The sequence below is a fragment of the Leiobunum rupestre genome, chromosome 8, assembly GCF_980474605.1.
Source record: "Leiobunum rupestre chromosome 8, qqLeiRupe1.1.hap1, whole genome shotgun sequence".
Lineage (NCBI taxonomy): Eukaryota > Metazoa > Arthropoda > Arachnida > Opiliones > Sclerosomatidae > Leiobunum > Leiobunum rupestre.
In genome coordinates, this window is record NC_143391.1 from 16,398,335 (window position 1) to 16,470,029 (window position 71,695).

Below are 71,695 nucleotides of genomic sequence, written 5' to 3' on the forward strand. Positions count from 1 at the left end.
GGTCACGTGCCTTCCTCGGTGTCTGCTAGGTGTCAATTCCGTCAAGAATGTATTGAAGTTACTAAGAATATTGGACAACAGGATTCTGATTCCCATCCTCGCAGCCTTTGTACCTTAAATTCGTCTGCTTTCCCATTGAAGTTTGCTATATGGTTTGACCTTGAATGCCCCTTAAATGCAGACGAACTTTCTCCACAAGAGCTGTGAGGATGGTACCAGGGGATAATGTTATGCTGAAATATTCTTAGTAACTTCAATACATTCTTGATTCCGTATTTTATGTTAGGCTTAGACACCCCGAAATTTATCTAGACCTTTATATACATTTCTTATATCTATGTTCCCGACTCGTTGCTCCGTTGCCATCTAGTTTGAGTTACTGAAAATAATAATTCGATTATGGATTACGTCACCTTAAGAACCCTCATTTGATTGGCCCACGTCAATCGAGTCACGGCCCCCTGCACGTGCTCACGTGATCGAGTTTAATGTAGTTTTTAAACATGGTAGACTGTTTCTTTACTCGTAAAGATTTTTCTCTTATATGCAAAAGTTTTGGATAACTATTGCGTGGTTTGTTGTTAAGGCTCCTCGATGTTTCATTTCCACATGTAGAAAACGATTTGCGGTGGACGGTAATGTGTCGTTGTACACAGGTAAAAGTTTGGATTTCCTTAAGCCTCGGGGCAATTTGAAATTTTAACAAACGGCGGGCTTTCAAATTGATGATTTGGTAAATATTACTTCAGGAAGTTCAGTGAGCCTAGTGGAACAAAAACGCAGGACTATAATTACTGCAATATCCGTTTTTTTAAAAACACTTTATTTAACATAGTACTCAACCAAAGATAATTTAAACTCGTACCCTAGATTCGAATACTGAGAGCTTTCCCATTGACGGTTTTGTTACGAAGCGTTTACCCTTTTCCGGCACGTGACCTCAGAAAAATCGGGCTCCATCGGTTGTGGCACGGCCAACTGCGATCACGAGCTGCCGCGCTATATCGCATGTTATACTGGGTCGTGGGGCAGCGGTTTACTCTTTCAAGCTCGAACGGGTGCCCTACTAACCAGGGAACGTCAAGTGGAATTATTGGGTTCCGAAGCCTTATCCCCGCTTTGTAAGCTATGTGGTCAAGTGAATGAGGATGTTTACCATGTTCTCCTAGAATGCCCAGAAACGGAAACTGACCAAGCGTGTAACAGCTAGCGGGCCGAGCATTTTGGGTACCCCTTGGGATGTTTGGGACTTCGAGGTGATCCAAAAGGTGTTAGAGACTTGGCAGAAGAAGAAAAATTAACTTATTTGACTACCCTAACTTCTCTGTTTCCCGGTCTACATAGTACTTCCCCCTAAAATTTATTACATAACGTTGTATATTACTTTTTCCTGTTTACGTTTTCCTGGTTAATTTTCCATTACCATTACCTTTTATTTTTATTACTAGCGTATTATTGTATAATTAATGCTGAGCTCCCATTGGAGCCGCCCTGTTACAAAAGGGTGTACTTTGTACGAGCGAATAAAAAACCTTTGAACCTTTAAGGCGCAAACCATGGAGCGAATTTTTTCTGAGTTCCGGCGGGAAGTGGGTAAACGCTATCGGCAACGCGCGAGAGAGTGATTTCGAATCTAGGGTACGAGTTTAAATTATCGTTAACTCAACGAAGACCGATATTTGCAATCTCTTATGTTGTTTAACAGTGGAATGTTGAATTTAAGCAAAGTGCGAGACATTTATCTTAGCTAAGCTTCTAAGAGAAAAAGCATATTATTAAATAGAAGGTAAAGTTTTGAAAAATAAGACAATTATCAGTGTGATTGTTGCTGTTTAATTCAATGACTGTCGTCAATTCGTCATAAGTGTCATTATTTAGTGTAATGTATTTTTTCTGGGATATAATTACTCTTTCATAAGGTTTTTGTTTATCTACGTTTCTACTAACTTTAAATGTGAAATAAATTTAAATACAAAGGTTAATATTAAGGACCTTCAATCACTGCTTCTCATAAAACTGCCTTTGACATTGCCTGATATTTTAAAATTTAGGCCTATGTCAGGCCTAGGCTTAAATATTTTCAAAGCGAACCTAAACGAAATCTTATTTATCTTCCTCACAATGGCATTTAAATATTCCTTATAATAAGTAAATATGAAAACAAAACTAAAAGTTCAAAAAATCTTAACACTATTATTAAATAAAAATTCAAAATCGTTAAAGTGGTTCATGTGAAAAACTCCAGCAAAAACCTATGGGAATTCTGCGAGCTTGGATCGGATGGATCCTGTAAAAATGGTCTGAGCTTCTACTATTTTTAACCGCCATGCTATGGCGCTAGCGGCTTGCCGTAGTCAATGAATGACCGCTGATTGGCTGAAGCTTAAGCAAATACTATATAATCATTAGTCGTTGCTACAAAATGTCTTGGCGTCAGGTTCTCCCGTACTCGGGAGCATTCTAGCAGAGATACTGACAATATAGAGATATGAAACTCCCTATACATCGCTGCGACCCCTTTTTTTTTCGTTAACGTCGGCGCCAACTATCAGCCTGGAGAAAGCTTTTTCTTCCCGTGTTTATTTGTAGTAGGTTTACGTTTTGAATGAAATTCAATGAATCATATGTGCAGCTTTAATAAAGAAATACGATTGCTTAGAGGATTTTCAATACTAGGACGTCTCAAAACCCGGAGCCGGCATTCTCGACAAAGACTTGAGCGGAGCGTGGGCGCTACGATAATCGTGATTTATTAGTCCAATCTTTTTTATAATTTATAATAAGTCCACTCTTTATTAAAAGTGGAAAAAAATATAAAAATAATACGGTAAAGAATACGGGCGAAAAGCAAGAGTACCGAAAAATAATACGGTAAAGAATACGGGCGAAAAGCAAAACTCGCTAACTTTCAATGCGCGAAAGAATACCGAAAAATAATACGGTAAAGAATACGGGTGAAAAGCAAAACTCGCTAACTTTCAATGCGTGAAAGAATACCGAAAAATAATACGGTAAAGAATACGGGCGAAAAGCAAAACTCGCTAACTTTCAATGCGCGAAAGAATACCGAAAAATAATACGGTAAAGAATACGGGCGAAAAGCAAAACTCGCTCACTTTCAATGCGCGAAAGAATACCGAAAAATAATACGGTAAAGAATACGGGCGAAAAGCAAAACTCGCTAACTTTCAATGCGCGAAAGAATACCGAAAAATAATACGGTAAAGTTTTAAAGAAATGAATAAAAACCACTATTGCACAGTGTTTTGTTTATTAAAACGCTACGGCCGTTTCGGCGCACTAACCGGCGTCGTCGTCAGGCGAATACTGACGACGACGCCGGTTAGTGCGCCGAAACGGCCGTAGCGTTTTAATAAACAAACCTCTTTTACTGTGCAATAGTGGTTTTTATTCATTTCTTTAAAATTTTAAATGTACAGGACAGTTCCACAATATTTGTTAATACGGTAAAGAATGCGGGCGAAAAGCAAGAGTACCGAAAAATAATACGGTAAAGAATACGGGTGAAAAGCAAAACTCGCTAACTTTCAATGCGTGAAAGAATACCGAAAAATAATACGGTAAAGAATACGGGCGAAAAGCAAAACTCGCTCACTTTCAATGCGCGAAAGAATACCGAAAAATAATACGGTAAAGAATACGGGCGAAAAGCAAAACTCGCTAACTTTCAATACGCGAAAGAATACGAAAAAATAATACGGTACGCGAAAAGCAAAACTCGAAAGAATACCGAAAAATAATACGGTAAAGAATACGGGCGAAAAGCAAAACTCGCTCACTTTCAATACGCGAAAGAATACGGAAAAATATTTGTTGGCCCGAGAAAAATTAGCGGCTGCGGGAGGGCGAAAACGAAGAGGGACAACCGGAACGGATTCAAGAGAGAGCGAGAGACCGAGAGCGAGGGGGGAGAAAACTGGGGGGCGGTCGTCTACCGCGAATTTCCCTCTCTCTTCTCCGTCTCGTTCCCTTTCTTTTCTCCCCCAAGTGCGACACACACACATACCCACACACACACACACACAGCCAACTTTCCCATTGAAGTCACCACAGTGAGAGCTCCACTCACTCGCTTCGCTCGTTCGCTCCGCTCAATAATTTATTAAGATAAGATAAAAAGTAAGTAAGTTTTTAATTAATTATATTTAATTATTTTAAGAAAGTTCATATATTAACTATTTTTTATGATATTTTAGACCTTTGTTACTTGATACAGGGCCAGAGGTTAAATTAATGATCATTAATCCAAGGGTATTTCTGGGATAAATAATTGGAATATTATTAATCCAAGTATATGTTATCGAAATGGTTAACGAGTAAAATGTTTGGTAAGTATTTGTTAATGTTGAACCTTAAGTAATTTGCGATATAGATGTTTCGGGGGTTTTGTCATACTTGTGGTTTAAATTATGTTTTTCCAATGTACTACGAATGGGAAGTTGTACAAAAAAATTGATTATTTCTTTCAAGTAATCAACACATGGAACATGCTGATGCATCTCATCTTTTGAAATAAACCAAGATTGATCGATTGTTCTTGAAATAATTCTGGTAATCCTCTCTTTGACTTTATTCATTTGTATTACCATTGGGAAAAGTTTATCAAACTTGTCCTTGATCTCAGATACGTAGCTCTGGAATCTTTCAGTTGGTATTGTCAAGCCACTGAATGTTGATGTATCACGAGACTTAAATTATGCTAATATATTTGACTGGTTGAGTGTTTGTTTTTCATCTACAAGTTTGGTTTTGCATGATTCACAATTGTGGTTTTTATTACAACGAGATAAGACATATCCTGAAATGTAAGATAGTGTGTTTTGTTTTCCAGGCCCTTGGTTTTCAAGTGAACTTTTTCAAATTTGAAAGTCTTCCTCCGAACATGCCATGGGATAATAATTATTTGCTGATGGAAGACTTTCATCATAATCATCTGGAATTATTATATGGGTCTTATATAAGTCAATGTTAAGAAGGAATTTGTCTCGATATTAGGTTTAGTAGCCTGCTGAATTTCAATTGTAGAAATTTTCACAGATAAAGAAAATCATCCACCATTTCTACAGACCGTTTACTAGATTCTATTTGAAAATTGAGTTTTAACTTATGACCCCGTTACCAATGTAAAAATTTCATCGTACCAGTTGTTTTATGATAGTCCTGGATATCATTTTCTACTAAGTTTTCCGGAATATTGAAAATTGTAACTAATCAATTGTAAGACGCGGCTGAAGAAGGACCTCGGTCCGAAAGCTCCCGAGTGATTTTAAATGAAAATAACCATGAAGTAGCAGATCTTTTGTTTTAAATAATTATTAAACGACTAAAATGTTTGGTAAGTATTTGTTAATGTTGAATCTTACATAATTTGCGATCTAGACGTTTCTGGGCTTTGTCTGACTCATTCATACTTGTGGTTTAAATTATGTTTTTCCTATGCTCTACGAATGGAATGTTGTACAAAAAAATTGATTATTTCTTTCAAGTAATCAACACATGAAACATGCTGATGCATATCATCTATTGAAATAAACCAAGATTGATCAATTTTTCTTGAAATAATTCTGGTAATCCGCTCCTTTTTGTAGGTCTATTGTTGCGCTCTTCCACCATTTATACAGACCGTTCACTAGATTCTATTTGAAATTTGAGTTTTAACTTATGACCCCTTTACCAGCTCATGCCGTTACTAATATATAAATTTCATCGTACCAGTTGTTTTATGACAGTCCTTGATATCATTTCCTACTAAGTTCTACAGAACCTTTACGTTTGAGCAACTAGCTAAATTATCATTTCCTTTGGAAATATGTTTCATTTAAATTAACTTATAAATAAACAATACTTAAAACTCAATTTTTACTTGTTGGCTTAAATTAATTTGAAAATATTGTTGGAATAGCGTTTGGCGTCAATCTGTTTTTTGTTTTACTATAAAACAAGAATCCTCAAAATGTAGGGTGCATATTTTATTATGATGTAGTTGTATAGCATCTTTCAAATAAAGATCGCTTCTTCCGACATTTATCAGCCATTTCTGAGAGGCAGGTCACGGCCCCCTGCACGTGCTTGCTCCGCGTGCGCTCTGCTCGCGACTGGCGCGAGAGGGAGCGCACGCGGAACGAGCGCATGGAGGCGGCCATGGGCAGGTTTATTGAAAAACCACATATTAAAGATAGGCCTAACAAAAGCTATTAATTAAATTTTCCCACCGTTCATTCTCTTTTGGAAACTTAAACAAGGAGATCCTTTGCTTTTCTTTAGAACTATTACATAATTTTGCAGAACAATTACTTCCAGGCATATTTCTTTATTGCTACAAACACTCAAGATAATAATTTCTGAGACGAAACGCGTAGATATATTTTTGCGTCTGAAATCTGCTGTTTGGGATTTCGAAAAATGCGCTTTCTTCCGGCCGTTAGGCGTCGCTCCGCTCAGGATTTTTTTAAAATTCCGGGGGTCGCTTTTCAGGCGGAGTTTCATATATTTCCAGTATCTCTGGTACAAGTTTGTGGTTCTATTTACCGTCGGCATCTAGTGTCCGAAATAAAAAACATTAGAAGAATTTATCTATAATTATGTAAGTCACGAACTAGAACGGACGAAGTTTCGAGAATCTACAATCCTTTTGGCTTTTTAATTATGCAATTCGTTCTCCAACAGTAATGTAAAATAAAACACTTTTAATAATGTTAACATCATGCCGTTTCACAAGTTCTCAGTCGAACCAGTCAAGCTCGCTAGAAAGCCGTTACCGCCCGATAAAAACCTCGACGAGCTTCAAGGAGCAATCTCAAATAACACTTTGGTTCAAGTACTTAGGCAATTGTCATCTCTTGTTAATGTCGCAAATACAATCTTCCATAACGTATCAGTTGAATGTCAGAAACTAAACGAACGCGCTACCGTGTTAAAGAAACGTGTAGATGATTGTGAAAAGAAAGCCAGTGAATTAAATGCCAAGAGAGTTTCTGTTCGTAAGTTACATTGTATTATTACTATGCCATCTGTAGATTGAATATCTTATCGTGGATGATTTGTAAGATCTTATTATCGCTTTTACTATAACTGACTTAATTTTACTGTAACTTAGCTGTTATAATTCTAGAAAATACAACTTTGAGATTTCTTATTAATTTCTACTCGTATAACAAAGTTTGCCCTTGAGTGTTCTAGCTTTCTATAAAATTTTTAGAAAAATCTGTTTCTTAATTCAAATGAAAAGTACATTAATTTTTAAGATAAGGAAACCCAGAAAAAGAAACTTACCATTGTATTACTGGTTTTTGGCTTCATTCCATAATTCTTATAGAGACTAAAATATTTTAATGAACGATATTTACCTTCCAAATAATGAAAAAAATAAATCCTCACTCAATTTTATTATCGTATTTTCCATAGCCGTTGGAGATTTAGTTGAATTTTCATTGGTCCGCCATCATTATCAAACAAATTATTCCCTTGACGTATCTAATTTGTTCTTGGAGAGTAACCGTCCAGATTGTGTACAAGAACGATACTCTAAAGTGCCTCCTACATCGCATGAAAATGAAGCAGGTCTTTCAAGCAGAAAATCGAGCCATGGAAGAAATCTATACCCTCTCCAAAGGTTCTTGGAACATTATTATTGGAATGATGTGGAACTTGATGAAGAGCAAAAACCATACAGATATATCGTATGCAGGCCAGTTATTGGGGATACTAAATGGAGAGCCCATTTGGACATCGAAACTAGAAAAGTATTTGCTTCTACCAAAAATTTTTAGAAAGTGCTATTACTAAAAGTATTATTTTCAATTTGTAGCCAGCCTTATTTAGAAAGCTGAAGGAAGAAAGAGCAGCTACGAGAGTAAAGAGCCTTCAAAGAAGCTATGACGTACTGAATTCTTCCACATCAGATTCCTATAAAGATGACAGCCTGGAATTGGTTGACTCTGATGGTTTTGAAGAATTAATTCCTGATCTTCCTTCCCCTGAAGAACGCCTTATTGCCTTATCTATGGAATATCCGTCCACAGTAGTGTCAGTTGATGTAAGCGGCAGTGGGTTCCAAAGAATGACTAATTTAAGAAGATCACTCATTCATGTTAGTTTCCTTTGGTTTTTGATTAGGCATAAACCGAAATGTAATTTTTTTTGGTTTAAACAGGGTGACTTCTTTATCAAACGTAAGAAGAGAAAGCATCGTAGGAATACCGTTTGTGAAGGCTCAAGCTCAAAAGAAATTCGCAATTTACACACCAAATCTATCCAGACTGACAGCGAGGAGTTGGCAGCCTCTAGTAGTAGGATGAAAGAAAGCAGCCAGATTCTTTTGTCTAGTAAAGATTTTCCTCCAGTCCGTTACAGAGGAAATAGAAGAAACTACGTTCAAAGTGAAAGAAGTAGTTTGTATGCTAGCGTTGATATTGTTGGCCCTAAAGTAGAGAAGAAGAAACGATACAGCATGGATCCTAAAGCTTTTTCGTCAGTTCACAATCATAACGAAGATAATGAATCTACAAAGAAAAATGGTAAAAAGGGAAGAGTTCGTAGCCTTCTCCCAATATCAACCCTTTCTGCAGCAATGACCGTTGCAGTAAAGTTAAGAGGTGGTTTGAAAGATGCTGTGAATGGAACTACAAAGGGGAAAGGAAGAAAAGAAGAAGGAGGACAGTCTTCCAGTGGAAATTGGAGTGCCACAAGTAGTGTTAGGGGGTCTGTTATCGATGCTGTAGATTCCCAAAGATTGCCAAATACCTCTGAAGTTGGATCTTGTTCCGAAACTTCCAGAAGCTCAGTTGAAAAGGACTCAGTTTTATCAGATACTACCACTGGATCAAAAAGAGATGCCAAAGGCAATGGTTACACTTCGGATATTTCCAATGCAGCTTCTAATATTGAAAACTTGATCAGTCAATCAACCTTGAAGAGAAGTGAGAAAAAATGGAATGATTCAAGCTCCGATAGATCAGGAACTCTTACACCCGAACACATCAGAAGTGGAACTGCGACAGGAGATTCCTCCAGCACTCCTCAAATGCTATCTCCAAAGTTTTCTCGCAACAGAAGTCATTCTGGTTCTCATCATGGGCATGATGATGAGTCAGAGTCGGTATATTCAGTTGATACCGATGGTTATTATACTTCCATGCATACTGATAGTGGCTTGAAAAATATGTCACCTAAAAGAAAAGAAGAATTTTATGGGAAGCCAGTTTGTCGGAGAGAATCTACAAGTTCCATTAGCACAATTGGGAATATTAGCATTAATAGCATTCTGTCTCGAAGTGCATTTGAAACTTCTTCTAATCACAGTACAATTACTTATAGGGGACCACCAACACCTCCTCCTAGAGTTACCAGCAAACTTTATGAAAAATCCCACGAAGTTAACAACAATAAAACTACTAGTAGGAAGGTTACAAATGAAGATTTGGATCTTCCTCCTCCCCCTCCCAGTCCACCAGAATCAGATGCCGAAGCTAGACAAGAAAGACTTCAACAAAAAACCAAAATATCAACCACCCATTATCCATTCATGTGTACAGTGTCTCCAGAATCTAGTGATGAAGAACCCAAGGGGACTGTGGATGCTCTTGACAGCGTATTAAAGAATAATGTGAATTCATTTGTACCTTTGGGATTTAACATGTATGGAGATCTTCCATCATCCAAGAGCAATATTTTTGGAACATCTTTACCTGATACACCTCCTTACACTCCCAATGAAGAGTCAATTTTGAGCTCATTTTCTTCAAAACCTTCTCCTAGCAGCTCTTCAATAAAATCATCAGAGTTTAAGACCAAAATTATACCACCATCACCTTTGGCCTCTCCAACACCAAATCAACCAGTTGTAATTCTCAAAACATCAAATCAAAAACTTCCAATGATTCCTTTAAAATATGCTCAACACATTACCGTAACTCCCATGCCCAGAAGTAATAGAACTGATCCACCAGAGAATTGGAGCAGTAACGAAAGCAGCAGCAGTAGTAGTGGTGGAGGAGCTGTAACTGGGGTTGTTAAAGCTAGGATCTCTCCATTCATTATTAAAGCTCAACCAGTAGGTAGAAAAAGTCCCATAGATGTACCACAACCATTGGATAAATCAGCTCCAGTTAATGAACGAGCTATAGCAAAGGTCACTTTGGGTCCTGATGGACAAGTGATTTTTAGCTCCCATTCTCTAGGTCGAAAAAAAGATGACTCTGATTGTCAAGTGATCTTTAGCTCAAATTCTTTGGGTCGTAGAAGGGATAATCATCCAATGAATTATTTGAGTTTGTCTCCAACTAGAATGGTGGAACGCAAATGGGCCACATTACCTACAAAGCTGGATCATAACCCAACTAATAGAGCAGCATCACCCATCACGAGTACAACACGCTTTGGCTATTCTAGCCTTCCCAGACAAATTCTGTATAGACCCAAATCACCTTACTCATTGAGACATTTATATTCTAAACCCAAAGATGCAGTGACTCAAAAACCAATAGAAGTTGATGAAGATAAACTAAATTTCAATACCAACAAATTTACTTCACTAGGCAATCCACCCCAAACAGCTACTTTTCATAAGAAACCCATGACAAATGAAGACCTCTTTAGCGCTATTCATTCCTCAAAGAAAAAACTCAATCTCAAAATGGATTTTGAAAGCCCTTCAACCTCAAGATCCAGTTCACCATTCAACTACAAAATTAAACCTTGTAGCCCTATTAAAAATGAACTTGCAGAAAGTGGATGCCTTAGTCCTAGAAATGGGGCCCTCTCTCCAAATAATCTAAGCAGTGGTTATTCCAGCGGCAGAAGTACTCCCAGCAATAGAAACATGGTCATTGACCGCTTGGGCACTAATAAACAGACCAGTTTGAGGGATTTTAAAAAATTACTATCTCAAACTGGAACTTGTAGCCCTACTACCAAAAAATCAGCAGCTGAACTACTTAGAACCTCTTCTCCCAGTGTGATGAAAAATAACCAAAGATCTCTTACCGGATCTCCGTACCGAGAAAATCATACATTTAGCCCAACTACTACTTCCCGTCCAAACTCTGTAACCCCCACATTAACATCACACGAATGGGCTGGGCATTCTACCGTACCTTTTAAACGTGGAACTAAAGGCAGGTTGTCTTTGCAAACTCGTTATGACAACTATAATTGTCCTCCAATTTTGGAAGATTGTTCAGAAGATGGTGAAAATGATAGGGGCAAATCCCCTAAAAGAGACTTTCACTTTACTCCCATTGCCAAAGAACTACCATCATCAGGTAACACTTACCAAGCAGAGGGAAATTGGCAAAACGCTAGGTCAAATCCTACTAGCCCAATCAAACCATCCACTAGTACCTGGGTTTGAAAGTTTGGCAATATGATCTATTTACAGGAAAGTCTTATTAATTATCACCCTTTCTACATATTTTAAATGTACACTTTCGGGTTGTTCTTTTTTGAATTGTTTTTAAAGAACTGATTTACAGTTCCTTCTTTTAAAGTCCTACGGTTTAGTGACTTTTAGTTATTGTTATAAATTTACAGACAATTACATTTCAGAGAATTCTTAATGTTTGCACATTTTTCTGAATGTCTTTTAAGGAATTCTTTCCTTAAATTTGTGCCTTACATATGTGTTAACTTATGGCACAAAGCTCTCTTATAGTTATAATTTAGCAGCTATTACATGGCCTGTTTATATTTGGCAACTGCCTGTATTTATTTTTTTTTTGGGGTGCTACGTTTTTAGTGATTAGAACCTTTTGTCATAGGCCAGTTATTTTTTAGATACCCTTATTGTTAAAATAGATTAATGTTAGAGTTAATATTGAAACTAGTTTTTTTTTTCAGTTATAATTTGGAACTTACGAGATGTCCTATAAAAATAGTATTAGTAGTTAGAAAGTAATTGGGAATTTTTACAAAAACTAACAAAAAATAAGTTTCAGTATTAACACTTATGCAAAATATTATTATTAGCCTAGTTACGTAGCTGTTTGTTATATTGTATTTAAATTTTGTAAAACAGAGCTGTAGTTCTTATAAAGAGTTGATCATGAACCTAAAAGCTTGGTTATCGGTTCATGCTATCACAAAAAGGTTGTGCAGTTGTAAAGCACAAATAGAATTTTAATCTTGATATTCCACCATTTCAATTATCAGTGGCAATTTGGTATTTTCTCTAAGCGTTTTATGCTTAAATAAAATTTACCAGTAGAGGCCTATGTACGCAATTATTATTGAATTCTTAATATTGTATCCAGTGCCAACTTATTTAAGAATAATGCAAATATTTGTTTGTATCGTTCCTATTTTCATTTTGTATTTGGGACCAATTATTGTCCATGCAAACACTTGGACTTGATATACTCTGTCGTAACTTGTAACGATAAAGTACCATCAGTAATTACTAACTAGAGAAATCTTAACTACATACCGGTAATCATTTTCATTCCCTAGTCAGTTATTTTATAGAGTAAGAAATGAAAAACCACTTGGATTGTTAAAATATCCCTCCATAACTTTCTACATGAACAATCCAACACCAAAGTGTACTTATAAAACTTGTTTTTATAATACCGTACTTTTATATAAGCACTAATCCTGTTGGGTTGAGTAAATAGAGTTTTGCAAACTATGTTAGAACTAATATATCTTTTGTACTTCAAAAATTTGTGATAACACCAATATATTATACTTGTAAGCAATAAAATTTCCGCCTTACAATGTCGATTTCTTTATCTAAATATTTTACCAACACCATTTTAATTGTTAAAAACAACGTTTATTTAAATTTTGACTGAACAAAAAAACAATTGAAGTTTCAATATTTTCCTACACTTTTATCTTTTTAAAAGCTCCCTTTTAAATTATTTAACATTAAAGAGGGAATATTAAAAATTTCAAATCTATACTACAATCATTATAAAATAGGAATAAGATTCTTTTGAAAAATGTTTATAAGGCCAAAATCTTATAATAAATCTTTTAGGCAATATCTGTTTTTAAAAATATAATGCAATACAAAAATAAAAAAATGGAATGAATAAAGTATTATTATGATACACAGAATTAAAATTTCTGTTAAAATTATCATCACAAAATAAAGATATCTTTAAAGGCAAACATGGAAATTAAAAGCAAGGCACATCTTAAAATTCAATTACTATTCTGAAAAGGCCAAATTTTTTAAGAACCAAAGCAATTTTGCTCCTAGTATTTTTAGACATAACACAGTCACAAAAATTAGATTTATAACCCCTTCCCCTACAAGTTTTTGACCAATTTTTCCACCCACGAAAAAAAACTAAAACATGAGCTATCAATTTGGAACTACCCTTTAGTAATGCCAAGAAACTTTAAAATTTTGATACTGAGAAAAGTTTGTAACAACTATAAAGTGGCAGTTAGTTAACATGATAATTTCTTAGACATGAATAACACTGATAAATAGTAGTTAATCACGTATTGCCTCTTAACAATATTTACAGATACAATTTTAAATTGGCATATACCCCCCTCCATCCCCCACACACAAGAAAACACTGGCACATCAATTAATTTAGAAAAAACAAGTCACTTATGGAACAATAATTTTGAAAATGTACCTTTACATCATGAAATGAAAACACGTTACGTTTTCGTTAATAAAAAGGGTTATCTGCCTAAAGAATAAAAGATATCTTTTAAGAAAACTAAATTACGAAAGAAACCAATACAAACGTAGGCCAGCCTAAGTTTCTAAGCTCAATTTTAAATAATACTTGGGAAATAATATCTAAAGAGTTTGAAAAGGCAAGATCCAAATGCATAAAAGCGTATAAAATAACACCACCCTCATTAATAATTTAAAGTTGATTGGCTATATATAAAGGAAACTGAAATTAACTAAAAGATCTTGTTACACTAACATTTTTATTCTTTAGCCAAGATTTAGAACATGATCCAATTAGTTTAGCAAATTCAGTTGGATTATTTTTTAAGCCTACAATGGGGTAAAACTTTAACAAGGCATTTTAGTTAATCTAGATATGACTGGCAAAAGGGGGAGTACGCCAATGTTAATATTTCTACAGGGAATCCTTAAAAAAGTAGCAGCAGAGACTGCTTGAATATAGTGATAAAGGTAAAATGTCACAAATATAACATCTTTTGAAAAGTTGTAAATACATTACCTTCACATGTAGTTATAAAAAAAAACTAAAAGACAAGCAGCCTCGCCTAAGATTAGGTCAAAAATACGCTGATAAGATTTAAAAAGAGGCACCTTTTTGGGTTCCAGCCCAAAATGGGTCTGAATATACGAGATAAAAATGTGAAGAGTACCAATAGAAAAAATAGTACGTGTATATTACATTTACTTTGAAAATAGATATATATTTATGGTCTCCTAGACATTGAAGGTCTCAACATAAGAGCGGCATCTATCCATTGATTGGGTCGATCAACCATAGATCTCCAAAGAACTAATTCTTCACCCATTGCGTCCATCCAGTCTACATCCTTCCCCTGATATTTACCTGCAGAAAAATACACCCTCCGTGATATAGGATTTATCGCAAAACATTATGGTAGTGGGATAAAGAGCTTACCAGTGCCTAAATTCATTCTAACTCCTCCGAGGAAGTCGTTGCTAGTTATTTTATCATAATCCCAAAGGGTCAACTCCAAACAGCGATCTTTTAATTCCTCAGTTGATATGTCTTCGTACACAAACGTATGATTCCATTTGGGATTGCAAGATTTTTTTACCACAGGAGTTTTCTGCTTCCCAGATTTACTTTTATCTGGTAAGAGATAGCTATTGGGACCGCCACAAAATATATGTAGAAGGATGAAAAAAAGAATATCGTACATTGACTAATAAATCAATTATTTATACCTTTTACAAAAAGGATCCGAAGTTCCATTAGAACGCATTGCCATTAAGTTTCTGGCTTCTTTAACTAGAACGTGTAATGTGCCTTTAGTTCCTGCTATAGAACAGCTGGAGCCTTTACGACTAGGTTTTTTGCTAGTCACATCAGGAGGAACAAATTTTAAAGAAAGAATTATATCTCCTTTATAAGTTAAGGATGATTCGGCAGAATCCATCTGGTTAGAAAAAATAGTGATAATGTTTCTATTTTATCAAATAATGAAAAACTTACTCTTTCTTGTAGAGGATACCATTTCAATGCTTGAGCATTACCTACAATTTTGGAGCTAAGGGGTAACGTCACTTCTCCCAAGAAATCGTTACGGCCAAAGATATCACTGTGCCAAACAGACAACCAAATAGTTCTAGTATCCAATTCACTACCAGTTACGACAAACTAGGAGAGTAATAATTAAATTTAGCCTTAAAATTAATACTTCCGTGAGAAATCCAAATACTTTTAAGACTTCATCAAAGACAGGATTTAATGTGTGTTTCTTCACTTTAGTTTTCCTTTTGCCACCTTTGGTTTTATCAGGTAACAAATACACTTTCACGTATGGATCAGATCGATTTCTTTTAGTATCAACTGGTGCTACATTACGGCACTCTTTGACATGCAATGCTAAATGACCAGCTTTACAATTATAGCTCATTGAAAAAAGTATTTCGCCCGTAACAATAACAGCTCCGTAGCGACCTCCACCAGCTGCGCTGTAAACGCTAGACATGCTCTCACTCCTAGCCTATAAAAGTTGTAAAGTACAAAGAAATTGTAGACCAAAACACATTGTAGTGGATGTAAAAATAAAAGAACTTTCTTACTCCAAACAGGCTGGTTTGACTGCGACTGTAAGCACTAACAACTTGATCTACATCTTCTTCAGGAAGACCAATGCTCTCTTTATCCGAAAGAGATTGACTTCCTCTGAAGCTGTTAGTCTAAACCATAAAATTAGGCTTTCATAAAACTACTGACCAATATTTGGGTTGTCCTTATAAGCTTTAATAAATGTTTCATACTTCTATATGATCAGAGACCATAATTTGAGGGACAGCACCAGTTGCTCTATTAATTCCATCATCACTACTTGTTGATAATGCTTTGTTTCTCGCTCTTAACCTTCCCCTCGGGGAAGATCGGTGAGCCATTGCATTTTCATCTATTTCAAATAAGAATAACATGTTTATAGTTATTTTCACTAAAAACTTATATACAAAATTGTAAACTCATCTATGTAATGTCACATAGTTGTATTCTAAGTTGCAATACTAATACCGAGTCTTTTTACTTGTCCCATGTAAAGAACTGTATTATCATAGCTTGCATTATCATTTTTAAAACATGTGAAGCAGCTGCAACATAACTTAAATAAAGAAGATCCTCTTGAATTATTTTTAACCAATCTATCACTCTCTAAAATAACACCACCTTTCTCTGACATTAATATAATAGTATGTTAACTTTTATAACAGAATATACCAAGTCAACTAATTATAAAAATGTTTTGCGAAGGAACTTTACAAAAATGACAAATGACGAAGAGCCGCTATCAGCTAAAACAATGAGGCAGTGCTAAGAAAACGGAAGACTGATAAAAGTACTTGATGCAGGATATATTTTAGATTAGAGAAGTTAATTAGCTCAGGGTACAGTAACAAAGTAGTGACAAGTTAGGTTTTCAAGAAGGCTACACTATCAAACAAAACTGAATAAAAGAATTATTGGTATAAGATAATGTCAGTCACAAAAGAAGAGTTACAAATGAAAGAGGGATAACCATTTTCACAGAATCTACAATATCAGTAGATATAGACAATAGACAAATTATTCATTTTGAAAGTTGAAAAGCAAAGAAAGTAAGCAAAGCAAAGCAATAAAATTTATTTTTATATGTGGATACCGCAAATAGAAAAAAATTAAAGAATTATGAAATTCAATAGAACTTATAAGCCACATTCACTTTTCCTTAAGATGTTTAACCGATATATTAAAGGAAATATGGTTGAACAAATGACATACATCCTGCTAGTAACAGAAGGCAAATGGGCAGCAAAACCTGTAATGATCAGTCAAGCGTGTGCTCTCCTCTCCTACATGTACAATAGCCACTGAACTGTACAGCCTACATAACTACGGACTAAACATTCATTTCTTAGCCTCCCTTTTTCATTTCTTCACAATCACCCAGAAGCCTTTCCAAAACTGCGTAGGGGCATTTCAGTTTGCAATCTAGTTTTTTTTTTTTTAAACACCCCCCTTTTCATGCTTTTATAAATACAATGAAAAACTTATCTTAAACAAAGAAAAAGCTTCCATCAAAATCGTGTATATTTAAGGAGAATAACAAAATAATATTGTGGCCATTACTATACCCAAAAATATTATTCAACTAAGTAGTTCATGTTGAAATCTTATCAACAAAAATTAAATAATGCGAATAAATTTATACTGTGTCAAATATTATGAATTAATTGTAACAAATAACACCCATTTTAACATTTCCAAATACTAGTTAGTCTATTTAAGGCAATACAAAGTGTGCTTACAGAAATTTATTGCTAAGAGAGACTAAGCCCATACAATAAAAAAAGAAGAGCAGGAATGATATTATGATTACTTAGTTATTTAATACTTATCACAAATAAGATAATTTGAAAGAGATTTCTGATTAACAAGAAAATCCTGAAATAATAAGCACAGTATATACTTAATACATGTTTTCCAAGATGGGTTTAATCTCTCTATTATCCCTAAGTAGGAGGAAAAAAAAAACAATTTACCACGTAGAGCAGTTAATTTCCGAAGTACACCAGATGTAGAAAAAAATGATGAACTGAATGGTCTTTGTCGAAGGTGTGAAGATCCCAATGAATTTGTAGCCAGATGATGAGACTTGTTTCGTAAATTTAAAGGTAAAGTGCTTGATTTTGGGTTGGCTATCAAAACAGAGTCCGGAATGTTTCCGGAACTCAACGACATTTTTGAAGAGTCATTAGTTTCTGACAAGGCATCGTAAACACCAGATTCTTCCATTTCATTATTAGTTCCCGTTAAACTACAAGAGTCCTCTTCTACTTCGGGGATCGTTTCAGTTGAAGTCAAAGATTTATGGAAGACTAAAGAGACTGAGGATGCTCTTGAGGCCAAGGAATCATCAAAACTTCTGACACTTTCTTCGGAAGACTTAAAGGAATAATATCCCGTATCTCTACTAGAACCTCCTTTATTCTCAGAGGAGGAATCTAGTTCCATAATATTACTGGCCGATTTACTAGTTGACTTGCTCACTACAACTTTGTTAGTTTTGGTCGTTGCTCTATAGTTTGCAAGCAGCAAGTTGTTTTCACTTGAGGCCTTCTCTTTAGAATTAAGGGAATTAGGTACAGGCGTTCCAACTCCACTATCAGCTTCAGTCCTGCCCATAGATTCTTCCTCATCAACTTCTGATGTACTTGAATAATACTGTCTTTTGCTACGAAATAGCCTTGTGCCACTTACAACACTACTGTAACTTTCTTTCAAATCAGCTCTGGAACCCACAAGAGTTTCTTGAGATCCACAGTCAGAAATTTTAGATTCTGTACTCGACAATGAACTTTGACCAGAAGGTAAAACAGGAACGAAGGACAGGGTCAGACTTTCACTTTTAGTTAACTCAAAGACTTCAGCTTTGGGTGTCAAACAGTCTCGGTCAAAGGATTCTAAGCTATACAGCTGAGATTGGCTTGTAGATGAAGTGATAAAATCTTCTTTATTTTGTGAAGTTCGAGTTACATTTGGTACAAAAACGTTAAATCCTGCCACATCAGTATTTACAAGGCACTTTGAAGTTGAAAGTTCGGTTGTTTTTCCAAATGATGATATCATGCTTATAACATTTTCAGTCTTCTTTTCTTCCATTATTTTACTACCATTCATGCTAACTTGAATATTACTGTTAATACCCTCAGACAAGGGTAATATTCTAGAAACAGGCAGGTAATCTGACATTCCAGAATTTGTCGTAGCATTTCCTTCTAGCAAAGTAAAGAGTTCATCCATTTCATGGGATATTTCGGATTCAGTTGGAGTGTGATCAGAATCATCATAACTAGGAATACTTATACTGGCAGACACGGTGGTTTCAGAACCAGACTCTGATGGGGTTTTTTCACTAACAGAGTGAATTTTATTTGGTGGCCTCGGACTTTCTAAATCAGAGCTATCATGCGCATCACTGCTACTTGGAGCTTCCATTCGTCTCCTTGGCGGACGGTAAGGCCTCCCAGTAGCTGGAGAACTTTGCTGGCTCAATGTAACAGAGTGCATTAAAGATTCAATTTGTTCTTTGATGTATTGCCGGGCATTTGTAAGCTCAGCAGCAACACCAAGCCCTTCGATGGTTGCTTCTAGGGTTGGTGGCTTAGGTCCTTCAGGGCTATTGTTTTCAGACATTCTTTTCAGTGATTCCACTAGTTGCTTGCAGAAGTATATAGTTTCTTCAGAAATATTGGTATTCTCTAGGTCCCTTAATAGTTCACGGTGTTTAGAATGAGAACGGTGAGATAGATATGGCCTTCTCTTAGGAGTGGAAATTCTGAAACTATCCGCATCTAAATTTCCTTCTTCATCAGTCGAATCTTCGTGGGATTCTAAAGTATCACTTCCACAGTCACTATTGTTGCCTGTGCTTCCAATAGTACTGCTACTGCAAGTACTACTTGTGCTAGAGGGTTCGTCATTCCCAAAATGCGCGGGGGACACTCTTTGCATCAATCGAGATATTTGAGTCTCTAATAAAGAAAGAGCATCAACATCTCCATTAAAATTATTGGAACTGTTTTTGTTGGTTTGCGTAGAAGATTTTATATGCATCATGAGTTTCCCAAGCATGTATGAACAACTAGTATCATCATCACAAGGAAATGATTGAGTTTCATCTATGCTCTCTACATCTTCTACATCTTTGAATAAAATTCGTACATCCATTAATGGATCATTATAGCTTTCATTAGCTTTTCTTCTTTTCACAGTGTCACTGTTTTCCTGTTCAAAATGACAAACAGTATTGCTCTCATCCCCTTTAGGATTTGAAGAGTCTTCAGAATCTCTTTCAAACTCTGGTGGATAGGTAACTGATGAGCCTTCTAATAAACCCGAAGTAAAATACTTTTCTAGACGTGAAGAAGCCATTAGGGCTAAGTTTTCTTTTTCATCTTTGGATTGTTTTATCATAGGAGAAGAACCATCTTCGCCTTCAATACAACTAACTTCAGCAAAAGGAATTCGGCCAGCGACTGCCTCTTGTTGCTCTGACACAAAAGCTAAACTGAAATATTTTTCCAGCTGGGAAGGTAGATGGTTGGAAGTATTTTTTTCATCAACTGATTCCATGTCACTTTCTTCACAGCTTTCTTCCATTATAGTATGAAGCGCGTACAATGATGGATTTAGATATGGTAAATGAAGGTTTGGTTGAGAGACATACACCGTGTCTTCGGATGATTCACTGCTTGTTTCATTAGCTTCATCTAAGCTACTTATGTCATCAGGATATTCAACAAGTCCTTCATCATATCTAGATTCACCCCAACTATCATTATCACAATTTGTTTTGTCACTGCAACTGGAACTATGACTTCCTGGCCCCGATTGACCAATAGCTTCTGTGTAATACTTTTCAAGACTGATAAGTTCAGTTGGTGGTTTATGCTTTTCAGTGTGATCCATCATAAATAAATTGCGTATACAATCAGCCACAACCCTGTTCCCATCGACAACATTAGGGTTTAAGTCATTCTTACTAGAGTTGTTTGAAGTAGCGTCGGGGACTTCTAACTTATCAGCAAAATCAACATCATCAACCTCTTCATTATTTCCTTTCTCTGTAGATTCCATTTTAATTTCAAAGTGAATAGGAACTTTCAAGGTAAATTTTTCGTTCACTGAAGCAATTGATATCCAATACTAATAAGTCACATTGTTTTCAAAACGCAGCTGTTTACGTCAATACATGGCCTACTTTCGCGATAAGAAATAAATAAAAGTAAAACAACGCTACCTAAGCCTAATGAAGTTTATATTATCTCATACGTGATACGTCACGTCCTCGGTACCTTAGGGTAAAAACGGCGGCCAAAAACGAGAGGTAGTGGACGTGACACAACACAACAAGTTCACCACCTGACGAAACAATAGTTCCGTAAAAACTTGATTCTTTTCATAACAAGAAACCTGCTATTTAACAAAAAAAGTAAGGAACAATTAATCTTCAAAAACCGCGTTTCCAAGATTAGAGAAAAAGGTTCTTATAAAGAGAAAGTTCTTTCTACATTTCTATTTTAAGTTTTTAAAACGAAATATATCTAAACGACTTCTAACTTCCAAGTGCGCCGACCGTAACTCCTGTTACTCCTCAAGGAAGTTTTTCATTGGGGAGGAGAAGCAGGTTTTCTAGCCACCAAAACGTTTTACCTGCGAGCATTTCTGTAACGTTTCCCGAGACGTTTTCTCGCTACGGAGTGCCATGATCACCCGCCCCTCTTATATACCCTCCCCTCATACGTTTCCTCTTTCCCCTACTATTAAGGGGTCAGGGTCCTAAATGGGGGAAAGCGCTTCACTGACTTTATTTAACTATGCTATGATCGCGACATGTGCAGTACACAACCAAAAGTTTTAGACAAACAAAAGCATTAAAATGTTTTAATAGGACACCATGAATATTTTCATGATCAGAAATATATTCATGCTGAAACTTAAATAATGGTTTAGCAAAATGACCTCCCATATCTCAGCGGTCGAGAAACAAAGAATTTTAATATTCTTAGCTTGGTACGATTTAACTAAATTAGAACCAAGGAGGAAGAACTGTCAACACAATCCAGTCAAAAGGATAGGCTCTTTCTATATATACAAATCATAAAATTGGAATTTCTCGATGCGACGTTAGCGACACCTTTGGGAGCGCTGGTGGCTGGTGCTATAAATTAAAGGTCCACAGAAAAATTAGTCTTTTCAGTTTACATAGAGCCACCTAGTGGCAAATGCGATAAGCTCATGAACTGCTGAATTTTCGTCTGCTAAGCAAACGATTTTTCAATAAAGGGTCTGCTTAGCAGACGAAAATCCAGCAGTTTATGAACTTCTTGCATTTGCCACTGCGTGGCTCTATGTAAACTGAAAAGGCTAATAGGGACTTGGCAGTACTACGTCACAGGTTTTTTTTCAATAGTTTTTATCGTGGGGAGAAAAATGTTACCACAATGGCGGCCATTGCCAAAGCTACGGAGTGCCAAGTCTCTATTGGTGCCGAATTTCAGATAGCTCTTACCCTTCCGTTGCGTAACTCATACCTTCCCGCTTCTCAAACTATTGATTTTGTCGGCGTCGGCTTTTGATTTCGCCTTAGTTTGCAAAAGCCAGGGCTATATTCGCGACCGAAAACTATCGCTACGCTCCTTTTGGTTCGCCATTGAAACCTAGTTAAAGGCCGACTACATAAATCTTCGGTTTACTCTGTCTTTCACTGGAAGTAGGCTTACTGCAATACACGTGTGCCATGCAGTCAGCCTACTTCCAGTGAAAGACAGAGTAAACCGAAGATTTATGTAGTCGGCCTTTAAGTAGCGGCTAAAGCAGACGCTATTAGTTTTTCATCTTTATATGAAAATTTTACATTAAAAATTATGATACTTACATTTAAATATAATTTGTGCTTCGTTTGCTTATATTTTGAAAAGATTATTTCAGAACAAACGTTCTTATGACTTTTTAATGTCTGTAGCAGATGGAGAAGCTAGCGCCGTTTCGGACGCGAATAGCCTTAAAAATAAAAGCCATAACAGCAGCTGCTCTCTAAAGCTACCTTTGGGAAATTCTCCGAGGTAGCGCATACGATCTAGCATTTGCTACAGTCAAATTATTTATTTATTTATCATCACAAGTTGTGCCCACAAAGCCGTAAAAGGCTTATATGCAGGCTTCCAATCTTTTACAGGTGAAATTGTACAAAACACAATGTAATACAATACAAAATGGGACAAGGACAGTAACAATTACAAAATCAGAACAAGGACAGTAACAATTACAAAATCAGAACAAGACTTAAAATAAGATAAGGGAGATAAAGATCAAATTACCAAGTCATAAGAACGTTTTATTAAAATAAACTTAACAAAATTCAAGCAAATGATGCAAAAATTATACTAAAATTAAAGTATCATTATTTATAAAGTGAAATTTACGAATAACAATGAGGGAAAACTAATAAAGTCTGCTTTAGCCGCTACCTATCTAGGTTTCAATGGTTAAACAAAGGGGGCGTAGCAATAGCTTTAGGTCCCAAATATCTTGAAGATATTGATTTAATTATAAGTGATAACAATTAAAGTCGAGCATAATAATACCTTTTGTATTGTAATATTTTTTAAATGAGCATTCTGTTTAAAGGGAATATAACCTCTTGTATTTCTGTCACCCTCCGATGGTTCCAGTATTGTCCGCTGCCTCCTATGGCTTTTCACACCACACCTGCGGCGCTGATAATCGCTGATTGTGAAGGGAATAAAGAAAATTTATGGGGTCTTCCATAAACAACGCGTTGGAGGTTCTATTCCCTTTAAGTCAGTTTTTTGGGCATTTGCATTAGATTCCAGGACCCTACTACTGATGGTCGCACCTTAGACGCAAGCCACTCAACCCAGCAGAAGGTGCAGCAATGGGTGGACCAATCCCCACTTCGCACACAGCAGTGGGATTAAGAGTGGATGCTATAGCAACTCCAGCCGACACCCTACCTACGGAGGTAAGGAGTCAAACCCTTTGGAGAGAGCTCCTAAAGGGGAACGACGAGCACACAGCAGCTCAAGTAACCCAGCACAGCTGGCACCGTAGATCCCGGTGGGCCCCAAAAGGCCGGGAAACAGGACCGCCGTGCCCGCATATGGAGGCTCACCGCCCCACAGCAGGCCTGAACCGAAGCTCAGTATCCAAATGAGCCGTCGGCCAAATGAGCCGTCGGCCAAATGAGCCGTCGGCCAAATGAGCCGTCGGCCAAATGAGCCGTCGGCCAAATGAGCCGTCGGCCAAATGAGCCGTCGGCCAAATGAGCCGTCGGCCAAATGAGCCGTCGGCCAAATGAGCCGTCGGCCAAATGAGCCGTCGGCCAAATGAGCCGTCGGCCAAATGAGCCGTCGGCCAAATGAGCCGTCGGCCAAATGAGCCGTCGGCCAAATGAGCCGTCGGCCAAATGAGCCGTCGGCCAAATGAGCCGTCGGCCAAATGAGCCGTCGGCCAAATGAGCCGTCGGCCAAATGAGCCGTCGGCCAAATGAGCCGTCGGCCAAATGAGCCGTCGGCCAAATGAGCCGTCGGCCAAATGAGCCGTCGGCCAAATGAGCCGTCGGCCAAATGAGCCGTCGGCCAAATGAGCCGTCGGCCAAATGAGCCGTCGGCCAAATGAGCCGTCGGCCAAATGAGCCGTCGGCCAAATGAGCCGTCGGCCAAATGAGCCGTCGGCCAAATGAGCCGTCGGCCAAATGAGCCGTCGGCCAAATGAGCCGTCGGCCAAATGAGCCGTCGGCCAAATGAGAAGGGAAAATAAGCGTTTTTCTAGGAGAGGTGCAAGCTCATGTCCCCAGGGAAAATTTCATGCTGCCCTTTCCTACACTTCAAGCCAGATGTTGCAGTGCCCACACTTTAGTTATAGAATAATATCGGCGTGACATGTCTACGTCACCCATAATTTTTCCTATAGATAAAAAACTGCCCTCAAAATGGCGGCTATAGCCCAAAGCTACAGAGCGATACTACTCTGTACATAAATGTGTACTACCATATGTGTAAAATATTGTTACAATATTATAGACTTATGGTACCACTTATATAGCTGCAGCTGTCCTCTGAACAAATTACTAGAAATCCAATTTACATAATATTAAAAGCTTGCTATGTTCATCTAGCCTTTGATAATTGTAGCAATTAAGAATTATTTCTAAAATAATGTTTAGGTATTTTTTCCATGGGACAGCTAAGCTATGTGCTCTCATACAGTGGCAGATTATGTTCCTATGAGGCCCTAGGCACAATTTTTTCATAAGGCTCTTAAGTAAAAGTGGTTTTTATATTATTATATATATTTTTATATGTAGTGCTAGTGCACCTATTGGATAATCCGCCACTGCTCTCATAGTGCCTTCGCTAATTTTTAAGAATAATCATTACAAATATATCCAAAAAAATTGTTTACCATAAGTGGGTTCAGATGGAGAATTTCTGTTGAGGCAAACTTTTGGAAATTGGGCAGAATGTTTAGGAGTAGATTCCAACTCAGATTCACTATGACTAGACGAAGAGTCATTGTAACTTGAAACTAAAACTCTTCTGAACGTTGCAGGACTAATACTGCTAGGTCTGCTTTGATGAGCACTGTTAATGGAAGGTGGTCCACTATTGCTTGTCGTATCAGAAAAATTTTCAAAGCTACCAGATATCAAATTATTGTTTCTCAAATGCAAAGCTTGGTGAGAGTGAGCTTCCTCATAGCTTCCCAGAGAGTGACTTTTCAGAGTTTGAATCTCATCCTCTCTTGGTACTTTTATTTCGTAACAAGGTTCAGATATCGACCTATCATTGGTCAATTTTCTGCTAAAAATTTATAGAAAGCAATTGCTTATATCCAATTCAAACAAGCAGCTTCGGAAACCTTTTTAATCTTACATATTTTGAGATGCACGTAGTTGTACAATTCCTATAGGATTTGAAGCATTTTCTTCCTCAAAATCATTAGCTACTACTGACTTTTTATTTGTGTTAAAATCCAATGGAGATTGTTGAGGATTCTTTCGCTCAATTCTAGGTGATGGACCTTGAAGAGATGCTGAAGACAAACTGCAAGTTGAGACTGAAGAAGACGAATCTCGTCTTGAATAACATTTACTATAATACACTCCAGTTACTGGGAGTCTTTCTTTGTCCTAATAGAATAAAAATAAACATTGTTTATGTTTTAACTTAAAGATATTAACAAGCCAAACAATTTGTAATTGTTTGGCTTGAAGAGGGACCACGGCCCAAAAGCTCGCCGTTTTTATTTTATTATAAATATTAAAAATTTTTGTCATGAAGTATCCTGACTCTATATTAATTATTTTATTCTAATTATATCGACATGACTCTTAAGGTTTTTAAAATAAATGACTAATTGACTATAGATATTAACGTTACTCACATCTATGCTTTTCATTTCAGGATGAACTTTCGCTAACTTGCTCATTACTGATCCTTCAGTATCTATTATTGTATGATCTAGTGCAGGGTTTCTTAAAAGCAAAGGTCGTTTTTTCAAAACAGGCGGAGAAGAAATATTGCTGTTTCCAGGGGATTTTTTTAAATCAGTTAAGTTTTGGGGAAAACCTGTATAATTGAGGGTAAGATTAATAAACATAAATCAGTTTTAATCTCTCAATATAAACACTACTAACCAGATGAAAATTGAACTCTCCTTGGTAGGTCAATTTTTGAGCAAGTAGTTGGAGCAGATCTGATTGACATAGTTGGAGAAAAATGAGGTTGACTAGGAATAGAAGCTTTAAAAATACAAATTGGAAATTATTTTAATCATAGTAATTATAGTTTTCTACATAACTATAATACATCAATTTTTAACAAAGTTTAATTGTATAATAATTATTTTCTCATACAAATTTATAAATTACATATTTTGTAGCATATAATGGTTCAAAGTTTTTTGCAACCTACCATATGTTTTTTCAATTTGATTCATAGGTTGTGCTTGAGTCAATACCTTAGTTAACTCGTAGCTTTTAATATTTTTTTCTTCTTCACTCTTGCTTGACTTGTACACCTCCATCCAATCACCAGAAACTGCTTTAAGCTCCCTTTATTTAAAGAGAATCTTTTATATTTATATAGACTAGAATTTGTTTTTAAACATTAAATTTACATTTGTTTGGAACAAACTAAGCAAGCCCATTGTTTGGAATTTCCTTTACAATGGGCAATTTGATTGTTCTGACGGCAAGAATGGCAAACTTTTTTTAGGCAAATAAAACAGTCAGCACCACTATTGAGCAATAAACCTAGAGGTGTCAAACATCTGGCACACCGAGAACCACTATCTAAGCCAGGTTTAAGAGCACCTCTTCTTTTTAACATATGAAGTTCCGAGCGTAAATATCTGAAAATGGATGAAATATACATCAGTAGTGAATTTAGAACTAGTGTTTTGTAGTTAAAATTTCAATTACATAAGTCGTTTTTCTTCCATAGTTCGCAAAGCTTGATCTCTTTTCAAAACTCTTAAAATTGACTGCCTTTCTTCGTCAGTTAACTGAGATAAATTCATTTCGGAATTGGAACGATCCATTTCCAAACTTGACAGTACATGCAAAATGATTAGAGCAAGATGCTTCTAAATACAAAACGAAAATGTCACGTGTTTAGAGATTACACCAAGGCTTCCGGCTATATTCATTTTATTGTAACCAGTTTATAAACTTTATACAAGATTATTAAAACGATGAAATCAAATTAGGAATAATAAGCACTCGTATTATAATATTAAAACTGAAAAAATATTACTCACATAGTATTTTTAAATAGCTTTAACGTTTTACGAAGCCATTGCTGTAAAATTCAAATGACCCACAAAAATAAATACTCCTCCTTCCTTTGACTATTTTTCTCATCACTATCCCCCCCCCCCCGCTCTTCGAGGTCAAACAGGTCACAAGAGCGATACTTTATTAGAGAATATTGTTGTGACGTACATAAGATATATTGCAGCTTACCAAATGTTTTTTTGAAATTTTTACAATATTATCACCAAATATACCTTAAATAAAATTAATAAATAAAAGGCGCGTTTGTAACTTCAATAACCATGACTATTGCACCACCAAAGTGAAACAGCTGATAACTCCTGGCTGCTCCCATTTATGTGTACATTTGTTTACTTCTGGTTTTTAGCTCAAAATAATGTCACTATAGGAACCAAGTGGTTTAATATAAATTATGGGCCATGGAAACGTGGCAACAGTTTTATCTGAATTTGATTTGAAAGAAATTGGTGAGAAGTGAAGAGTTACTATAGTGAACTAATTAACCAAATAAAATACCATTTACAGGATGAAAAATGAATGCACATTAAAAAAAAATGATTTTCAAAATGCTAATTCTAATTAGCTTTCTACAATACGCAACAACCAATGGTAACCTTTCATTATCAGTATTTAAAATAAACTTATTGTATTGCCTGAAGATTTCTCAAAGTTTCTTTATGTGTTTCAACAACATTTAGAAAAGCTTTGTCGAAGCTTGATACATTTTTATTAAGGGGATAGAGCTTCATCTCTAATAATATTTTTACTATAATTTCAGAAGAAGCCAAAACCAAACTGTCTAATTCTCAATGCAATACCAGCCTCAAAATGTGCCCTGGTATAAACTTATCTATATAACTGATTAGCATATATCTTATAAGTTTTTTTCCATTCTAGGGTATCTTAAAGCTGAACCATTGTCTAGTTTACCATTAACAACCCTTCCACCAAATTTGAATTCAGGAAGAGACATTTATGAACGATCCTGGACAACAATTTTACCAATATTTTTCCTAATATTGTTTGGCACGCTTTGTATTCATTGTTGTCATCGTTGGTAAGTGCATTTAAAATTAATGTAATAAGGAAACACTTTTAAAAATTATATTTATATGTATTTATATAAATTTAGCTACACTCGTGGGAATCGAGAACCATCATCTCAAGCGATTATCCCATCAGCTCCTACAGCTCCAACATCACCTCTACTTTCACCCCCCTTGGTGGTGACCTTTGCATCAATTCATTCCAACCCTTTTGAACAACATATGACACCTCATACAGCTTCATTACTTGTAAGACCATCTATCCGCGATGCAGATCCAAGGGCCAGGCCTCCTATCGGGCCTCTTTTACAATTCAGAGGCATACCATACGATGGACATCCAGCACCATCCGCCCCCAGCGCAGAACTTGTGGTAACGCCACAAGCCTATAGATCTCCGATGAATCCTGGTCATCCTGATTTGCCACCTCCTTATCATCTTGCTTTGCAGGTGATTCTGAGTTAATCCCCAAAAAAATAATTATCAATGAATTCAATCAACTGTATTTGTCATTTTAGTTGGAAGAACCACCTCCTCCATATTCAGAAATTCGTACACATTGATGTGATTGGCCATTTCAATTATTGATGAAGATCTGCAATTAAAATGGATGTTTGTGGAAATTGTGCCAATATAAAAAGTTTTTCTACCTGCTTTATAAGAAAAATAGGCTGTAAAAGAAAAACTGATGCTTGAGTGGTGGTCATTTCACGATAGAAAGATAATGCAAATTACAATATAGAGAGTAAGGAATGTTAGTGAAATGTGGGTGTACATACACGTTTAAGCTGCGATAATGGCTTGGGAAGTGTATTTTGATTTTATCTTTGAAAAAAAATGTGGTATATTTCCATGAAATATGACCAACTTTAATAGTATTATATCCTTGTTTTATATTTTGAAAGATCCTTTGTTAGTTATTTTTTAGATTTAATAGTACAATTTTTAGGAACTAAGTTCATTTTTACTTAAATTGTGATATTTTTTTTAGTTTTAGTAAAGTTTACATAAGACATAATTTTCAAACGAGTTTATTTCTACAAATTTCCAATAAAAAGTTCTTTACAAAATTAAACTTTCATTTTTCTTACTGTACAATATTTAACATGTTTTATAAAATGCATTATTTCAAAGCAAGAGCAAAATCATACATCAAAGACATCTAAGAATATCAATTTGTACTCTTACAACTACAAACATTTAACTTTTGGCATAACACATAATGGCACACATTTTTGCCATTTTAGAAACAATGATATTAAAGAGTATTTCTTTTAATAACTAATGCTAAATGCTTTTGATAAAAAATCCTCAAAAAATGAAGTAGTTGTCTAACTAAAATACAGTTTCACTCCCACTTTTGGAGTGCTTTTTTCCCCTTTCTATCGGTATGTAGTATCGTTGGGGAACTGCTTTGGGAACACTACTGACACTCAAAGGTGGACCTTTAGGTTTTTTTTTGCCAAATCTTCTGCCAATTTGTTGCCAAATAGATAAAGGAGTTTTGCTTGACCAAATCCAAAAGCCTGTAGTTATTCCAATGACCAATGACATGAATATTTTCAAAGTGAAAATCTCCACATTAGGTCTGCTATTTGAATTAATCATCATCCAGCTATCTCTCGAAAAATACTCGTAAAAATTTGCAGCAAGTACGCAAAAAGCTGGTATGAGATATAAGGCTGCAAAAATTCCAATTCGTGTGATAAGAACTTCCAATTTGTCTTTCCTTTTATGATTGTGATGAGGTAGAACAGCGATCGAGCCCTGTTTGAGTTGCTTTCTATGCGCTATGGCACCAGCAACAAGTGTTAGTATTCCCACACTCAAATACACAAAAGATGGTATAATAACAAACCATAAAAGCATGGATTTGTTTTGATTTCCAACATAACACATGCCAGTCAATTCATCAGCATCAACATTTCTTAACACCAAAAGGACAATAGTTTGTGAAGATGGTAAAGCCCATGCAGCCAAGTGGAAGTATGTGCAACGCTGTTCAATAGCTTCAGGACTCCATTGTAACCCAGATGCCAAAAACCACGTAACACACAATACAACCCACCATACAGCACTGGCCATACCAAAAAAATATAATAGCATGAAAACGACTGTGCAGTTAATGTTATCTAGTCCTTCTTGAATCAATATACTGGCATTATGTTGACCATCAATATGACAAGATACAGCGGTACGCCCAGAAACTAGACGTATGAAATACGCAATGCTATATACATTGTAGCAAGCACTTATAAAGATGATAGCTCTTTCTGGGTAATGAAACTGGGAAGCATCTACCAAAAATGATAAAACAGTGAACAGAGTAAAAACAAAGCAAAGTCCAGCCCAGATGGCCACCCATATTTCAGCAAAGTTTTTGTTGTCTGTGGTAAATAATATGTCAGCATCACACGAATGTACGCAACTTCCGGTTCGATTTACGTAATAAAACACATTAGAGTAGCGGATGTGGCTGCATTTACCATAGTGATTTGGTTTATTGAGCACACTTTTGCTTTTCGGATCATTATTTGTTGTAAATGTCAGTAAGCCTTCATATCCCTGATTCGTTTTCAGTATGGATCTACCATGAGCGGGCATTGGGTTTCTTTTTTCATCTTCAGTAGCATCTGGGCCATCCATACACATATGTCTAAGGTTATTCTCTTTCGGGAAATTAGAACAGTTTAATCCAGTTGGCCAAGGAAATCCAAATTCTTGAAGCACAGGTTGACAACGCGTTTTAACACTTTCACATAAAGGTCTGCAAGGTCCAATGGGCTGTTGTACTTTTTCAGTGCACATGGGAACATAAACAGAGCAGAGGAAGAACAACAACTGAGATGAGCAGCTATACTGTATAAGCGGCATAAACGTTTGTAGCTGCAATTCCGCATCTTTTTGAAGATCATTTCCGATCAAATTTGGCATTCCAGTTTCATTGTAACCAAGACGTTTGCACATATCAATCCTAATTGGCTCGCAATTCCTTACTTGTTCCGTTAAACAAAAGGAAAAAGAAGCCAAGTACAATAAGAGGATAAGGCTTACTGATCCCATGATAATCTTATTCAAAAATGTTCTTATTCACCAAGTTTCGTAGTAAAGATTCTTGACGAAATAACTTTTACATCGTACTGCTTATTTTAAAATAAAAATACTACGTATATATTGAAACCAATGAAATTTCCGAAATGTTGAACATCTAACCCAAGTAGAAAGTTAGAAACTATCGGATGTACTTTTAACGGAGGAAGCGCGAGAGAGATAAGCGATCGGCATCTCCCAGAGTGCCAGTCTTTCTTGGAATAAAATGACTGAAAGTCAGCCAAAGAGCCAATGAAAAAAAGGCTCAGAGACGCGGCTGAGTTCCTTCCCGCCCTAACGCTAAACTAGGTGCATGACCGATCCATCCACAGAGAAACGCTCGCCCCTAAGCCCCTCACTACAAATTTCTTTCGTAGATATCACTGTTTTTAAAAATAATAAACTTATTGTTAAACGACATCACATTTGCTAGTGGTTTTCATAAGTTATTGGTGTACATTTCTTAAGATTTTTAAAAAGTAACTTCGCATACTAAAATTAAAGGATCGGGAAAACTAAATTAAAGTTAATATAATAAGAACACAATTGTACCAAAACCTTAGAATCTAACCTCTAAATATATATTTTTTTTGCACAGTTCATTTTTATAATACAATCAACTAGTTTTGAGCTTTCCCTGTTTGTGAGTTTAACCAAAAAACTCCAGTAAAAGGCAAGAGCCTCTTTAGTGTGGCGACTGGCGAGCCAATTTATCATGTCAAAATGAAGAGGAGGAATTTCTGTAAAATGGTCAGTGGGTGGAAATATATTTTCGACGCTGACGTTTGACGATTAAAGCAGATTCCCGCGTTTGAAGGAGACGGGGAACGGCGGTGGCGGATTCAGAAAGAGTGGGGGGGGTTGGCGTTGGTGGTCTACGACCCTAAAATAGCTTCCACTATACAAACTTTTGGTCAAAAAAGGAGGGGCGTCCCCTCTCAATCTGTAACTAGATCTGCAAGCAAGACAGACTAGAGAGGGGCCTCAATTCCCGGCTAGAAATTTGGAATCACTGGATGCGCAGCCGAAATACAAAAGCTCTTCTTTCCCCGAAGGTTCTATCACCTCCTCCCACAAATCCTCATCCATCTTTCCGATGACATCCCGCGGCGCTAGTTTGGTCGTTGTCGTGATGTTGCCATTTGGCTATGGATATTTTCCATTGATGAAAATGAACGGAAAATTCGACGAAACGTTTTATAATACGAAGGTTTTGTATGAACAATAAATAGACCATGAAATTCATTTTATTCCGTTGGCTTCAAATGCCTCTGCTCTAGTACATTTGCTTCTGCAATAAATCAGTTTTGTTTCCTAAAAAAGACGCGGGTAAACTGTAAACGTATGGTAAAGAGGAAAACTTCTCGCGGGAGGATACGAATTTCGGAGAAGCGGGAGCCGGGATGATTTCCTACATCAATCACGACAGAGTACATAAAACAACGGCGCTACTCTGAGCTCGCCTCAGAGTTCCCACGTTCGCCTACGGGCACAAGAATAGCTAACTAACGAAAAAAAAAAACAAGTTGACCATAAGGAGACGCTTATCCAATTACAAAATTCTAATTTTTTCATGCATCTGCCATTCCCAAAAACCCCGTCGTGTGTGCTGGTAATCGTCCGTCTTCGCTCTTGTTTTCACAAACTAGCCTACCTTAAAAAAAGTAAACTCGCTCGACTTCACTAGATGTAAAAAAAAATTAAGCAATTTTATCCCCCTTCGATCGCCATCATCTCTATCCAAGTTTGACTCCCTGGAGGCGACGCTTTGAGGTTTTTTTGTCAGTCAGTGAGGGATAATACGGAGAATTGATATTCTAAGGGGGCTCGGTGGGGGAGCGACACAAACGCGGATTACGAATAGCAAAAGAGCCAGCCAGCACAGAATGTTTGTTATTGAAACTAGTCCGCAGGAGTTCTATCCTCGTCGTCGATTTCTTTTTTCCAAGGGCGACCGCTCACCGACCTCTCGCGATACGCCAGAAGCATCAAAAATGCTCGGAAAAATTGAAGACTCTCGTTATAAGGGCGGATATCATCAGTAGGCCTGCGAAAGAAAAATTAAACCGGTTTGGGGGGGGGGGGGGAATAACTCGTAACGCGGATAAAGTCCATTTTCAACAACGTGATACAAAAATTACGATAATACTGTCTGTCTTGTTTGCCTTTCTATCCCCTAATTATATAAATGACTCTAAAATATGGTTATAGTAGATTTTCAGGTTTCAAGAGTTTGTTGAAACAAGTAGATATTCGCACTGTATGGAATTTGGTAACTTAACAATAATATTATTGTCCCCCAAAGTGTGAAACGGAAGTTGGTCAATTTTCATGTCGCTGTTTTGTTAATTTGGACAATGGGGGCAGATATCGTTAGACTACAGACCACCTACCCCAAGTGGGACAAGTATCGCTGGTAGTAATTTAATTTTTCTTTGTCTCGAATGTGATCCGGCTTTTTAAAAGCGCGCCATCTCTTGGCAAGTTGGGGCAGTTTTAAAGGTGCATGAGCGACAATAAAAAATGCACTATTTTCTGTTTGCTGAAAAAAATGCCGCGTCACTTTTAAGACAACTTCGAGGTTGATGCAAGTCCTTCTTGGGGTAGTTGGTCTGTGGTGAGACTAACTAGTTGACTGAAGTCCCTATTTAATTTAAAAAGCAGGTAAAGCGAATGTAAAAGTTTAAAAACGCTTTAACAACATTACTACGGGAGACCAAAAACATTATTTAGGTAGTTTCTTTTCGCTTGTTCCAAGATTTTGGAGTAGGCACGGGTAGTGGCGGACTGGCCATAGAGTGAACCTGCCCGATGGCAGGTGGGCCCCATGGACCGTTCAGTAAGTGGGCCCCTCAAACATGATAGCGTTATAGTTGTTAAAGCTGTGGCCCTATGTCTTCTGGCAGCCAAAATATTAGACCCAGTCTGCCACTGGGCACGGGTAAGAAGAGTAACGTTACACGATGTCATTTTACTCCGATTCTGGGGTGGCGAATAGTTCCGAGTCGGAGTAAAAACGTCTTCCCAAATTGGCTGCCTGTGGCCTATCCAGCAGATAAATTCTGGCTAGCAGACAACAAAATCCAATTTACTATCTTTACACCTCCTTTTCAAAAGGAGTAAAAAGAGTAGCCCTAGTACTCCGCAACAAGCGAATAGTTTATGGGGTGGAGTAATTATCATCCCCGGAATAGGCGAATATCACGTTTTAGGTTAAAAAGAGTACACTTTTAGTCCGAGAACCACCTAGAAAATCAAGCCACTTCAAGCCAGAGCCATAAGGTGGTGGTGGGGGGGGGGGGGGTCACACGCCATGCGGGAATGTAAAAATATATATTTTCCGCTGACGAATAGTGGACCCTGAGCATACTTAACTCGTTTTACTCCTTTGACGTAATTAAGAAGATGAAAGTTTCAACGTTTCATAATTAAAATAATAATTGATTGCTTATTTCTAATTATTGCTTAATTATCGAAAGTGAAAGGTACGCGGATATAATAACCCCTCGCAATAATTAATGGTTATTTTTTCCTTGAAGAGCCAATGACGGGATTCGGGAAACAATCGATTGCTACAAAGAAAAAATTTAGGTTGATTTAACTGCTGGGAGTAGTGGCTCACTCCTGTAATCCCAGGCGTCCGGGAGGCAGAGTTTGTGGATGGCCGTGTGAGGACGACCACCAATCCCCTAACGGGTGGTCGGAATACTTCCGCCAAGGGTGTCCCCACGTATCCTCCCGTTGGCGTGGCCGTTACACATATCTCGCCCTGATTAATCAGTTATTGTGTGTGTGCTGGTGTCTAAGGCCTCGGGTCGACACCGATGTGTGTGTATCTCAAAAAAAAGGTTGATTTAACTCCTTTCAGAAAGAGGTTTGAAAATATGATACTCGGGTAACTCGGCATAAAACCTTTTTGACTAGAAACCGATTTTTAATGACTATTTTTATTTCGTGCGGCGAAAATAAAGTTAATTAGCTTTTAACTTCGTTGGGTGTCTTATAAATTATATTTAATCAGTATGATAAACTTTAAATAAAGTAAGAATTCCACAAATAATGAGAGAGATAAGCATAGTGGTTCCAGACCACGTCAACATACTTACAGTAAATTTGCGGGTTTTCGCGTTAGAAACGTTTAGTGACAAAAACAAAAATTCTATAAGGTCTTTTACAATGAATTTTCCGTCCAAATAGAAACAGGGCACGACATTCAAAATAGCTAATGCACCCGAAAAAGAAATTATATATCTAATACGGAAATTCAGGAAAATAACCATTTTCACGGCAAATGGGTTGAGACTGGCGAACGATTTCAGTAACAAAAGCTAGAGATTGGGGCGATTTGGATAGTACAAAACTCTCTGAAAAACTTATGATTGCTAATCTTTTGCAATCTCTTCCAGTCCCAACCAAATTTCCCAATTTAATGCAATCAAGGATACTTCAAGAAAGTCTCCCAAAAGTGTACTATCTTAACCGGAAAAACCCAGTATCTTGAAACGTAATCAGTGAGTGTAACTAAATAACAGTTTTGTACGCTATTACTAAATACCACCCAATATTTTTTTTTTTAATTTTTAAACCTGCGGAATACAGCTCCTGAATGGGACCCAAAAATATCACTTTAGGTAGTCCTCTTCTTTCAATGGGAATGAGACGAAATTGGCTGCTGTTTTCGTTTACAGATGGACATAAACAAATTTCGGATAGTTTACATTCTTTAGATGATTTACAGCTGTTACTAGAATATTCTAGAACTTTTCTAGCCGGTAAACATTTAAACACCTGGAAGAAAACGTGTAAAATAAATAGAAAATGTCATAATACTTATAATTTCTTTCGCTTAAAACTAACCATCTCGTTTGTTGTCTTATACGAAAAACAAATATCTGACTGGCTTTCAGGAGGGCAACAATCAATACTGTTGACATTATCTTTAAAATAAATATTTCCTTCAATCAAGAAACTTTAGAATTTATTAAGGGCAAATGAACCTTTCAGCAATATTTACATCCAACATTCTTAGTTGCCAAGCCACTAATGATGTCTGATGGTGAACAAAATCCAATTTTGGGAGTTTCAGATTGTTCATCTAAACAATTATTCCAAGACACAGCATTTTTAACTGGACAACTATTAATACTTTCTATGATATCTCCATAACGTAAACCAGCCGGCCCAGCTTCTCCAGAATTCTAAATATCATATTATTTTTTGTTGAAACTTGCCCTTGGGGTAAAAATATGGTTATCCTCTTAAGATTTGACATAATACATACATCTAATACGTTTATAACTGTACATCCATTTCCTTGATCATAAAAGGGTTGAGTCAAAAATGGTGTAACACCCAATAGAGCCATACAAACGAGGGCCAAGATTATGTTATGCCAAACACCAGCGCAAAAAATTCTCAAACGTTGCCAAGGAGAGAGACTATTCATTTGCTCAGTGGGCAAGTTAACAAATGCCCCAGGAAAAATTCCCATAAAGAACAGACCAAATTCTTGTACTCTGACATCTTCCCTATTAAATTTGTACATTGGACTAGATAAGTTGTCTGCTTTTATCATTAAACATGATCTTACCTAGTGGCAGCCATTGCGTGGCCTATCTCATGCAGAACACTGCTGATTAATAATGTAACAAGAAAGTATGGGAGGTCCATGATAGGAATGTTTATACCAGGGAGCTAAACCCATAAAATAATTTATTGTTGCGGTGCTTCGACTGAAATTCTGATTATTATTTACCACTGGTTGTATATATTTTGTAATTTTTTGCTTGTCATATTTGTCAATTACAATCTCAAGCAGGAGGCTTGTGACCATATTTTTAATTGACATAGCAAGGAAGAAGAATGCTATTGGCATTAAAACACATGTACATATCACTCCGCAATTGAACCATAGTTTTTGATATCTCGGCCGCCAACAGCCCCATTTTTGAAGAGTTCGATTCCACCGTGAAGTACAAAATTGTATCATCAAGAGCTTGACAGTAAAGCCGCAGTTTAGGAGGTTTATGTATGGTGGTAGCATACAGCTCTAAGCAATGATCAATATATCATTTTTATAAATCTTAGAAAGTATTAACATGTTATATCAACTTAGGTTAACAATAGAAGCTAAAAGTTATGAAAAAAAGGCCAAGATCCACTACCTTCTCTAATGATATTAGAAAAGGCAGGGTCAGATTAATAGCATTTTCCATTGGGCTCTTGATCACCCAGAAAAAATAAACTTCCATTTGAAAAAAAGGAGCAGCTCTGAGGTGGACCCACATCTTCCATTGACCATATTGCTCCCTCGAGGATTGATGCGACATTTCCAGATCGCAAATGGTATACGAACTTGATACACTTGTTATTGATTTTTCTGAAGATTGCAGACAATACACTACTCTGCTAAAGATTTGCATTTCGTTAGGTTGAAACTATTTGTAAGTCCTAAACTGTTCAAAGAACTAATTTGGACTCAGCTATGGCGTCCCGACTATCTCGAACTCCTGCCATCTCGGAGCTAAAACTGTGATGTCACTCTTCAAGCAGTCCCAATGGAAAGTGCTATAAGACCTTGCAATTGCCACTGAACCAGATTCCCATTTATGAAGAGCCTGGTATGATTCATGGAAAACCCAGCAATGGAATATTTCTGATATGCCTTAAGCATGTGCTTATTTTGCTTAGCGGTTAATCCATTTTTGATACAAGTGTCATTAAGATCTCATATCCATATTCCTTTGTTGAAGTAACTTAGATTAATGTGGGGAGTCTAGGCTTGTTCCTAATAATTATGATCACTATTCACTAATCAGTAATCAATCATTTACAAGAGCCCAAAGCCTAGTTCCCTTTATAATGATTACGCATAAAGAAATTCACTTTAAATAACACTAACTTTAAAAATGGCATCCAAAAAAAGAACAAAAACCCAAAATCCTATCACTATGACTAAAAACAGCATTTTCAATCACATTGTACTAAACACTAAAGCATTTATAGGACGGTAACTTCGTATTCCCTAAAAGGCAGAGTTGGCAGAGTTCCGGCAGAGCTCCTCTTCCTACTGCGGTAGTAGCGACTAAAGGTAGTCGAGAGAAAGTAAACCAAGGAGAGGCGCGACCATTTCTAAGGCGGTCAACGTTATTCACGCGATTTCAATTTCTAGATTTTGATTTGGCAGAGCTTCGGGCGTCTTATTCCGTAACTAAGGTCGGCCTACATATTTAGAATGAACTAAATATGTAGGCCGACCTTAGTTACGGAATAAGACGCCCGAATAATAGGGTTATCCAGGAAAAGCGCGACTTAGGCGGAGCTCTGCCATATAGTTCTATTTATAAATTCAGCAACGCTTGCCGAACTTGTTTTTATGTTGCTCCTACGTCACGATGTCATAGCTTTATTAGAATGTTTTGACACGCGAGGTTTGCACGCGCACGTGAAAATTCAAGGTTTCTCGCGCCCTGAGCGCGCGCTCGCAATATTACCAAAGTTAAAGCAGTGACGTAGAAGCTACATACAAACAAGAAGCAGTAGCGGCGCTAAGGTTTTTTCACAGGTGGGCTAATTATTTTGTGGCCCTTACAACCATGGAGTGTAGCTACACTCCATTTTACAAATTTAGTGACCCCTTATAAAGTTTCCAGGAAGCGAGAAGAGCAAGGCCGTTTTCTTGGTGCGGCTCTCGTCGCGTTAACTGGACCCCCTAGGACCTTGTATCCGACCGGGAGGGGACAAGTGCACGCCCGGGGTATTTCCCTAAATTACCTTTCTTTTCTTTCTATTGTCCATTCAACTTTCTCTCAATTTCCGCTCTCTTCCTCCCGAATCTATCTGTTTATGGTCTAATATCTTATTGAGTAAACAAATTGATTTTGAAAGATTTTTCCAGAAAAAGTTTTCTGGGCATTAAAACCAATTTCTAGAGATAAAGAAAATTCATAAATTCAAATATGTGGCCTCTTAATTATAAATATGTGGCCCTTTAAATATAAATATGTGGCCCCTCTCAGAAATGCAGGGGGGCTAAAGCCCACTTAAGCCCACCCTTAGCACCGCTACTGACAAGAAGGCCAAGTTAATTTATAAAAACACCAATTGCGTAACGAGCTCTGCCAAATCAAAATTAGGGCTAGAAATTAAAATAAAGTATGAAATCCAGTGAATAACATTCTAAATATGTAGGCCGACCTTAGTTACGGAATAGGACGCCCGAATAATAGGGTTATGCAGGGAAAGCACGACTTAGGCGGAGCTCTGCCATATTCGAAAACGAGCTCTGCGAAGCTGGAAATTCCGTTAACAATATTATTAAATATAATGGCCAACAGAAAGTATAAAATTTCGTTAATAACCCAACATAAACATTTAATTTTGTTAACAATACGGCCTAAACATTTTGTGAGCAATTATAGCAACGGCCAAAAACTCGGTTTTGAAATGCTCGCGCCTTACCTTGGTTTGCTCAAGGAAGGTTAATCTTCCTTGGCTTGCTTTCTCTCGAATATCTATAGTAGCTACTACCGCAGTAGGAAGAGGAGCTCTGACGGAACTCTGCTTTTTAGGGACTATCCTGTAACACTATAATAGCTAAAGGATACGAAATAACCCGCGATTTTCGCTCCCCTTCCGTAACAGTTTTACTCCCACAAGTTGGGAGAAAAGGGGGTACTAAACAAGTTGGCAAGCCAAAATATACCTCTCCTCGGAAGAATGGTCCCTAGTGGTATTAATGTCTCGACACGACCCCCAAAGATATCTCCGCAACTCAGAGTTATTTACGAAAAACGTATTCTCGGTTCAAACTCTGCCCGGTATAAAATTTTAATTTTAATTTAAATAATTGAGACGAAACAAGCGAGTTTAATTTATTCAGAATATTATAAATTAAGTAGTTACAACAGCGAGTTAGACTTACTAAAACAATGCACAATTGAATTTAACCCTTTTTACAGTACATGTTTATCAGTTGAACATAATACTAAGCAAATTTTAATGAAAGAAACATCTACAGATGGTATTTGTATTTTTCTCGCTTACGAAATACTTGCCGCATCTTTAACGCTCATTTTATTTCAACACTCGTAGACTTCCAGTTGACGTTGTGACACATACCGCATGAAAAAGACCAATGCCGTCCAATTCCCAATATCATATAATGACTCGCACACCCAGGAAATCATTGACTGCGTTAGAAATCGTAGATATCCAAATATCCACACCAAATATATTTACAAGAAGCAAAAACCTTACCATCAACAAAGCACAGAGAGCCACTTGACTAACCGCCAGCTCTTAAAGCAATAAACGTTAAATTAGTGCCTTTGAATTAACACAACTATATATAGGTCGTTAATAATACCCGTAAATAAATAACAAAAAACTAACAAAGTGGACCACCCACAGGGTCTACCCTTTAACCCTCTTATCTCGGCCGACTGCGCTAAAACAAGATTTAACCTTTAAAATTTCATTCGTAAAAAAAAAACAGATTAGGCCTTCATAAATTCATTAATAAAAAAAGACTTTATTACCTATTATGCTTACGATGCGTGTCTTAATTTCAGTGAACCGAAGCAGCTATCGGTAGTTCTGTGGTAGAGCGCTCGACTGCCAAGCCGAATGGTCTGGGTTCGAAACCTGGGTGGCGCATTTGTTTTTAATCAATAGAGAAACGCTAAATTAGAATTTCTTCGATGCAATAATTTCAATTTCAATTCTATTTCAATTAAACCAAAATTGCGTACTCTATTAAATACGCTTCCGATAAAGCTGAAGGTCTAATTTTCAATAAAGCGTAACAAGTGTCGGTGGTTCTGTGGTAGAACGTCCGCCTGTCAAGCAGGAGGTCTCGGGTTCAAATCCCACCCGATGCGATCGCAAATTGATACTAAGACGAATACCGTGTAAAACTGGTGGAAACCCTGCCATTGGACGTTGAGAGGTAGCATTACACTCAGCACTCGGTCCGTCCCAAAGTCATTAAGAAGAAGTTGAAGAGAAAACGCCCATATAAACACAACAGACTCAACATGCACAACCATCAGAACACAAACTCAACACTCACAACCTACGCATAAACATTACAAAACCGTAATACACCAAACCGTAATGACGGTGAGCGAAAAAACACCATCCAAACCAAACCGCAAATTAATCCGTTAACGCTCACCGTCACACTGTGGTTTTGCCAACCCTTCGAGAAACTGCGTACGCAGTGATTACACTTTGCACCGAAAATGCGATCGCGTTCGCAGGCCTGACAGACAGACCCACAGACCCACATAGTTAACTTAAGGAAAATAATCAAAATAATTAGTAAAGAATAACTTAAGTAAAGTCACTATCTTAACATTATAAATATATTATCATAAGTTAAATAAGTAGTAAAGAATAACTGGAGTAAAGTAACTATTATCTTAACGTTATATATTATCATAACTAATTAATTAATAATAATTAATTAATGATATTATCATAAGTTAATTATAAATAAGCTTAGTATTAAAATAAAAAAATGAAAACATTTTATTTGTTTAAATAAATATTCTTAAATAAGGAACATTTTGTTCACAGCATAAAAACTATTATAACTAATTTACATTATAACATAACATTCTATATAAAGTTCTATTCTTCGGCCAATCCACGACTCTTTAGTAAGTCATCGCTATTGTTGTTTCCTGGCAGCTCCATCCAAAATAATCTATGAATCACGGGGATTCGACAAATAATTTCATCAATTAGCTTAGCTTTCTTGGAAGGATAAATTGGCCATTGAAAAGTAGTCGGAAATGAAGGAAAAACATTTAAATATGACGTTTTCATGAAGTTCCATCCCTTTGGCCCAAGTATGCCCCCTTTAAGCGCAGGTATGCCCATTGAAAAGTAGTCGGAAATGAAGGAAAAACAATTTATTATCAAGTTTTATTATTGAAATTAAATTAAATCATTTTAAAGTAATTTTAACTGAATAAAGATGTCTGTAAAATGGATAAACATTCAAAACCTATCTTAGCTAATGGTATGCCCGTGCTGTAAAGCATGGGCATACCTTTAGCTAAGATAAGAGCGAACCAGGCCGATTTGTATAAGCTAGGAAAATTTCTGGCCAAGTTCGCTCCTATCTTGGCTAATGGTATGCCCGGTATGCCGGTATGCTTTTTAGTAGGGGCCGGGCCCCAGTGGGCCCTAAAACTAATCGAGAAAGTCTAGCAGACAATGCTACCGCGTTTGAAAAATTTATCGGTCAAATTCCAACGTTACGTGCTAAGCAGATGCTTATCTCCTGCACGATAATGCGTTTCTGCGCGGTAATTTTGAAAATTTGGCTTAAAAATGCGTTTTGTCAATTACAATATCTTGAAATCTAGGAGATATAAAAATAAATGGATTTGAAATTAGGAATCAGCGACTTAAAATTAGTATAAAAGGTAGTGAAACTCAAAATCTCAAAATTGGTCGATAATGCGTTTCTGAAATGTAGGGCCCGCTTGCTCGTCGGTTGGTTTAAAGGTTTAAAGGTTTTTATTTGACGTAAGAGAACTTACACTCTTTTGAAACAGAGCGGCTCCGAAAAATGGAGCTCAACAGCGTGTTTAAAATATATTCAGATAATCAATAATGGCAGCACTTTCAGAAACAAAAAAACAGAGATTATCTGAACAAGTTGAACAAAAAAATCGAATAAAAGGATATAGAATCCATATACAAATGGAATAAAAGAAATGTAAAAATACAAATTGTATACAAAATTACAGATAGATACAAAAAATATAAATGTAAATGACACTGAAAATAGGCGAGAAAATTGAGAGGAACTGACTACTAGTAGAGGGACTAATTAACGCAAGTTGCTTCACCGCCACTTTAGTTTGAGTTTTTGCCAGAGTGTAAGGAAGGATGGATGCGACAATTTCGATAATGGCGGCGCCCAGTAAACGTTTCTAAAAAGAGTGTATAGCCTATGGACAAAGAACGTGATCCAAGCTGGATGTAGTTAAAAATTTATGCTAGTCTGTCTGATATATATGCCGAATGCTGCCGTTGTTGTGGGTCCGTGGGAGGACGATCCAAATTTGCCAGCTACATACGAAAACATACTTTTGCTAACTCCGTGTTCGCCGTGGCGCACTTTCCAACTACGCCATATCAACTATATATATTATAAACATAACTTCATCAACTTTTTCGTTAACACGTAGCTTTTCATAGGAAGAAGTTGGTAAATTTCCGAACTTGGTTTTTCTCAAGAACCAAGTGAAAAACCGGAACCAAACTTGGTATCCGACTAGATACCATGCCCCTGTAGACGTATCGACCGCGTTTTGCGTGGTTGTAAGCCTAATAGTTAAGTGAATCGAAATTTACTAACTGGCCCGCATCTCATTTCGTTTACAGGGAGATTTTCATAGGCATGAGTTGGTAAATTATTGAACTCGTTTTTCTCAAGAACCAAGTGGAAAACCAGAACCAAACTTGGTATCCGACTAGACATCATGCCCCTGTAGACGTATTAGCCACGTTTTGCGTGGTTGTAAGCCTAATAGTTAAGCTAATCGAAATTTACTAACTGGCCTGCATCTCATTTCGTTAACACTGAGATTTCGATAGGGCCGAGTTGGTAAATTACCAAACTTGGTTTTTCTCAAGAACCAAGTGGAACCAAACGAAATTTACTATTTACGTTAACTTTTGAAAATCCACAGGGTCAAGATTTTAAAGGATCGAATTCCGTTATTTTCGATAAACGGATTCACTAATTACTTACCGGGAAACAATCATATGAAACGAAGCCTTTAGAGGTTCGATTTTAATTATTTATTTATCATTTATAAGGAATAAGTACTTAAATACTACGAAAAAGAAGTTTTAACACAATATTGAAGATTTAAACAGTATAGTTTCTCTCAAAAATTGCGACAAAAACAATAAGATTAAAATATTTTTTGCGGTTTTTAAGTAATTTTAAGATTTATACGTTTAGACTGGTATCACCATCTGGTAAGACTTCAAGTTATTAAAAATAGTCCTCTTACGGAGTTACCTTACTATTTAGTAAGTTTATTGTTTGTTATCATGCTACCACCCAGTGGAGTCGCTAGGCTGTTTTAGGTAGCGCTTGAGTCACCTGAAAATTTTCTGAAATTGATTTCATTGTTTTGATGAAAATCATAAAAGGGTTTCTATTATATTACAATTTCGTAAATAAAATGGTTTATTTTCTTAAAACGTTCCGTTATATACCTTTAATTTAGGTGGGTGGTTTCGGGAGAGTGAAGGGAGGAGAGGACAGAGAAGCTTTACTTTTCCAACGTTATCTGAATTTGATCGAAGTTTTCTTGATAAAAATTATTTTTAAAAAAGTCATCGGTTAACTAAGTCGACCGGTATGGGAGCCCTTGAGCAGGCGCTTAAGCGCCCCCAAAACGGAAATTCTGGCGACGCCACTGCTACCACCTAATTCTTCTAATAAAAATGTTGAACTTTTGACATTAACAATATTATCATTATCATTTGGAACTCCTTTATTTTACTGTATTACATTTAAAATAAATATTTTTATATCATGACCAAAATTTATTATATTCTCCTTTTTTATACGCATATATGAATTAATGAATTTTCTTTTCAAAAAGATAGTAATAGATAAAAATAATATCGCACATTGTATTAAGTGGGAAAATACTACATTATTAGCCCAACCTAAAATGATTGGAAATGTATTTTTAAAGGGAATATAACCTCTGGAATTTTTGTCGCCTTCCAACCGTTTCGTTGTTGGCCGCTGCTTCCTATGGCAGAGATAAGGGTAGCGATATACCGATCTGAGGTTCCTTGGGGGGGGGGGGAATAGGTCAAATACCGATAGCTGGGGGCACCCCATTTTAGGTCAATAGGTCAGACGATTTATCTGACACGATGTTATGCAAACAGCTATAAACCCGAGTAATTGGGGTCAAAGGTCGATTTCTCTGTCAAAACGTATCCGTCATGTCCCCATAAGGCACCTGTTTTTCGTGCGCGTGGTGGTAATAAATGGGTCGACCCTTTGATGTTTTCGCCGACAAACCATTATTTTCAAACACTTTGCGCGTGCGTCTTATATCGGCCCTAAGGGGGGTAAAGGGTAGCTTGCCCCGTAAAATAGACACAGCGGGTGCCCCCGCTAAAAGTGTCGTGAAAAAAAGAGCCGAGTGTATACAAATTATATGGTTTTATTTATATATTTTTCAAGTACAGGCTGTATAATACGATTTACATTGAATATATGTCTTTGGAAATGTATTTTATTTATATCATGGTAATTACGTCGATCTTCGTAGGGTTAATAACGAAGTTCACTCAAAGGAGCGAAACGAACCATCTGAAATTAGGGTTTTTACGAGCATTTTCATTAAATGTTCTACCTCGAGGCGTTTGACGGTAAGAGTTACGATTTCGTCGCCGTGTCCCTCGGCAGGGGTGGTTGTGGGTCCGTCGGAGATGAATTTTTCTGTTGGCGGGATATCTTGGCCCTCCAAAGCGGCGGGTAACGGACAGTTGGGATGAAATTTGTCGTGTTCCGCTTGAGGTACGTCGCCGGCTTCCCAGCTGCCTAGCTGCCCGTGGCAGAGATAGCATTCGACTATGCCTTCCGAGTCTACGGCGAAAAGTCCGGAGTGGGCCAATTCTTCTTTTTTCACGTGTACGTTGTCCCATTGCTTGAACGTTTCTAACCGGCCGGTTACGGTGTTGAGATCCTCGTGACTAGCCATCCCGATTCTCTTTGAGCTGCGGAATAATATTTCGGGTCCTAGGGCTAAAACAAAAATGACGTAATCTACAAAATGACGTACTTTAAAAAATGACTCAATAAAGATGACGTAATGTACAAAATGAAGCGTAAAGATTACGTAGATGCGTTGTTGTTTTCATAAGCCAGCCGCTATGGGAAAGAGGAAGATGTCTCCGCTTAGGGTACCAAAGAAATGCTGGATATGCGCTGAAATATACCGGTCCGTGAGAGGTTTCAAACAACATTTAATGACACATTTATCGTGTAATATAATAAAAGAAGAATCGGATCTGGCGTGTGATTGTGAGGCGAAGGACGAGGAAATGTCAGATGATAAAATTATCGATTATCTTAACGAACTTATTGTGGCATGTAAAAAGCGCGGTGAAACAATGGAATCAACCGAGTCAACTTCATCTAACCCGCCCACCGAATTAAAAATGCCGACTGAAAAGGAAATGGATGCTCTGATTTATTTTCAAGAATATTGTAAAACTAATCAAATTCCTAATATTAAAAACGTTGTAAAGAAAATGTGAATAAACGTTTTTATATTGAATACATTTTTATTTTTTAAATAACATTTTAAGGGTGGCCGTATAAAGTAATTTTTACATTGGAAAATTGATACTTAATATTTTTCCTTTGAAATTCTAAACTATGTTTACGACTTTTATAATATTTTTCCAACTTGACATCCTCGAATGAAGGGACAATGAACTATTAATTACGTAATCTAAAAAAATGACGCGAGCAATGAGAAATAACGAGTCGGATTTATAAGATAATAAAAATATTTATTTTTTACACAAAAATTTTATAAGATGATATATTACAAAAATTGAAATTATTTTTCTTTTACGCGCAAAAAAATATTATAAGGTGATACAAAAAAATTTAAAATGGACATCGTATTTGACTGTCAATTTCAGCGCGGTTCTGGGTAATCCATTCGGCAAAAAGTAGACTTCGTTCCAAAGAACATGGTTGTCGGGGATTTAAAGTTTGATGCCTGAATAGACATTTTACGGGTGGTGGCGTATCAAAAGTCGCCGCTCGGGGGCAGTCAAAAGTTTCCAAATCGTATATGTCGGTCGCCGTATAATCGGCTAAAAATTTACACTTTATGTCTCCTTTTGTAAAAATCATATCCGCACTCGATACAGCTGATATAAGGCAGGCTGGTAACTTATAATAGGGCAGATAACCCGCGGTCCAACCAATCCCGTGAAGGTTCCTAGACACCCAGCCGTTTTGTATTTTAATGGCGTTCGAAAGTTGATCTCATATCCTGAGTCAATCCCCGTAGAGCCGGTCGACTTAGACCAAATTGACCCTTGGCTACGGTTATTCCCGCCTAGCTGTGGCGAGGCGCTTATAACGTACGCATATACATATTTTTTACAAAAAACGCAGTGTTGTTCAGTCTTTTTTTTCTAAAAAGGAACCTCATGGACGCAGACCCCCGACCCCACCACCCCAGCCTCGAAGTCGTGGCCTTCGCCCAAAGGTAATTTTAAGTTATTTCATGCGATATAAATTTACACCACGCAACCTCCCCCACCACCCTTTTTTAGACTTTCACGCCAAATAAGCGATTTGTGTCGGTTGAAGGCTGGAGCGTGTCTCGCGTACGCTGACAGCGAGGAGCAGGCTCAAGCGGTATATGATGCCGAGGGCCTGTTCCACGACATGCTCCAGCAAGTACTCACCGACAGCTTATAATTATTGTATATTTTTTTCATTAGTATAATTTGTCGGTATATTTTTTCATTTGTCAATATTTCTATTTGTATATTTTAGTTATTTATTTATTTTAGTTATTTGTTTATTTTAGTAATTTGTATGTGATTTGTTTTTTATAAAATATATATAAAGTTTTTTGGTTTATTGACAAATTTAGTTTACAATAACTTCCGTTATGGAAGGTTCTATCCCCGCCTCTCCCGTTACTCGGCTTATCGCGAACAATCCGAAAAACACATTACTAGTCGCGTTGATTTTAGTTTTAATGGGACTTTTAGAATTTCTATCTCTTTGGTTTACGAATATGGCCGTCGCTATACACATAACGCCGCAAAATTTGACTAATCGCGTGAGTCATTGAGACAACCCATTACTTCATCCTGATTACGTCATCAAATTATTATCGCTATATATAAGGCATTCAGCCCCATCATCCATCGTCAGTACACCACAACCCGTTTCTCGAGCATCATGTCTAAACGATCCTGTGTAGATAACGTTCCAGGACCGACTAAAATGTCTAAATTTGACCCGACTCAGCGGAAAATTAACCCTCGGTATTCACTTTCATCCGAGCTTTTCGTTACTATGGGTTTTACGACTGAGCTCGATATATCGGTAGCCACATGCAATAAAATCTCACACCAGGTCTTTGAGATGTCTTCGCGCGCCTGGGATGATTTATACGGCCACTGGGAAAAAATAAATGATCCACAAAGGTTGCCCTTTCGATCACCGTTCCCGCTAGCTGATGCTATATTGACCGCAGCCATGTCTGACCAAAAAGAATTAACTTTGCAAAGTACGTTATCCGAAGCGTCGGTCGTAATCAAAGCGCCTGAAACTCGAGAATTGGACCGACTCAAATATTTCATTAATTCGCACATTCAACTCCTTAAAGTGAACCAAAAACTCTTCGAATTAATGGGTTACGTTATTACCGATAATTATCGTAAAATTTACGAAATATTGTATAAAGAACCATGCGCACCAAACAATTTATTTCTATCCGTTGATCATGAAAGGTTTGATACCGTTGTACGCTACGCGTCCAATTACGTAACAGCATTTAAAATTACTGAAGATTTTAAAGAAACAGTGGCCAATCAAAATATGTTCTGCGTGTTTAACTTTTTTAATTTATTCGCTATGGTGTCTACAAACCATAAATATATTAAAAATAAATTGTTTTACCTTTAAGCGTTTTTTTTTCATCCGCTATTAGAAAAATATACTGTAAATTTTAATGCCATAGAAAAATAAAACGTTTTTATAATACACTCGGCTCTTTTTTTCACACCACTTTTAGCGAGGACACCCGCTGTGGCTATTTTACGGGGCAAACTACCCTTTACCCCTTAGGGGCCGTACGACAGCGAAAGTGTTTGAAAATAATATGTTTGTCGGCGGAAAGGGTCGACCCATTTATTACCACCACTCGCACGTGGAGAAAGATGCCGTAGGGGGACAGCTTTGCGCGAAAGTGTTTGAAAATAATGGTTTGCCGGCGGAAACATCAAGGGGCCGACCCCCATTTATTACATAACACCACTCGCCCGAAAAGTGTTTGACAGGTGCCGTAGGGGTGACATTCAATAAGACGGACAGCTTTGCGCGAAAGTGTTTGAAAATAATGGTTTGCCGGCGGGAACATCAAGGGGTCGACCCCCATTTATTACATAACACCCCTCGCACGAAAAGTGTTTGACAGGTGCCGTAGGGGTGACATGACGGATAGGTTTTGACAAGTTGATGAGAGACCTATTGACCTACTCGGGTTTATAGCTGTTTGCATAACGTCAAATCGTCTGATCTATTGACCTAAAATGTTCGAAAATGGGGTGCCCCCAGCTATCGGTATTTGACCTATTGACCTGCCGAAAATGTTCGCAAATGGTGGGCTGTCAGGGGGGAATGCTTACCCCCAAAGGGGGACTGTCCCCCCCCAAAGCGACTCACGGATCGGTATATCGCTACCCTTATCTCTTATGGCTTTAGAGGTTTCGGTGCTGCTTAGTGGGTTACTGGAGAGGTAATCCCAAAAATTGTGGGGGTCTTCCATACATATCGCGTTGGAGGTTATATTCCCTTTAATCGTCTTTACTAGTGTGTATACTATGCGCTGGACACCATATTATTAAACCTTTTTCGAAACTAGTCGGGAATGTTTCTTTTTAGGACTTTTTCATTAAAACTTATTCATGAAAGTGTTTATTTTATTAAAAAGATAGAAAGTTTTTACTATACAAAGGTAAAACAAAGTTCGTGAAATTAAAAAAAAACTGGTGCTTTCTGAAAAAAATAAGATTTTAGTCGTTACTATCCTATGCCTCGATTTTAAATATTCTTCAGTACTTACCAAATAACATCTATTATTTTTTGTGAATTGTTCTGTTAGCTTCATTGTTTGCTAAATATTGATGTCAGTATTTATAAATAATTTCTCTAATTTGTATTTAGCTATCTCGTTTCAATTTGTTTAAATTTTATAACACCGATTTTATTTTTAGTTGTTTATGACTTTTAATTGACGAATCGGTAATATTAAAGTTTTTTTTTAAAAAACAGTTAAGAAAAATTTCGATTAAGAATTCTATACCAATTACGCTTTATGTAAAAGCAAATTGTTTTACGCTTTATATATTTTTATTTCTTTTAAAATCTGAATGAACGGTAAATCGTGTATAACTTACCTTATCATTTTGACGTTTGCTAATATATTTTACCAAGTAGATTGATTGAGGAACGTTTTCCATGATTTACACATATCGTAGATTTAATAAGAATAAATTGTCCGTTTCTGCTTCAACAATTCGATCCTGAACCACATCGTCATTTGGAACGACTAATTTGGAAAGCTGGGCAGCCCTCTTCAAAAGGAGAAAATCAGGTAAGCTAATAGAGACGTCTCAGTACGACGTCACGCAACGTCACCCATGCTTTTTCCTATAGAGAAAAAAACGTGCCTAAAATGACGGCCATGGCCAAAGCGCGGAGTGACATTACTCTATATCATAAGTGGATCCACTTATGTCTATACAGGGTGTTAACTAAAGAACGATACAGAGCCAATTACTCAAAATGGGTTTTATGTAAGAATTTAAAATTTGCAGGTTACATAGAGAGTGCAGGGGGACAAATGACAATGAATATTTCAATGACCTTGAACCAGGTCTTCAAGGTCATTCAATTTTTATCTCGAGAGCCATTAGGATTAGAAGAATGGTTCCGATTAACATGTGTTCTACGGTCAATTTTAAGTCTAATCAGCTTTAACCTGATCTAATTTGACCAATGAGAAGCCGAGAAATGTTAGACCAAAACCATAAGGTCGTGTGTGGTATTCTAATCAAGACACGACATTTTAGGGCTTATAAATCGAAAACTACCAGATCTAATGGATCAAAATTGTCGTGACACTCTAAACTGAGAGGGGAATTTCTAAATTTGTAATTTATGATGATCTTGAAACATTATTTCAAGGTCATTCAAAAATTTACGTCGAGAAACATTAGGATTAGGAGAATGGTTCGAATTAGAAATATGCCCGTCAATGCTTTTTAAGTCAAATTACCTTTTACCCGAGGTAAATAAACCAATAAAACTCCAAAATAAACGTTAAGTAATTGATTTAAGACGTACCAAGTATTTGTTTTAAAAACTGTTACCATGGAGATTGCTTTACTATTAAAAATACCTGTTACGTCTTAAATCAATTAATTAACGTTTATTTTGGAATTTTATTGGTTTATTTACCTCGGGTAAAAGGTAATTTGACTTAAAAAACCTTGGTGGGCATTATTTAAATTGGAACCATTCTCCTAATCCTAATGGTTCTCGAGTTAAATTTTGTATGACCTTGAACTAATGTTTCAAGGTCATCATAAGTTACAGATTTCGAACTCCCACACTCAGTTTAGAGTGTCACGACAATTTTGATTCATTAGATCTGGTAGTTTTCGATTTATAAGCCCTTAAATGTCAAGTGTTGTTTAGATAGCACACACGACCTTATGGTTTTGGTCTTACATTTATTGGCTTCCCATTGGTCAAATTAGATCAGGTTAAAGCTGATTAGACTTAAAATTAAACCTAGAACACATTTCTAATTGGAATCATTCTTCTAGTCCTAATGGCTCTCGAGATAAAATTTGAATGACCTTGAAGACTTGATTTTCATTGTCATTTGTCCCCCTGCACCCTCTATGTAACCAGCAAATTTCAAAATCATACCTAAAACACATTTTGAGTTATTGGCTCTGTATCGTTTTTATAGTTAACACCCTGTATATAATAACAGGGAAAAGTTTTCTTTGAATTAGTGTAGCAGGGCGAGATATTTTTTCTCTTGAGTTCTCCCGCTTTAACGGGGAAGACTACAGTGGCCATTGTCTATAGTTTCGCGCTATTTCAAGCTTAACTGTTTTATACTTATAAAATTAATATTTATGTGTAGAACAGCCTCTTGTTTAGTGTTTAAAATAATTTTGACTCTTTTAAATTTCAAAATATTTTAATTATTACGTTTTAATTCCGACCCCCGGAGCTAAACAAGTTGGGCAAGCCCCCAAGTTCTTTAGTTCTTTATTTGCTTAACAAAAGGTCTGAGACCAAACACGTCAAGACATCGAGAAATGAAATATGTACAAGCAATAGATAGAAATATATACATACATAGAAAATAGAGAAATAATAACGATAAATTTGTTAGCATAGATTTTTTGACCCTTATTCGTAGAGTTCAAGAAAGTTCGCAAGCTCCTTTCGGAACTGGGTTTGCTTGGAAATGCCCTTGAGATGAACGGGCAGAGAGTTCCAGTCCTGGATGGATGAGGGTAGGAACGAGTGTCTGCGGCACGCAATGCGAAGACCTGGGAGAACCAAAGACGCCGTACGTTGACCACGGGGATGTCGGAACCACTGAGAAACAACAGCGGAAAGAGGCGCTAGGGCGCCTCCTTGGCGGTGAATGACCGAGTTTACTATGACCAGGCGATTAAAACGGTGACGAGAGGCAAGCGTGTTCCACTTGAAGTTAGTGAGAACATTGGTCATACAGGTGCTCCACGAAAAGCCAATGCAAGCCGCGAACCGAAGAGCCCGTCTCTGGACAGCCTCAATTGAATGGATACCGCTAGCCGTGGCGGGTGCCCAAACGGCCGAGCAGTACTCCAAGATAGGGATAACGTAGGCATTGATCCCCAGAGACTTAGTGCTGAAAGAGCAGTGGGCCAGATGTCGTTTGACAAAACCCAATGCACGCGCGACCTGTGAGGTCACCCGGGCAATGTGGGTAGACCACTCCAGCGTGTCCGTGATGGTGACTCCGAGATATTTCTGGGAAGTGACGACCTTCAGAGCGACACCGTCAACGCGATAGTCTGGCACAACTTGTGGTTGACCAGAGCGTCGAAGTGAAATTGTGGCGCATTTGGCAGTGTTCAAGGGAAGTTTCCACTGCACACTCCAGGCATTGATGATATTGAGATCCCCTTGCAGCAGCTCACAGTCGTGACGCGACAGGGCAGGAGAGGAACCGTGTCGAAGTTATATTCAGGAAAAGTGTTTTGGAAGGAAGCAGCAAGCAGGTTAGCCTTATCGGCGGCAGACGTGTAAAGAGTCGAGCCCATCTTATATTACAATTATCAAAAAAAATTAAGCACTAGAGGAAGGTTCAGCCTATTAATAAAAATATAATTCGATTGTGTAATTGTTAAAACTAAAACGTTCAGCTTGAACGAAAAAGAGGTTTTTACTATAGTCTTCCCCCTTAAGCCACGCCCGTTTCTACGGACATCATCACGGTCTCCAAAGTCTTCCTTAGACATTCCAAGTGTTGAAGTGTATAACTATTTAGTTTACTGATAAAACTTAATTTCAATATAAAACGGTCTGTTTGTCTTTTTGAAAAGGAAAATTCAGATATTTCAGACGTTTTGAGGAAACATAGGATAGCTAAAAGATGTACATAAGTATCTTTTTCAAAATCATAAATAAAGGCAAAGCGAATCTTTTCTGGATTTGCGTCAATAAAGTTTTAAATATACTTAGGCTATTGCAGTTTGTAATAAGTTAAAGTGAAACTTACGTTTTTAAAGTGCCTTTGGCATAAGCGCCATCGTTACGAAAAACAAAAGTTGAAATCGGGACTACTTCTACCAAACCTTATTAACCTATTAAAAAAAAGGAAAATTAAATTTAGGATTAGAATACTATCATTCCATAGATTTAGCCGAATTCATCCAGGGACGTGCTAAGTGTGCGGGGAGGGGGTGAGCTTGGTGGCCATTTCGCTGCAGGCCACAAACGTTTTAAGAACGATCCGGGTTTTTACTATTTAAGGAGTTAATTTTATTTAATGTTTACGGATAATTCTTACCACAATTTTCGAAAGTTGAACGAAATAAATCCTCAACAGTTGAAATTGCCGCGTGTCTAATTGACATTTGGGGGGCTGTTGTATTTGTCACTAGATGGCGTTATAAGACAAGGCGCGCTCTGATTAGTTTGAGATAAAGCTTAGAATAATGAGATAACCTTTAGGTATATAAGCCGGTAAACGTGACCGCGAAGCAGTTAGTGTGTTGGCGTTAATCATGTAAATTGTAACTTTTAACTTCAATCATGTATGTAAATAAAGTTTATTTGTCATCTTAAAACAACATCATTCATAACAGGGCAATGGACAAATTACTATTGTTGGAGCACCAATGCTTAAAATGATTTCTTTTACTTCTTTTATATCATCGAAATGAGAGAAAGCCTTCTCACGATTCTGGTCTCCATTGTTGAACTAAAAGAGATAAAAAGGGAAATAAATTATTTAAATTTAAACCCATAAAATTAAAGCAATAAATCCAAGAATTAAGAACGATTTAAACTTACAATACGGAACATGTCGTTTGTCCCCGTCCATATAACCAATTCTTCCTGGAACTTTTCATTAGATTTCTCAATTCTGGTTAACGATAAAAAATTATGAACTACTATATTAACTACCCACGCTTTAATTTAAGCCTATAGATAAAATGCCAAATTGATGTATGATAGTAGAAGGAAAGTGAGGTCGACCCGTCAGTCCCAGGTTCAGGTTTAGGTTCGGGATTGAGATCCGGGATTTAAGGGATGAAATAGGGGTAAAATCGTCAAAAAGTCAATGTATTTAGGGTATTCCTCGCGACGATTTGTTTTCCCGTATATCAACATATTATGTCCAGGCCAACTTGTTCATTTATCTACGCTTATCTCGAAAGATACTTGAACGTATATCTTATCAAGTTTTATCGTACGTTATAAGTTGAAATGATGTAAAAATTGATAACCTAGGCGACGCGTGGGCAGATTACCCCGGGGGACGCGGTTAATTTGAATTTAAGAGTGTTTTGACGTCATGGAATATTCGTTGTTAAAGTAGAATGAAAATATTTTTAAACTTCATTTTAATATCATTGTAGTATGCTTGGCACTTGAACCAATCTCACGAGTATTTCTTAAAACAAATATCTCGATCGCGTTTTATCGTACGAAATAAGTGGAAATTATGCAAGTTGTATGTTACTTGATAACCTAGGCCGGAAGATAGCGCGCGCGTACGCGGATTACCTGGGAGGCGCGGATTGCCCGGGCGCGCGGTTAATTTGAATTTAAAACATGGATTCCCTCTCCGAAATAATTCATGTACCCAAAATTGGACCGCAAGTTTTTTTCTTTTAGGGGAATCTCTATGGGAGTTTAACATTACAATAAAGCTAAAAGGTCCAGTTTGGGGTACTTTTGGTCCGAAATGGGGTACATAGGGCCGAAAATGGTGACTTTGGTCGTTTTAAGGGTACTTTTGGTCTATTTTGGTCCATTTTTGGGTACATCAGAAAAGCAGTTGGAAAAACGAAGAGCCTTATTTTTTTTCCACCCATCTCCAAACTCCAAAAATTTATTGCTATAATTTATTTATCCCTTCCGTAGGTATAAAATAAGATAAAAACCACTTACCTATATTTTAATTACGGTAAATTAAAAATACTTAATTAGTGTACTAAGTTACGTTTAAAAGAACCTTTTGTAACAATTCCAATATGTAACTATAGGTATAAGGATTGAAAAAATACTTAAAGTGGTTTTACTGATAAACTCTAAAGGAATTTAACTTTAAAGGGTATCTTAGATTATTGTTTTTAATTTTATTCAAGTTGAAAACGTATTAAGAGTCCTTCAAAGTACTATAAAAGGATTTTATTTACGAACTTAATTAATATTTTCTTCAAACTTTCAATTCGCTTTTATTACTATTTAAATACGGTAAAATATAATTCTTATACACAAATATAGTCAGAAAGATACTATAAAACACTAAAATTAAAATTAAATTAAATTTGTGTGGATAAGATTTGTAAATATCATTTTGAAACTAATAACTTTCACGCTTTATTTAAGTCAAGCCAATAAAAACAATTACCTTTATTTTAAATACGGTAAAATATAAATACATTTCCGATATGTAAATAGGTAGAATAACACTATGAAAAGTTCCTTTTTCTTCTTTTAATACGACAACACACAACTCTGATACGCAAATATATAAAGAAAATATAAAAAAAATTTACTCTACGTTCGATACGTTAAAATACATTTCCGATACACAAATATAGATAAAGAAATACTATAAAATGTAAAAAGGTAGAAAAATACTACACATTAACCATTATGAATTTAAGCTTACAACATCCTTCACGTATAGAGCATAACATATATGTTCAGAGTTAACTTGTTTCCTCGTTATCTTTAGCGTATGGAATAAGTTAAGAATGTACTGAAATGGTGTATGTTTAAACCTCGTAGAATAAAGAGTAAAACATATGTTCAGAGTCGGCTTGATTACTAAAGCGAATAACACAGAGACGTTTCCGGTGTAGTCACGTAGGAAGAAAAATACTACAACTCTCTCTATACTCTACATTCAACACGTTAAAATATACTTCCGAAATGCCAATATAGGTAGTAAAATACTACAAAATCTCTATACTTTACCTTCAATACGTTTAATTACATTCCAATATGTAAATATAGGAGGAAAAATACTACAAAAGCCTCTTTTCTTGGCGTTCAATATGTTAAAATAGATTTCTGAAATGCAAATGTAGGTAGTAAATACTACAAAATCTCTATACTCTACCTTCAATACGTTAAATTACATTCCAATATGTAAATATAGGTAGTAAATACTACAAAAGCCTCTTTTCTTGGCGTTCAATATGTTAAAATAGATTTCTGAAATGCAAATATAGGTAGTAATTACTACAAAAGCCTCTTACTCTACGTTCAATACGTTAAATTAATGATATGCCTCCGATCGAATCGTTCATTTTTTCCTATTTAAATATACGCATTTAAATTAAAATTGCTTCTAGTTTTCGGCAGTCGATTAATTTTTATCCACAAATTTTCCGATTTATTTAAAAAACGTTGGTAAAAAGAATATCATTTTAACTTATTTAATTGTGTTTTTTACCCAACCAAGCATTTATTTGAATAAAAGTGGTATTTATTTAAATAACCAATAGTTAAATAAAAATTGTTAAATGTTTAAATAATCGAAAGTGAACAAGCCTATTTTTTAAATAAAACAAACAGACTTTAGAGTTGATAAGATTTGTAAATATCATTTGAAACTAACAATTTTCACGCTTTATTTAAGTCTGGCAATTACATTTTTAAAAATGAAAGAAGTTAAACAATATAAAAATTTGTAAATATTGTAAATATTTTTAGGTAATAAAGAAATTAAGAAATGTTTTAATTAAAATATCTTTCATTTTCTACTAAATTTTTAAAAATGAAAGAAGTTTAACAATATAATTATTCTAATATAATTTCAAAATCAGGTATTATTTAAAGTACAAATGCATAATTTAGTGAAGCAATTCTTATTTAAATACTTTTATTTAATTAATTTGTGTATCTGAAATGTATAAGTGGGTTTTACTATTTATCACGGTTTTTATATATATATATATATATATTGGAATTGTTACAAAAGGTTCTTTTAAACGTAACTTAGTACATTAATTTATTTTGGAAGTTCAAAACGTATTAAGAGCCCTTCAGAGTACTATAAAAGGATTTCATTTACAAACTAAATTAATATTTTCTTCAAACTTTCAATTCGTTATAATTTGAATTTAAATGAAAACATCATGGATTATAGGTGCGTAATCTACTATTAGACCGAACTAATTAAAAAAAATACTTAAAGTAAGTGGTTTTACTGATAAACTCTAAAGGAATTTTGGAATTTTCTAGAATAGCAAAGTAAAACTAAAACATAAACCAAGTTTAAAACGAAACTAATAACTGGGAGAAAGGTTGACGTAAGTAATTTTTTTGATTTTTCGTTTTTTAATTTTTGAGTTCCCTATATTATTATAAACTAAATTAAATATAATTTTTGAAAATTTGTGATAAAAGATCTGCTCCTTCGTGTTTTACATATATTTAAAAACTCGAGATTTTAATGAATTGTTTTCAAAGCATGAAAAATATAGCAGATCCTTTGATTTTAATTGTAGTAAGTAGTTACTTAAAAAAAAAGTCGCTAGCTGACTTGGAGCTGGTGTAGTTAAATTTTAAAAATGTGTATTTTAAATTTTGTTTGTAAAAGTTTTTTTTTCAAAAAGTTTAGTATTATAGTTTAAATTTATTAAATAAAATAAAATATAAATTATACATTTGGTTTAGTATTTTACTATTGCAAGTAAAATTAATAGTAATTTCAATTACTTTTTTAGTTTGTTTTTTTTTGACAAATATGCAAACTATTTAGTTATTTCAAAAACAAATACGTCGAATTATTTGGTATTCGAAATACTATTGGTTAGTTTTTATATATTTAATTTTATTTTTCAGAACAATTTCTCTTTGTCTAGCTTCTTCTAACTTTAATTTAGATGGCCTTAAAGCCAAGTATTTAACAAATTTTGTAATCAAGTAGATGTAGCTTTAAACAATTTTTCAGTCATGTAGTCAAGGAAATGTTCAAATATACGTGTATTTGGTCAATGTCTGACTATCATCTCGCAGTTCCATACTGGGCTATTTGACCATCAAAATGACCAAATACACGTATATTTGAACATTTCCTTGACTACATGACTGAAAAATTGTTTAAAGCTACATCTACTTGATTACAAAATTTGTTAAATACTTGGCTTTAAGGCCATCTAAATTAAAGTTAGAAGAAGCTAGACAAAGAGAAATTGTTCTGAAAAATAAAATTAAATATATAAAAACTAACCAATAGTATTTCGAATACCAAATAATTCGACGTATTTGTTTTTGAAATAACTAAATAGTTTGCATATTTGTCAAAAAAAAAACTAAAAAAGTAATTGAAATTACTATTAATTTTACTTGCAATAGTAAAATACTAAACCAAATGTATAATTTATATTTTATTTTATTTAATAAATTTAAACTATAATACTAAACTTTTTCAAAAAAAACTTTTACAAACAAAATTTAAAATACACATTTTTAAAATTTAACTACACCAGCTCCAAGTCAGCTAGCGACTTTTTTTTAAGTAACTACTTACTACAATTAAAATCAAAGGATCTGCTATATTTTTCATGCTTTGAAAACAATTCATTAAAATCTCGAGTTTTTAAATATATGTAAAACACGAAGGAGCAGATCTTTTATCACAAATTTTCAAAAATTATATTTAATTTAGTTTATAATAATATAGGGAACTCAAAAATTAAAAAACGAAAAATCAAAAAAATTACTTACGTCAACCTTTCTCCCAGTTATTAGTTTCGTTTTAAACTTGGTTTACGTTTTAGTTTTACTTTGCTATTCTAGAAAATTCCAAAATTCCTTTAGAGTTTATCAGTAAAACCACTTACTTTAAGTATTTTTTTTAATTAGTTCGGTCTAATAGTAGATTACGCACCTATAATCCATGATGTTTTCATTTAAATTCAAATTATAACGAATTGAAAGTTTGAAGAAAATATTAATTTAGTTTGTAAATGAAATCCTTTTATAGTACTCTGAAGGGCTCTTAATACGTTTTGAACTTCCAAAATAAATTAATGTACTAAGTTACGTTTAAAAGAACCTTTTGTAACAATTCCAATATATATATATATAAAAAACCGTGATAAATAGTAAAACCCACTTATTTTTCAATTAATACATTTCAGATACACAAATTAATTAAATAAAAGTATTTAAATAAGAATTGCTTCACTAAATTATGCATTTGTACTTTAAATAATACCTGATTTTGAAATTATATTAGAATAATTATATTGTTAAACTTCTTTCATTTTTAAAAATGTAGTAGAAAATGAAAGATATTTTAATTAAAACATTTCTTAATTTCTTTATTACCTAAAACTATTTACAATTTTTACAAATTTTTATATTGTTTAACTTCTTTCATTTTTAAAAATGTAATTGCTTGACTTAAATAAAGCGTGAAAATTATTAGTTTCAAATGATATTTACAAATATTATCAACTCTAAAGTCCATTTTTCAGGTATTAGTAAGTATTTCATACAAACTAACTTCTAAAATATGGATTTAGTTCGTAAATAAAATTCTTTTAAATTACTTTGAAGGACTCTTTATACGTTTTGAACTTGAATAATATTAAAAACAATAATCTAAGATACCCTTTAAAGTTAAATTCCTTTAGTTTATCAGTAAAACCACTTACTTTAAGTATTTTTTAATCCGTTCGGTCTAATAGTAGATTACGCACCTATAATCCATGATGTTTTCATTTAAATTCAAATTATAACGAATTGAAAGTTTGAAGAAAATATTAATTTAGTTTGTAAATGAAATCCTTTTATAGTACTCTGAAGGGCTCTTAATACGTTTTGAACTTCCAAAATAAATTAATGTACTAAGTTACGTTTAAAAGAACCTTTTGTAACAATTCCAATATATATATATATATAAAAAACCGTGATAAATAGTAAAACCCACTTATTTTTCAATTAATACATTTCAGATACACAAATTAATTAAATAAAAGTATTTAAATAAGAATTGCTTCACTAAATTATGCATTTGTACTTTAAATAATACCTGATTTTGAAATTATATTAGAATAATTATATTGTTAAACTTCTTTCATTTTTAAAAATGTAGTAGAAAATGAAAGATATTTTAATTAAAACATTTCTTAATTTCTTTATTACCTAAAACTATTTACAATTTTTACAAATTTTTATATTGTTTAACTTCTTTCATTTTTAAAAATGTAATTGCTTGACTTAAATAAAGCGTGAAAATTATTAGTTTCAAATGATATTTACAAATCTTATCAACTCTAAAGTCTGTTTGTTTTATTTAAAAAATAGGCTTGTTCACTTTCGATTATTTAAACATTTAACAATTTTTATTTAACTATTGGTTATTTAAATAAATACCACTTTAATTCAAATAAATGCTTGGTTGGGTAAAAAACACAATTAAATAATTTAAAATGATATTCTTTTTACCAACGTTTTTTAAATAAATCGGAAAATTTGTGGATAATAATTAATCGACTGCCGAACACTAGAAGCAATTCTAATTTAAATGCGTATATTTAAATAGGAAAAAATGAACGATTCGATCGGAGGCATATCATTAATTTAACGTATTGAACGTAGAGTAAGAGGCTTTTGTAGTAATTACTACCTATATTTGCATTTCAGAAATCTATTTTAACATATTGAACGCCAAGAAAAGAGGCTTTTGTAGAATTTACTACCTATATTTGCATTTCAGAAATCTATTTTAACATATTGAACGCCAAGAAAAGAGGCTTTTGTAGTATTTTTCCTCCTATATTTACATATTGGAATGTAATTTAACGTATTGAAGGTAGAGTATAGAGATTTTGTAGTATTTACTACCTACATTTGCATTTCAGAAATCTATTTTAACATATTGAACGCCAAGAAAAGAGGCTTTTGTAGTATTTTTCCTCCTATATTTACATATTGGAATGTAATTTAACGTATTGAAGGTAAAGTATAGAGATTTTGTAGTATTTTACTACCTATATTGGCATTTCGGAAGTATATTTTAACGTGTTGAATGTAGAGTATAGAGAGTGTTGTAGTATTTTTCTTCCTACGTGACTACACCTGAAACGTCTCTGTGTTATTCGCTTTAGTAATCAAGCCGACTCTGAACATATGTTTTACTCTTTATTCTACGAGGTTTAAACATACACCATTTCAGTACATTCTTAACTTATTCCATACGCTATTTAAAACACATGCGATAAAGATAACGAGGAAACAAGTTAACTCTGAACATATATGTTATGCTCTATACGTGAAGGATGTTGTAAGCTTAAATTCATAATGGTTAATGTGTAGTATTTTTCTACCTATTTACATTTTATAGTATTTCTTTATCTATATTTGTGTGTATCGGAAATGTATTTTAACGTATCGAACGTAGAGTAAATTTTTTTTATATTTTCTTTATATATTTGCGTATCAGAGTTGTGTGTTGTCGTATTAAAAGAAGAAAAAGGAACTTTTCATAGTGTTATTCTACCTATTTACATATCGGAAATGTATTTATATTTACCGTATTTAAAATATAGGTAATTGTTTTTATTGGCTTGACTTAAATAAAGCGTGAAAGTTATTAGTTTCAAAATGATATTTACAAATCTTATCCACACAAATTTAATTTAATTTTAATTTTAGTGTTTTATAGTATCTTTCTGACTATATTTGTGTATAAGAATTATATTTTACCGTATTTAAATAGTAATAAAAGCGAATTGAAAGTTTGAAGAAAATATTAATTAAGTTCGTAAATAAAATCCTTTTATAGTACTTTGAAGGACTCTTAATACGTTTTCAACTTGAATAAAATTAAAAACAATAATCTAAGATACCCTTTAAAGTTAAAACCACTTTAAGTATTTTTTCAATCCTTATACCTATATTTACATATTGGAATTGTTACAAAAGGTTCTTTTAAACGTAACTTAGTACACTAATTAAGTATTTTTAATTTACCGTAATTAAAATATAGGTAAGTGGTTTTTATCTTATTTTATACCTACGGAAGCGATAAATAAATTAAAGCAATAAATTTTTGGAGTTTGGAGATGGGTGGAAAAAAAAATAAGGCTCTTCGTTTTTCCAACTGCTTTTCTGATGTACCCAAAAATGGACCAAAATAGACCAAAAGTACCCTTAAAACGACCAAAGTCACCATTTTCGGCCCTATGTACCCCATTTCGGACCAAAAGTACCCCAAACTGGACCTATTAGCTTTCTTGTAATGTTAAACTCCCATAGAGATTCCCCTAAAAGAAAAAAACTTGCGGTCCAATTTTGGGTACATGAATTATTTCGGAGAGGGAATCCATGTTTTAAATTCAAATTAACCGCGCGCCCGGGCAATCCGCGCCTCCCAGGTAATCCGCGCACGCGCGCGCTATCTTCCTGCCTAGGTTATTAATCATACAACTTACATAATTTCCACTTATTTCGTACGATAAAACGCGATCGAGATATTCGTTTTAAGAAATACTCGTGAGATTGGTTCAAGTGTCAAGCGTACTACAATGATATTAAAATGAAGTTTAAAAATATTTCCATTTTACTTTAACAACGAATATTCCATGACGTCAAAACACTTCAATTCAAATTAACCGCGTCCACCAGGGTAATCTGCGCATGCGTCGCCTAGGTTATCAATTTTTACATCATTTCAACTTATTCCGTACGATAACACTTGATAAGATATACGTTCAAGTATCTTTCGAGATAAGCGTAGATAAATGAACAAGTTGGTGATATACGGGAAAACAAATCGTCGCGAGAAATACCCTAAATACATTGACTTTTCGACGATTTTACCCCCATTTCAGCCCTAAAATCATGGATCCTCGATCCTCGATCCTAGGATCGGAGCCTCGCCCTCACTTTCCTTCTACTGAAGGATCTCCGCAATCGCCGGATAGTGCTACGTGAGAGAGAAGTACTGAGTAATAATGCTCCGCATGGCTCCGGCTCTGGCTCCGACTTAAACCCTTTCGGCTCCAGTTCCGGTTTAGGCCGGAGCTGGATCTGGAGCCACGGCTCCGGCTCCAAGTGTTTTAAACCGGCTCCGGGAGCCGGCTCCAATACATTTATGGTAATTTTTTATGTCTTAGCTTTGGGAGCGTCAATAAATTACGTGAGGCGTATAGGGGAGGGAGGGGATGGAGCTGAATCTCACCCAATCTCAGGCGGAGGAGAGGTGGGTGTCGGCAAATATCACGTTAGTTTTTTCCGCAAGAAACAGTGTAAAATTGCGATAAAACTGGGTTAAATTTAGTAATTCAACAATTGCACACCTTCATTAGCATGCCCTATGACCTCTATTACGTGGTGATCTGAAAACGAGTACATGCGGTATCTACTTTTCCTCCATCACAAGAGCTGCAAAGCACCGGCGTGCGGTCCACCGAGTATCACCTGCACCAGTTTGATTGGGTATTTCGTTATTGTAATGTTTATGCGTAGGTTGTGAATGTTGAGTTCGTGTTATGACGGTTGTGGGTGTTGAGTTTGTTGTGTTTGTGTTATGATGGTTGTGGATGTTGAGTTCGTGTTATGACGGTTGTGGGTGTTGAGCTTGTTGTGTTTGTGTTATGATGGCTGTGGATGTTGAGTCTTTGGTGTTTGTACGGGCGTTTTCTCTCCAACTTCTTCTTAATGACTTTGGGACGGACCGAGTGCTGAGTGTTATGCAACCTCTCAACGTCCAATGATAGGGTTTCCACCAATTGTACACGGTATTCGTCTTAGTACCAATTTGCGATTCATTGGCGCCAGCCGGGAATCGAACCCGGGTCTGCCTCGTGCAAGAGATTTACTCTAACCAACGCTTGCTAAGTTACGGTGTTTTTCTAAAAAACAGCTTTGGCGAATGTCCTTTACAAAGTTATAACTTTAGGTACTATAATTATTCTACATCATTTTAAATATTTGTAAATTATATTAATCTTATATTTAATTAAATATTTATAAATTATATTAATCTTATATTTAATTAAATATTTATAAATTATATTAATCTTATATTTAATTAAATATTTATAGATTATATTAATCTTATATTTAATTAAATATTTTAGTCTTACAAAATAAAATATCAAAGGGACTGATACTTCATGGTTTTAAAATATTTATTTTCTTGGAGCTTTCGGACCGAGGTCCTTCGTCAGCCGTTAACTCATTATTAATAATGAGTTAACGGCTGACGAAGGACCTCGGTCCGAAAGCTCCAAGAAAATAAATATTTTAAAACCATGAAGTATCAGTCCCTTTGATATTTTATTTTGTAAGTTTAAATTAACCATGGATCAGAAATTAAACATTTATAAATATTTTAGTATTTTAATGTAAAATTTGATCGTGATCAGGAATTGAACTCGGGTCGCATTGTAACAATGCGGATGGTTACCGCCGAGCCATTGACTTCCTTAGGGAAAATATTTAAGTAAAGAAAGCATTATGATAAGGCGGGTTTTTTTACTATACGGATTAATACAATATCTGTATATGGGTCATTCCACGTGAAATCGACTAGCGTTGTTGCTCGATAGTGACGGATTTCACCCAAATGTTTTTCCATGGTATATTTACCCTAAATATGAAGTCGCCTGGAGTTTAGCGGGCTAATTTCAAAAATTTGAAAAGTTATGCTTATTTGAAATTTTATGCATTTTGGCTAGAGTTTCGTTACTTAATACACATTTTTTTCAGTAACATGATTTGTAAAGCTCTTCAAAATATGAAAATTGGTACTCTTAGCTAAAATGACCTACAGATTCCGAATTTGACTTACAATTTACTCTATAGGCTCTAGTTTGCGATATAAGCGCTGTTTGGGGGGGTAGCGCAAAACATCGTTTTTAGAAAGGGGTCCATCTCAGAATTCAATAAAAATTTCAAATAAGCACCTCCTTGCACATAGAAAGGTCCCTCTAAAATTTGGTGTTGGCGAACAAATTATTTTGATCAAAACTAATTTTTTGAAATTGGCTATTTTTCGCGTTTTTCGCAAAACTTCGTTGTACGATCTGGATAGAGGGGTGACACTTATCATTTATTTAACGAAATATGCCACATCCAAATTCAACGAAAATTTCAAATAAGCACCTTCTTACGTATAGAAAAGCCTCTGTCAAATTTGGTGTTGGCGACGAAACTATTTCTATCAATTGTTTTGAAATTGGCCATTTTTTGCATCTTTCGGAAAACTTCAGTCCGTGAGCTTAGGCGGGGTGGCACTTAATATTTGAAGATCCCCTCCAAAATTACCAGAAATTTCGACAACTTTTCATTTCTAGGTTACAAAGAACTTAATTTTTAATTTTATTTTCTTATTTTTTAGGAAACATTTAAAATATTAAAAAATCAACAGATAATTTTAATTTAAAATCCTAATTTACTTTTTTTAAATAGTGTCTTTAATAGACACTCATTTGAAAAGTAGTAATGCCTTCCCCTTGGCGATTTTGGATGATTAACAGGGCAAAGTATTTCACACTCTCGAATCCAGTGCTCATCTTTTCGATTGGGCCAGTTATAAGAAGTTAAGATACCGTGAGGGTGAATGAAACTTATTATTGATTCTCGATATTTGTCATTTGTTTCCACAACAACCCCAAAATTTAGCATTTGCTCAAAAACTATGACAACATACTGTCCGGGAATAAATTCGGATCGTGTGTCCAATGCCAAGTTCTCATCACATCCTTTAACTATTAAAAAGGATTCTTCGCTCAAGAAGGTGTTTTCCCCCTTCCAAAAAACGTGTTGAGGTTAACGGTAATAGTTAGTGTAGGGAGCTGTTGGCTCGCGTGGCTTGAAGGGCTGGCCACCACCCTCCTACGCATTGTAACCCGGCCAACTGAATTAATGGCTTCAAAAGTCGCTTCAAGCCTAGCTGATTATTATTATTATTATATTTTTAATTCAGATTTGCTAATTGGGATAAAATAATGATGGGTTCGTGTTCCTTGGACAGTTCTGGCTTTTTCAAGTCTGCTTTTAATTTTTTCTCCGTGTAAATCAATGTCCGATTTCATAGCGTAATACTTTGCCCTGTTGATCGTCTAAAATTGCCAAGGGGAAGGCATAACTACTTTTCAAATGAGTTTATTAAAGGCCAAGACACTATTTAAAAAAAGTAAATTAGGATTTTAATAGGCGTGAGCATAAATTCTTCATGTCTTGTTCAACTTGTTAAAATGTTAGGCGTGCTCTTTATAATTTTAGCGTAACAGGCTCGCGCAATTTTTTTATTTCGAGGAGCACACGCGAAATCGCTCGAGCCCGTTCACGCTAAAATATCAAGATGCGCGTGGACCTTTTTAACAAGTTGAATAAGACAAATAGAGTTTATGCTAGCGTCTATTTAAAATTATCTGTTGATTTTTTTAATATTTTAAATATTTCATCTCAAAAGTATTTCATAAAAAAGAAGAATAGAAAATTAAAAATTAAGTTCTTTGTAACCTAGAAATGAAAAGTTGTCGAAATTTCTGGTAATTTTGGAGGGGATCTTCAAATATTAAGTGCCACCCCGCCTAAGCTCACGGACTGAAGTTTTGCGAAAGATGCTAAAAATGGCCAATTTCAAAAAAATTCGTTTTGATAGAAATAGTTTCGTCGCCAACACCAAATTTGACAGAGGCGTTTCTATACGTAAGAAGGTGCTTATTGGAACTTTTCGTTGAGTTTGGATGTGGCATATTTCGTTAATTAAATGATAAGTGCCACCCCTCTATCCAGATCGTACAACGAAGTTTTGCGAAAAACGCGAAAAATGGCCAATTTCAAAAAATTATTTTTGATAAAAATAATTTGGTCGCCAACACCAAATTTTAGAGGGACCTTTCTATGTGCAAGGAGGTGCTTATTTGAAATTTTTATTAAATTCTGAGATGGACCCCTGTCTAAAAATGATGTTTTGCGCTACCCCGCCAAACAGCGCTTATATCGCAAACTAGTGCCTATAGAGTAAATTGGAAGCCAGATTCGGAATCTGTAGGTCGTATTAGCTAAGAGTACCAATTTTCATATTTTGAAGAGCTTTACAAATCATGTTATTGAAAAAAATTTTATTAAGTAACTAAACTCTAGCCAAAATGCTTAAAATTTCAAAAAATCATAACTTTTCAAATTTTTGAAATTACCCCGCTAAACTCCAGGTTACTTCATATTTAGCGTAAATAAAACATGGAAAATTTTTTGGGTGAAATCCGTCACTATCGAGCAACAACGCTTGTCGATTTCACGTGGAATGACCCAAATATTGTTTATTGAACTTTGTTTGTTTATTCTTTGGTACGGTTTTTTGTTTTGTTTTAAATTTTTGTTTAATTATTAACAAAATTTCGTTAAAACACAAAAAGTAGTTCATTGTTACCTTTTAAAAACGCTTAGAAAAAGGATAATTATTCAAAACTCCCGCGGAAACTATATCAAAGTAATAATATAGCGCCACCGTGCGGAGAACTATCAATCAAACCGGGTAAAAAATATAATCTCTTCAATTTTTCGAACTTCAGTCAAATCTCGACGGGTCAAAAAAAACACAAAATAAATGTACATAAGGCCGTTGCCGTCAATATAGAATATATAGTCTTTCTTAGTTCTTGGTTGTCAGACGAACTACTACAGGACAGGGTCCTGGTGTCGGTCAAAAGTTATGAAGTAACTTTGCGGTTTTAATTAGTATGTTCGGTCTTCGGTCAAGAAAAGAGTTAAATTGTGTTTCGCGTTTGGAACGTGAGTGAATGGACTTAAGTGTATGAACAGTGCGTGTTTAAGACTGAAAGTGTTAAAGTAATTGTGAACTAACTCAAGTCAGCTGTAAGATAAAATTGATTGTTATTATTTTTTGAATTGGAATAACCAAATTATACCCTTGAAATTATCAACTCAACCTAGCTGTGAGGCTAATTAAGTAGATTGGAAGAAATTAGTAGCGAACAGCTCTCAGCTGTTAATTAAGACAGTTTATAGTTAGGTAGTTTGAATTTTGTTAAAATGACTCAGTATAATTTATGATATTTACTTAAGTGTAAGTGTGTTTTAGTTAATTTTTCAATCACGATGAACTAAGACAAATCTAGTCTTAGACACTTGAGTTCCAGTTCTGTAGAATTACGTAGAAGGGATATATATTGTTGGGTTATTGATGAAAGTTAAATCTAGAACGTTCCATAGACTGTTCTGAATAAAAATAAACATTTATAATTTTGCATAATTCTGGTTGCCATTTTATTTCCTAATCACTCGCCCACAACATTACAATTCTGGCAATCCCGAATCAAGTAAATTTTCGATATAACGGCGACGGGAAATTATTCTCGTAAATTTATCGCGCGGCCTTAGGGAATATTCTTTTAACAAAATTATAAACCAAAAAGCGAACGGTCGTTATAATACCCTCTGTAGATATTTCTTTCATTAAAATTTGCTTCGTATTATATTCAACTGATAAACTTGTACTGTAAAAAGGCTTTAATTCAATTGTGCATTGTTATAGTACGTTGTACTGTTGTAACTACTTAACTTATGATATTCTGAATAAATTAAAATTGGTCGTTTCATCTCAATTATTTTTATTATAATTAAAATTTTATATAGAACTGGGATAACATTTTTAACAAATAACTCTAAATTGCGGAGATTTATCTTTAAGGGTTATCTCGAGAAATTAATACCACTAGGGACAATTCTAGCAGTAGCAGTGGTACACTGAACTGATAACTTGGTATATACTAATGATAACTTTGTTATCTATCTTGTGTAAAAATAAAATAAAATAAAATATTTTTTTCAGAATTGATGAATGATGATGTTGTGAAGTTTATTTAACGTTTTGATTAGCTTTTGAAACACAATAGTGTATTCTTTCACCGAAACATTAGTGTTTTCTTAATATATACATGCGCTTAAAAAGTAATTAGTGCAATCGGAGCCGGCTCCGGTTTCGGCTCAAGGATTTTGATTCCGGCTCCGGCGCTGACTTTTTAGGGGAGCCGAGTTTTGGCTCCGGCTACGGCTCCGATGATAAGTCGTAGCCGGATCTGCAGAGCACTACAGTGTAAATCGTGTCCGAGAGCTTGGGCCGTTGCCGCGATGATAAACGTAGCTTTTCTGTCGCTGATGTGGACTCGGTCATGTGTCATCGCCACTTCTTGGTCTGTTTTATATTGTGTGTAGCAGGAGAAGACATAGGTACTGACGGCTGGTATTAATTTTCATCTTCTGACGTCGACAAAGGGGAATTTGAGGAATTGACAGCAGACGTTGACGCAATTTTAAATAGTTGTTGATTTTCTACATCTGATTTATTCTTTCTGATATCTTCTGCCATAGATCGTTTCCTCGTTCTTGCCTCTTTTTCAGCTAGAATCTTGTCCTTGCTGCCAAAGCTAGCGCTGGATAAATCCTCTCTTTCCCCTTTGAACATGTCCTCCTTCATTCGGCAGCTGTCGTTCTGAACTGTCCTGCCCTTCTTCAGTTGCACATGCCTTTCAAAAAGTTTCTTCAGCTTTCGCTCAGCATTGTCAAGACGCTGTGTTGGGATCCACACCTTGTTCCAAAACTTGATAACGGCTGTGACGGACAACTTCAGGCTTTCGCTTATGGGTAGCTTCTCCTCCATGTGGTGGAACATAAACTTAGACAAGGCATCTCCCAATGAGCCAAACACTGGCGGAACTACGACGTGTGGTTTTCGCCATTACTCAAACGCTTCCACACTAACACCACCGCATAAAGGAGATATTATAGTTATGTGAACGACTGAAACGTACTAGTAAAATTCGAATTTGGTTGCGACCTTAAAATATGGTCCGATTTGGCTGATTTTTTTTTGGCAACATGTATATCAGTCAAAGGAACAAAGCCAAGCATAATCGGACGACCGTTGGCCGACCTTCCTTTTTCTGTTCGAAATGCCCTAGCCGCATCGGGAGTGGCCGACGGTCGGCCGACAAATCTTGTACGACCTTGACTGTTTGACCCTAGACCGATTACCAAAAGGCACTGGACCAACTGCCTAACGGCGTCGGGCCGACTTCCTTTTTGATATTTTATCTGACTGAAAAATTACCACGTAAAGTCGTAAATATAGCTATATACAGGGTGTTAACTAAAAAACGATACAGAGCCAATTACTCAAAATGTGTTTTATGTAAGAATGTGAAATTTGCAGGTTACATAGAGGGTGCAGGGGGACAAATGACAATGAAAATTTCAATGACCTTGAACCAGGTCTTCAAGGTCATTAAACTTTTTCTCGAGAACCATTAGGATTAGAAGAATGGTTCCAATTAGAAATGTGTTCTACGTTTAATTTTAAGTCTAAACAGTTTTGACCCGATCTAATTTGACCAATGGGATGTCGAGAAATGTTATACAAAAACCATAAGATCGTGTGTGGTATTCTAATAAAGACACGGCA

General features: G+C 35.7%; 5 protein-coding genes across 7 annotated transcripts; 2 read left to right on the plus strand and 3 right to left on the minus strand.

Moving 5' to 3' along the window:
- Nucleotides 1-6,550: 6,550 nt before the first annotated feature.
- On the plus strand, nt 6,551-12,718 carry LOC149932496 (uncharacterized). The gene is made up of 4 exons (XM_090155327.1): nt 6,551-7,001; nt 7,426-7,763; nt 7,829-8,110; nt 8,174-12,718. The coding sequence occupies exons 1-4, from the start codon at nt 6,725-6,727 to the stop codon at nt 11,369-11,371; spliced, it is 4,095 nt and encodes a 1,364-aa protein (XP_090011453.1). The 5' UTR covers nt 6,551-6,724; the 3' UTR covers nt 11,372-12,718.
- A 1,183-nt stretch (nt 12,719-13,901) lies between these two features.
- Nucleotides 13,902-27,610, minus strand: LOC149932497 (uncharacterized). The gene is made up of 17 exons (XM_090157135.1): nt 27,513-27,610; nt 27,175-27,338; nt 26,871-27,104; nt 26,666-26,805; nt 26,389-26,493; nt 26,136-26,320; nt 25,625-25,881; nt 25,155-25,552; nt 25,101-25,105; nt 17,708-20,873; nt 15,947-16,086; nt 15,749-15,865; nt 15,382-15,669; nt 15,156-15,320; nt 14,888-15,099; nt 14,598-14,806; nt 13,902-14,525 (listed from the first exon to the last, which is right to left on the minus strand). Exons 2-17 carry the CDS (start codon nt 27,291-27,293, stop codon nt 14,386-14,388), a joined length of 5,880 nt encoding a protein of 1,959 aa, XP_090013261.1. The 5' UTR covers nt 27,294-27,338; nt 27,513-27,610; the 3' UTR covers nt 13,902-14,385.
- Nucleotides 27,611-27,638: 28 nt separating this feature from the next.
- Nucleotides 27,639-29,615, plus strand: LOC149932498 (uncharacterized). Of its 2 annotated transcripts, none has more exons than XM_090156054.1 (6): nt 27,639-27,995; nt 28,054-28,137; nt 28,307-28,358; nt 28,426-28,585; nt 28,661-29,024; nt 29,093-29,615. In XM_090156054.1, the coding sequence occupies exons 2-6, from the start codon at nt 28,135-28,137 to the stop codon at nt 29,135-29,137; spliced, it is 624 nt and encodes a 207-aa protein (XP_090012180.1). In that variant the 5' UTR covers nt 27,639-27,995; nt 28,054-28,134; the 3' UTR covers nt 29,138-29,615. The 2 variants fall into 2 exon arrangements, with proteins under 2 accessions (XP_090012180.1, XP_090012179.1); XM_090156053.1 differs by having other exon boundaries at nt 28,307-28,366; nt 29,093-29,614.
- On the minus strand, nt 29,590-31,932 carry LOC149932499 (frizzled-4-like). The gene has a single exon (XM_090156052.1). The coding sequence runs from the start codon at nt 31,635-31,637 to the stop codon at nt 29,910-29,912; it is 1,728 nt and encodes a 575-aa protein (XP_090012178.1). The 5' UTR covers nt 31,638-31,932; the 3' UTR covers nt 29,590-29,909.
- Nucleotides 31,933-35,633: 3,701 nt separating this feature from the next.
- On the minus strand, nt 35,634-38,718 carry S2P (membrane-bound transcription factor site-2 protease). Of its 2 annotated transcripts, XM_090156686.1 has the most exons (9): nt 38,566-38,718; nt 37,420-37,713; nt 37,255-37,358; nt 36,946-37,192; nt 36,679-36,862; nt 36,522-36,601; nt 36,251-36,452; nt 36,110-36,185; nt 35,634-35,915 (listed from the first exon to the last, which is right to left on the minus strand). In XM_090156686.1, exons 1-9 carry the CDS (start codon nt 38,629-38,631, stop codon nt 35,678-35,680), a joined length of 1,491 nt encoding a protein of 496 aa, XP_090012812.1. In that variant the 5' UTR covers nt 38,632-38,718; the 3' UTR covers nt 35,634-35,677. The 2 variants fall into 2 exon arrangements, with proteins under 2 accessions (XP_090012812.1, XP_090012813.1); XM_090156687.1 differs by lacking the exon at nt 35,634-35,915 and having other exon boundaries at nt 35,955-36,185.
- Nucleotides 38,719-71,695: the final 32,977 nt, after the last annotated feature.

Bases quoted from the DNA above. Each gene is read 5' to 3' on its own strand.
- LOC149932498 (XM_090156053.1), top strand. From the start codon at position 28,083: ATGATTTTCAAAATGCTAATTCTAATTAGCTTTCTACAATACGCAACA. The intron at 28,138-28,306 runs GTAACCTTTCAT...CTATAATTTCAG, and splicing joins ACAATACGCAACAACCAATG to AAGAAGCCAAAACCAAACTG. The intron at 29,025-29,092 runs GTGATTCTGAGT...TTGTCATTTTAG, and splicing joins CTTATCATCTTGCTTTGCAG to TTGGAAGAACCACCTCCTCC.
- S2P (XM_090156686.1), bottom strand. From the start codon at position 38,631: ATGCTGTTTTTAGTCATAGTGATAGGATTTTGGGTTTTTGTTCTTTTT. The intron at 37,359-37,419 runs GTAAATAATAAT...TTATGGGTTTAG, and splicing joins CAAAATATATACAACCAGTG to CTCCCTGGTATAAACATTCC. The intron at 36,602-36,678 runs GTAAATATTGCT...TTTATTTTAAAG, and splicing joins GGCAACTAAGAATGTTGGAT to ATAATGTCAACAGTATTGAT.
- LOC149932496 (XM_090155327.1), top strand. From the start codon at position 6,725: ATGCCGTTTCACAAGTTCTCAGTCGAACCAGTCAAGCTCGCTAGAAAG. The intron at 7,002-7,425 runs GTAAGTTACATT...TATTTTCCATAG, and splicing joins TGCCAAGAGAGTTTCTGTTC to CCGTTGGAGATTTAGTTGAA. The intron at 8,111-8,173 runs GTTAGTTTCCTT...TGGTTTAAACAG, and splicing joins TAAGAAGATCACTCATTCAT to GGTGACTTCTTTATCAAACG.
- LOC149932499 (XM_090156052.1), bottom strand. From the start codon at position 31,637: ATGGGATCAGTAAGCCTTATCCTCTTATTGTACTTGGCTTCTTTTTCC.
- LOC149932497 (XM_090157135.1), bottom strand. From the start codon at position 27,293: ATGGATCGTTCCAATTCCGAAATGAATTTATCTCAGTTAACTGACGAA. The intron at 27,105-27,174 runs GTAATTGAAATT...ATCCATTTTCAG, and splicing joins ATGGAAGAAAAACGACTTAT to ATATTTACGCTCGGAACTTC. The intron at 14,526-14,597 runs GTAAGCTCTTTA...ATTTTTCTGCAG, and splicing joins TAGAATGAATTTAGGCACTG to GTAAATATCAGGGGAAGGAT.